This window comes from Triturus cristatus, chromosome 9 (genome assembly GCF_964204655.1).
Source record: "Triturus cristatus chromosome 9, aTriCri1.1, whole genome shotgun sequence".
NCBI lineage: Eukaryota > Metazoa > Chordata > Amphibia > Caudata > Salamandridae > Triturus > Triturus cristatus.
In genome coordinates, this window is record NC_140592.1 from 588064664 (window position 1) to 588136752 (window position 72089).

General features: G+C 47.7%; 1 protein-coding gene across 1 annotated transcript; it reads left to right on the top strand.

Moving 5' to 3' along the window:
- Positions 1-13327: 13327 nt before the first annotated feature.
- On the top strand, positions 13328-55612 carry BBC3 (BCL2 binding component 3). The gene is made up of 4 exons (XM_085625630.1): positions 13328-13602; positions 22737-23022; positions 37536-37729; positions 52501-55612. Exons 2-4 carry the CDS (start codon positions 22752-22754, stop codon positions 52606-52608), a joined length of 573 nt encoding a protein of 190 aa, XP_085481756.1. The 5' UTR covers positions 13328-13602; positions 22737-22751; the 3' UTR covers positions 52609-55612.
- Positions 55613-72089: the final 16477 nt, after the last annotated feature.

Below are 72089 nucleotides of genomic sequence, written 5' to 3' on the forward strand. Positions count from 1 at the left end.
ACACCCCACCCCAACCCACCCATCCCAACAGAACTCCCCCCTCCCTGCACCCCTGCATGAGCCCAAACAGCCCCCCCAAAGTGCAGTGTGCCTGTCGCCCCATGAATGATTAAACTAACTAGTCCCCCAGAGGAGGAGGGAGAGCCCCCAAGAGACCCCGTACCACCTCCACAGGAGGGAGACTTAACGAACAGACAAAAATGACGACAATGTTGTCCAGAGCGAGGCCTACTATTAATCCCTCAGTCCTGATCCGGCGAGCCCTCCCCTCCAACCGCGCCCCCCCCACCCCCCCGGCCCCGATCCCCGGGCAAGGAGTCCAACCAGTCCCCGGCCGCCTCGGGACGATCAAAAAAGTGCGTGCGGCCATCCACCTCCACCCGCAACTTAGCTGGAAAAAGAATCGCATACTTGAGGTTCAAGTCCCGTAGACGACGTTTGACTCCGAGAAAGCTCAGTCTCTGCTTCTGGACCGCTGGGGTGAAATCAGGATAGAAGTTTACGTCCATATTGTCAAGTCTGACCGGTCCTTGTTGCCTAGAAGTCTGAAGGATAGCGTCTCTGTCCCGAAAGTTGAAAATCTGGGCAATGATAGGCCTCGGAGGGGCTCCGGCCTTAGGTCTTCCTCCGGGAACCCTGTGGGCACGTTCCACCGCAAAGAATTTACTCAGCCCCCGGGGCTGGAGATGGGTGAGAATCAGGTCCTCCACAAACAGGTCTGCCGCCGCCTCCTCCCGTCCCTCCGGCACCCCGACAATGCGGACATTGTTCCTCCGGGCCCGACCCTCGGAATCCTCCAGTCGACGATCCATCAGGGCGCTCGCCTGGCCAAGCCGGCGCACCTCCTTTTGGAGGGCCGCCACGTCCGCTGTAAGGCCCGAGGTGGTGTGGGCCAAAGAATCGACCCGGTCATTGGTCTTGGATAAATCAGCCCTCACCAGGCCAACATCCACGTGGACCGAGTCAATCTTTTGCGCCAGTGTGTCAAAGCGCTGGTCCACCGAGGCCTTCATCTCGGCGATAGCGCCCATGACATCTCGCAGGGTCAGATCCGCGGGCAGCGCAGGAGCATCAGTCGGGTTCTCGGGAGACCCACGCGGCACCTCGGGAGATCCCTTCTGGAGGGTATAACGGTCCATGCTGTTGGACTGATGGGCTGCGCCACGGCGGGTCGATTTCACCTTTGCCCGGTCGCCATCTTGTTTTGAGGACATGGTTTCAGTCCCCAAATCGTGCCAATCACCTCGGAAAGGGCCGACAAACCAGTTCACGGGCTCCGGGGGGGGGGCAGCCACAGGTCCGCAGGACGGATCACAGCCGGCGGGCCAGCAGGGCACCCCAACGAGGCCACACCACCACACACCGCCCCGCAACCCAACCTCGCCTACACAGCAAGGAGGGTGCAAAAGCGAAAGTGAAAGTGCGGGGTACGCGAGCTGCCCAGCCCCGCCCGCCGCTGTTGATCACTTTGTCTCCGGATCGCCCCGTAACTCCAATCCGGGGGGCCGGCGTGGAGAAGGCCGCAAACCTCAATCGGTGCTCCCGCCGGTGTCCGAGGTCCAATTTGGAAGCGGAAAACGGGTGACACCTCAGCTCGGGCTCACCAACACAGTCCCCTCATCTAGGACAGGATATTTTCAGGATTGGTGTAGGAGGTCACGGAGGTCCTCGGGAGCCTCGCACCTACGCGGCCATCTTGGTTGCGCGCTAGGCTCCTCCTCCCAAAAAAACATTTTAAAAGCCTTTATTGGTCAATGGTGCTACAAAAACATCTATCCTCAGTTTCAGCTGAGTCCTTGTCAGGCAGGTTTCTCGAGCATAAAAAAGTCCCTCTTTTAGAAGCTTACTGGGACATTATTACCAGGCCCAGCGACAGGAAACTTTACCATCAATTTAGGGTTGGCACCTTACCAACTAAATCATTTACAAAAAAAATGGAAGGGTGTGACCTGTGATTCCTGTAGCTGGTGTACTGACTGTGCTGATTCAGTAGGTCACATATTCTTTGTTTGCCCGGCCTATGCTGCCCCCCGGGCCAAATGGCTTAAACCTATATGTCGCACATTGGGAACCAGACAGGGGTTTGAAGCTCTAAGAATTCTGAGATTTGATACTGGTGAATGTGTCGTAGTCGCAGTGGCCAAGTTTTTGGGTTGGGTCTCGATTATCAGAAATAGGAGGCACTAGATTTTAGAGCTCTGTTTATTCATGATTTTATTCTAATTGTGTTAATTTGGACTTGTTCTTAACATTTATCCTGTTTGTATTTCTTACTTTGTAATTGTCTTTTTTGATGAAATATATCGATAATAAAGACTAACGAAACGCTAGAAGAGCCTGCACCTGTATAACCATGTACTGCGGCAATCCTTTATTCCTGGAGGGGCTGTTGGTACTGTTGGCAAAGGGTTCAGGCTGCCACCAGAAAGTGACTTAGGGTATGATCCACGAGTTGGCCTCGCACTGCAAGGGAACTACCCCCGACTCACCGTGGAGGACTACTGGAGACGCCGTGAATGACGTTGCATACTTTCTGGCTCCAGTTAGGGGTTGAAATGATTCTCACAGGGAGCTGCTCCAACATCCGAGAGCCCTCCAGCAGCACCTCTCAGAAGAGAGCGCCTGCGCCACTGGGCGTTCCCTTGATGGTCTCGAGCAGGCCATATTCTCCAAACTGAGCAAGACTCGCAGGTGTGCAATTTTTCAATTTTATTTAAATATGATTTTGGAACTCCTTGGAGATCCACATATTACAAAATAACAGCCAAAATATAATAAAATGAGTCCACATATAATCGACTTTTTCTAGCAAAAAATGTACAGATTATCATACCGTTCATCTAATACAATTCTAAAAAACATTTGAAAAAGTTAAAAATTCTGTTACAGAAAATTTCGTTTGGGGGACTGAAGATAGCATCTATCAGAGATCTTGCGGATAAAATACCAAACTGAATACATACAGGCTTTACCCACAGACGACGGTGGGCCATTAATGCTGGACAGACTAGCAGGACATGTATAGAGTCTTGGACTGAGATATTGCAAAGGTTACATATATTAGATATACCATGCCATTTGGCCAACAGCTTATTCAGTGGAAGGAGATCCTGCCTAAGAAGCAGCCAGAAACGGCGCAAACCGTGGGGTATATTCCAGGAGGCGTAAGGTTGTATTTGCTTAAACAAAAAGGAATCAACAGCTTGAGTGCCCCCCTTCTTTTGTACAATCAAGTTACGATCCCTTTCGTAGCTTAGCTTCCATGTGGCTTGTTTTAATGTAAATTTTAATTGTTGCATAGAAAGGTCTAAAAGAGTGGCTTCCTCTAAGTCCAAGAGTGTAATGGCCTTCCTATAATTCTTTATAAGAATCGAATGCTCTTTTAGTGGGCCCATCAACTCTTTTGTGATTAGGGATCTTAGTGTGGCTGGCTTTCCTTTGACCAAACAGATAACCCAGCGAATGACTCCTGCCAGACCCTGTGCCCAGCTACTTCTTAGACCGAATTCTAAACGAAGGGCTGCTGCACTGCAACTATTATTAACTGAAGTTAAGCTTCTCAAGAGGGAGCCCTCGATAATGTCCAAAAAACCCCATTCGACTAGGTCGATGAGTTCTATGCCGTAAAGCAAAGTTGGGGGGACTTTTGCCCGGAAAGCCTCCAGCAAATAACCAAAGTGTCTTTTACCGGTTGATTTGTATAATGCTCTTAACCCATTTCCCTGCGACTTTGCCTTGCGGGAACTATTTTCTATATGGGATTTGTTGCTCAAGTTGCTATTTACAACCTTACCCAAAAATACGTATGATTTTACTCTTTCTAGTTTTTGGCCTCCCAGCTCCCAGCTAATGTGTTCCAACTTCAGTTTTTTTCGCCCCTCCATACACATTACCTTGCTTTTGGGAATGTTTATTTTCAGGAAATGGTTTTCGGAGAATGCGTATAATGAATGCAGACGGTTGTTAAGGCCTTTTGGAGTAAGGTCTAGGATTAATATATCGTCCGCATACATTAAACAAGAGATATATCTGTCTCCCAGACGAGGGGCAATTCCTTCGCATGCAGATATGATAAGGGGGAGATCACTAACGTAAAGGGAAAACAAAAGAGGAGCTAAAAGACAGCCCTGTTTAAGGCCATTTGCCGATGGAATAAGCTGGGATAAGCCCCTTTCACCCCCCAATAGCACTCTGCACCACGTGTTATCGTGCAAATCTTGTACCAAGCATAAGAGTCTATGAGGCATTCCCAGGGCATGTAGCTTTCTCCACAGTACTTGTCGGTCGACCTTATCAAAGGCCGTGGAGAAATCTATGAATGCCGCATAGACTCTCCCCTTTCTGGCTCCAATATATTTATCGGTTATTACCTGGAGGGCTGTTAAGTTGTCCATGGTACTGTGGTTTTTCCTGAAACCTGTCTGCTCAAGAGGAAGAATATTTAAATGCTCCACCCAATCATTTATTCGTTTGAGCAGACATCTTGTAAAAACTTTGCCGATTGCATCCAACAGTGCAATCTGGCGGTAATTCTGAGGGGATAAACGATCTCCCTTTTTAAACAATGGTACCAGGATACTTCCCTTCCAAGAGGGTAAAACCTTACCTCTAGATAAACAAATATTGAAAATTGGACAGAGTAGCATACTCCATTTAGCCCTGTTCTGTTTTAGTACATTAATGGGCAATTCATCCGGGCCCATAGCCCCGGAGTGCCTCATTTCTCCAATAGCTAAGTCTATGTCCTTTTCTGTAAATGGCTCTAAAGACAAGCTCATTTCGTTTGGCCGTACTTGCGAGGTCACCGTATTATTGCTTGCGTAAAGATTAGAGACAAAATCCCTCCATATTTGTTCCTCAATAGGGATGGGTAAAGGGCTTGTTCTCAGTCCGCACCCCTCACCTATAAGGGACCAAAATTGCCTCATTTCCCCGTTAATAGCAGCTTCTCTTATTTTTACCCAGATAGCATCCTCTCCCCCTTTTTTTTTTTTTTTTTTTTTTTTCCAATTTTTTTTTCAATTTTATTTAAATATGATTTTGGAACTCCTTGGAGATCCACATATTACAAAATAACAGCCAAAATATATGCAGGTGTGCATTGAAAGTGCCTGCTGCATCGCTGAACACTACTGTGCTTCGAGAGCAGGTAAGACGTGAACTGGGCCTGTAGGACCCCGAGGGACTCGCTGCTAACGCTGCTGAGGCAACATAGACCCTTTTCACTAAATTGCTAAAGAGTCAAAGGGAGAACTCTTGAGTCCAGCTCGATAGTTTGCATTCCCTGATGCAGCCATCAGTAAATGGGAAATAATCCTTAACACGTTACACAAAGGAGGGTGGGACATGGATTGGTCTAACAACGACTAGCACCCCGATCTCAATAGGGTTGTGTTGATGCTTCCTAATGTTATAATTCGCTGCATGTGTAGAGTTAGAAATAAAATACTACTTTTCTTACATTGCAAATATTTGGCTGGACATTGATTTATTGATTATACTGTTTGCACTTTGAGTTATGAGTTGTGTTCACTGACCTGTATCAACACGCCCCCCCCCCCCCCTCACCCGAGGGAGCCTTCACTGCTTGATCACAGCTATTACTGAGAGTCAAGTGCAGAAGGGGTACTTTGCCCAGTATAGCAGGATCCATAGTAGGTTGGGCCTAGAACACCAGGGGTAAAAGGCCTCAACCACCACGGTTGGGCCCAGTAACCCCTGCATGCCCTTTGGCCCTCTGAAAGGGGTTCTGACAAAACGCAATAGAGCAGTATTTATATAAAAGATTTTTATCACAATATTTGTGTCAGACTATATTTCTGTCATGGATATTCTGACATACAAGCATTTGGAGTGAGCCTTACGTCTTAATGAGCTGACATCAATTTTTTAGTGAGGTAAGAGGGTTGGCGTACAAAGCCTTCTATGAGCTTGCCTTTTCCAAGAGTTAAGGCAAGCATCTGTCAAATTTTCCAAATTATGAGATATTTCTACATAAACAGGACTGAATACTTCCTAGATGTGATATAGTGCATTTGTCGAATTTCAGTTATTCATCCTATAGAGAAGTTATGACCAACCATTATTTTTCTTCCATTGAAATGCTCACCATTCTTTCCTTGGGCCCAGAGATGCAGTGTTTTAAAAGAGTATTATGATGATGTGGCCTATCGCTTCAGAGGTTTAGTAAGGATGCCATAGGCCATAGTGCAAGCAAGGAAAATGCCCACCACCCCGTAACACCTGAACTAAGAAGTAAAAGCCATAATAAGGGTGTCGCAGGATCACCACATCACTGGGCCAGTGACACTGCATCTGGTGTACTATTTCTAGCATTAGCCCCTGTAACTGACATATTTTGGATTCTCAGTACGGAACAAATTTGAATTTCTATTACCCATTTCCTGCTAATTCAAGTCTGCATTATGCTTAACAATACCATAGTATAAGTTAGACTATTACAGGCAGTGGTCGAAGTGGGCAGGATCGGCAGGGCACGGTGTGCCCCTACTTCTTCAATTCCAGGGATTCCGTTCCCCTACTTTTTTATTTTGAAAATGCGTCCCAGGATGCAAGAAATCACCATCGCCTATAAATAAAGCTCGGCGTTCCTGGCGTTCGAGGACGGGCGGCAGAGAAGTAACAGGACTCTGTCTTTTCCTTCTTGCCCAGAGAAGAAAAATACAGTGTCAACTTCAGGTGCCCCCCCCCCCTCACTCTTTCCTTCTTCCCTCTCTTTCTGTCTAGCAGTTCTTCTCTTACTGAAAACCGAGACTTTAAGACGGGGTTTTCACACTCTTTCCTCTCCTTTCTTTTATTTGCTCCCGCCCCCCCTCACTCTTTCCTTCTTCCCTCTCTTTCTGTCTAGCAGTTCTTCTCTTACTGAAAACCGAGACTTTAAGACGGGGTTTTCACACTCTTTCCTCTCCTTTCTTTTATTTTATTTGCTCCCCTGTGAAATGTATCCAAAAAAGAAAATCATTTTTGCTGGAAATGTCGTATTTTAATTCCAAAGTGCAGCATCTGGAATAAAAGGTTAAAAATTGGAAACATAACTAAATAAAGTAAGACAGAGTGGTAGCAAACTGACCAGATTGATTTTATTCACACCCAAACACATTAGTGCCACTTTTACAGAGTTTGCCAGTGAAACGCTATTTTTGTTTTCTGGTCTTTGTTTTCCCTGGGCTTGCAACTAGTGCACCAATCCTGGAAGTACTGCAAAGTGTGGATTGGAAAACAAAATGTGTACTGCGGCTCTGCATCCAGGGATGTGGTCTTTTTACCTTACTGCTTAAGTTTTGTAAGGATATAAGCAATGGACATTGAAATGGGTCCATTCAGGGCCCTGTAGTCATGTCCTTAACTTTTCAGGCAAAAGCACTCACTGATTTCTGAATAGTGAGTGTAAATGCGTTAAGGTAACCATGTTGTTCCTGCTTACATTTCACATGGTTTGCTAAATTTTACATTCCCTTTGAGGGTTTGCTTTTTCCAGGATGTTGTTACTTTTTTATGTAGGCCGCATATTGCTCTTGTCTAGTGCTTCATTTAAATTGAGCCGCATCCAGGTGTTTATAGCCGGCAGCAATTGAGTTGTAGTTAAAGGCAGTGTGAGTTTTTCTCAGTGGGGCAGTATGGTGTTCAGTGGGGGAGAGGATGTGGCACTATGGCCAGAGCTACTGAATTTGGAACTGAGGAACCAGGTTCAGCCTTAATAACCAGTCCACCAGACCACTCTCCTGAGGGAGCACATTCCTATGCTAGACCTTAGAAGGCTGCGAAAGACCTTAGAAGCCCTGGAGTCTTAGCACCAGGAGGTGGACCCTAGCAGTGGCAAGTGTGGGTTAACCTTCACGGTTTGTCCACCACAATCCATACTGAGGTTCACCTCCAGTCTTGCAGACAGGCCTATGAAGGAGCACACCCTAGAGCGACAGTGAATCTGTCACTGAGGTCACAAGACACTTGAGAAGGGCCAGCTCTAGGGCAGTGCAACGGGTGTGACCGCACCGGGTGCTGACTTTGGGTTGAGGCATTATGTTTGCAAGTATATTAGGGTTTCAAAAGCGCTTGCTGCTTCCTTCCTGGCCTCCAGCAATTTCCGGCAAAAATAAAAATGTCATGATGACTCTGGTGTTTAATGTTCTTCCTAGAGAGAGATCATTTTGTCTAGTGGAAGTTTTGATTCATGGAAAGGTAACTCAGAGGGTTAATGTGCCTGCTGCAAAGAACATGTACCATGCAGATTGTGAGAAGTTGGCCTGGAATATGCTGTCCACTAGTTATAGTGGGCACCTTGTACCAGTCCAAACAACCCTTATTAATGATAGGTTTAAAGACAACCTTTATTGGAAGCTATCCTAATGGTAGCTGTGGAGAGCAGCCTTCAGGCTAAGTCTTGAAGAAGTGTAAAACAGCTTGGTTTACCAGATTATAACCTCTTGAATTACTAAATGAAAGGAGATCCACACAAGGTATATATAAAATATATGTATTTATTTCTAAACACTCACTACTAATCTCTTTATGAGATTAGAGTCCAAGATACACAATACAGTTCTAAAATGACAGTAAATAGCACAATATACAATGGGCCCTAGGGGTGGACCAAACCATATATTAAGAAAGTGGTATAAGAACCACGACTTGACTAGACCCAGTGCCTAAAGCATGAAGAATCGCTGGGACCCCAAGGAACCACTCAAGGTAGGGACACAGGAGACCCACGGGGGACGCGTGCAGTGTGAGAACACAGGCGCGAGCCCCGTACTATTCTATGGGAAAGTCGCGGTTGGAATTTTAGAAGTTAAGGTCCACTTAAGAGCAAACCACCACCACCAGTCGACGGACTAGGGATCGCAAAGGGACCTTGAGAGAAAACACAAAGGGCCAGCTCACGGAACACTCGTGGAGTGTAGGCGGGCAATATTCAGTGCAAATGCTGCTTGGGGTCAGGGCTATAAGTAATCCAAAGTTCAGCTGCAGGAGTCGTTGGAAAGCTGATGCTTCTGCAAAGTGACGTGGTGTCCAGGGGTTCGGTTTGCACGGCTGCCACGAGGGATACGGGCCTCAGACTTGCTGTGGGCACTGATCGACTTCAAAGACCACGGAAACCCACCTCCTGTGTTGCAAAATTCTTTGGTGTCTGGCGGGAGATTCAGAGATGCAAACCGGTCAGATGTGTCTTTGGTGCCTGCCTGGCAGGGGAGTAACTCCTTTACTACAAGGGAGATTCTTCACTCATCTAGTTCAATGTAGATCGTCGAAGTTACAGGATTCAGTATCAGAGTTTCGTCAAGGTCTAATCTAAAGTCCTGTAGCCAGGGGTTCCTTTCTTATACCCAAGGAAGGGGTTGGACAAACTCTAGGGACCCACCTAAGGGAGGTTCAGGAAAGAGGGGTGGCTTCACCCATTTCCTTTGTCCAGTTTCGCGCCAGAGCAGGGGCTGGTAGCCCCTGCAACCGGTTTGAGCTGAACTATGCACAGGGACACCAAATGTGCCCCCAGTGCTGAACTTCAAAGCACTCTTGGAGTGCACCCACCCAGCCCCAATACACTAAAGCCTTTCTGGGAGGTGGTGACACCTCCCTGTGACAGGAAACCTATTGTCCAAACCTCCCATGCCGGAGTTTCGTCCAGAAGCAGGAGGGCAGACTCGTGTCTGTGGCAGGCAGCATCCATTTTGTGATGCCAGGGCTGTTAGCTGGTACCGGGTATACCGGTGCTGTCATGTCTCTCCCTCTAGAAGGGTGGGATCATACTCCCACACCAGTTACTGGTGTGGGGGTATGATTCCAAGGTGTTTGACACCAAACACGACATGTTACAGTGCTGCCATCCCAAAGTTGGCATTTACCGTTTGGTTATAATGCACTTAAGAGTTTATGGTTTGGCTGCATCACAAACAACCCCGGAATAAAGGTTCCGAAGGCTGCAGAGGGGCTCTGCTCATGCATGGGCACCCTCTCACATAAAACCCAGCACCCTGCCTTCAGGATTGGTAAGGACTGCCATAGGGGTGACTGATAGGTTTATATGTGCAGTGATATGGAGAGATATAGCGAATCTATATCTCAGTAAGGGGTGCATGCACCACCTTGCCCAGGCTGCAGTAGCAGACCTGTGGTGTCATTTTGGAAGGCTTCCCAGGGGTGGCACAATACATGCTGCAGCCCCTGGTAGGCCTCTGGGGTACCTATGCCATTTGTAAATAGCATACCATATACTAGGGACTTATAAGGGTACCCCAAAATCCAATCTGGAGTGTACCTATAGTACTTGTAATCAATTTAAGGGAGAAAGCAAATAGGCTGGGGTCCTGAATAGCAGGATCCCAGCCAGACTAAGTCAAAAGCCAGCAAAACACCAGAAAAAAAGTGGGGGCAACCATGCAGTCAGATTCCACCTTCCTATACAGATCACAAAGTGCACATAATGTAAATAGGTCAGTGGGCTACTGCTTTTGTCAGAGAGATCCTTTTGTTACTTGCAGTTTATAAGTTAAAATCCTAACATACAACAGTGAGCTATTAACTTTCATCTAAGAACTGCAAACAAACTGCAAGGTATAAATTAGAGCGTTATGTTTTTCCCCCCAGTCTTTGATTATCCTAATGTTGCAAAAAGTGTTCTTTTGGACAGAAATCAATTCTGATTATTAAAGAGAACCCCCAACCATGGTATTACGTTTTAAATTCTGAGTTTATGTTTCTCCAGACCAATCACTATTAAACTATACGGCCTAGTAGTATGGTTGTCATGTGACTCCTATACCTTGTAGTCCTTAGTCTTGTGTAACATTTTCTATACAGTGATTTACACACATATTGATTGTCTCTGAGTAATGTGTGTGATGTAAAGTGCTCTGACACCCTACACTGGTATGAGTGGTGCTGTAAATCACATTAAATGCATCTGAGAGAGAGTGTGGTTATGGGGACTTGAGGGGCACTGTTAAAGGGTGGTAGTGAGGGAATCCATGGCAGATGTGGCCATTAGGGGGTAATAACAAACATTAATGCACAGGGCACCACCAGTGCTAATACCGGCCCTGCCCTTGAGGCCAGTCTGCCTCACCCATAGTTAGCTCCATTGGCCTTGTTTCAAAAGTAGTAGCTGCAACTCACCAGGGATTGGCAATGCAGAATTTGCACGCACACCAAACTAAGTTTGCAAACTTCACAGTCTCTCTGCTTCATTTACAAGCACTTTTAACATGTGTTGCTTGCTGTGGGGCCACTGGAATTAAATATGCAGCAAAGGAGGGCAAAATGATGCCACAGTGTTGACTAAATTATGCATTTAAAAACAGGCTGCAGCGTAATGCAGTATATTTTCTGATATTTTATTATTTTGACATGTGTACACATGCTAACAGTCTTTGGAAAGATTTTGCCTTCTTAGTACCAGTGTAACATACAAATGCAACAGTGAGAAAGGTGATCAGTCAACCTTTGCAATAAGCCATCCACTCCGCAGCAAAACAAGTCACATTTTTTATTAACTTTTGATACGTTTGAGCTATAAACAATTTATTCGTTTAAATGGTCAGATAATGCAGCAGATCTTGCATTAGGAGGCAAATATGGCAGAGCCAAAATTATTTAGAAAACATTTGCAAACTAGGATATTTTGCCATTCATGTTTGAACTGTTGTTGTGGAAAAAGGGAGAAGTGCTGATGACAAACTCCATGGCTCTGCGACAAATGGCTTGTGCTTCCACATTTTATAATATTTGGGACATTCTGTGATTAGAAGCATATCCCACTTTGTGAATGTGTTTTAATGTCAATAACTCATTATAACCTTATATAATCATGTGTATCTATTGGTTGATTAACCCTTTCGCTGCGGCGGGAATTCCGCCGCAGCGCTAGGGGGGGTTTGGGGGCAGCGCGGTGGCGCGGTGCTCATGACGGAGCCACTCCGTCATGAGCCGCGGTTGAGCTGTGCTCATGACGGAGTGGTTCCGTCATGACTCCGCCCACGGCGCTAATCACCCGCACAGGCGGGGAATTAGCGCCGCGTGGGCGGCGCGGCCGCCAACGGCCGCAGCATGACGGAACCACGCCGTCATGAGCACACGGCGACCGTGGCTCATGACGAAGTGGTTCCGTCATGAGTGGGGAAGGGGTTAAACTGGGCAGTGAAATGCCAAACAAATACAAAAAATTGGAATGTTTGCGCATTCTGGCCACACCTCTGGCTCCGCCCACTGAGCCAATCCTTGGGTTATTCACGCTCTCTGATTCTCCGCCCACAGTTCCCCTACTTTTTCCCCCACTTATTACAGGGTCAGACAAAAACAGTTAAACTAGTCTTGCCCGGGACCTCAAAACTCCTTAAAATGATACTGGGTTGAGCCACAGAGTCAGAGGTAAAGTTGGGTAGAGACGGAGAGAGGTTTAGATGGACAAACTGAATAGACAGGAGTCAAATAGAAAGTTCACTTTCCTGGGGGACCCCTTGAAAGGAGGTGTTTTCAAGCAACTAGCTGCAAATTGCCTGTGCCTTAAAACATCATTCTGTAGTTAATGTGTCCTTCTCGTTCCAAAGTGTGTTACTGCAGGAAAAGAAATTACTAATTTAATTTTAACATTAAAAAATTGTCTTCGGCTTAAGCCGGATCGAAAGCTGTGGCAAAAGCATTTATGTTAAAACTCGGGTGCGTACCTTTCAAATGAATCTGCGTTGCGACATTAAAAATGCCTGATCTGCGTCCACATTAGAAAGATGACTGCAACATTTGTATAGACTTCTCGTGATATCCTGTGCTGTCTGGTGTTGGGGCTGGCTCCTTCATAGAGTGCAGATAAGGCGGAGGCTGAGAGCGCGGGGTTTAGAAGGGGGGGGTCGGTGGCAGCTTTTATGTGAGGGACAGGCTTGGGTGTGTCTTCTGTGCCCGGGGTGGACTAGACTACTACGACCAGCACACTGCTCTAACATTCACCGACTAAAGCGTAATAAAAACTGTCGGTCATGGTTCTCGATTCTTTGGCAGGTGGAGCCTGCGCATTGAGAACACAATTTCCCGCCAGAACTAGCGGAGCTGGTTGACACGCACCGCACTCTAGGGAGGTAAAAAAAAATAGAATGCGCGGGAGTGTGTGCACACATAGACAAAAACACATTTTCTATGACCCTGGATAGAGGAGTGACACACATCTTTGCGTCCCTTAGCCCACCACCAACGTTCGACACAAGCTGCAATACTCGAGGTCCTGGCAAGGGGGCGATAGCTGTTCGGAGGTACTTTATACAAGCCCGAACTTGTCAAAGCAGAGACTGGGAGCGCTAGCCGAAGCTGAAGCCACGCCCCGCGCAGCCCCGCTCGGAGGAAAACAACCCGCTCACGAGCCCGGCGCTTCAGATGACAGAACGAGTGGTCCACGCGTACTTTGTACTTTGTACTTTGGACTGGTAGAAACAACGGCGCGTGCCCAGCTCCAGGCAGAGGAGAGAGGCTCCAGACAGAACTTAAAGGGACAGTGACTCTTTGGATATTGGTGATCAAAGTTGCTTGTTTTTCTGATTTTGGATTCCTGAAGTACAGAAGACGGCTTAAGGAGGCAGCGGGACGGTGCATGCCAGCAGTCAGGTGAGGGGGCACTGCGTTACATTAATGTCCTTAAATTATGTTCCTGACACCACACTTCCTGTATAGCACTGCGTTCTGACCATGGTAGATCGTTCGGTGCACGACGCTGCATTTTGCACTGCAACTGTATTTTGGGAAGGGTTCCTCAGTTTTTGCAAACTTTGCGTTGTTTGCCTGGCACTGCATGCCGTGTTGCACTGCCCAGAGACACGCTCTGCTTTCTCTGGTGACCTGTAGATAGATGCTGGTGGTGCTTTCTGTAGTGCTTTTGTGAAGATGGTAGTTATTTACTTTGTTGGTGTTGTGTAGGGGCTGCCACGACTGTCTGTGGTGCTGTTGTGAGGGAGAAGGCACTTAAACCTGTGGTAATGATGTGCAGGGACTGGATGGTGTTATTGTGGCGGGAATGTCACTTCAACGGATGGTCATGATGTGCAGGGCAGGATCAGCTGCCTGTAGTGGTGTGCGGGCACTGGCTCTGCATTGCTTTGTGCTGTTGTGAAGGAGATGCTACTACCCTGTGTTGTTGATGTGCAGTGCGGGCTTTGCTTTCTGTACTACTGTCCAATGACTAGCGCTGCATTCAGTGGCAGTGGGAGGTGTATGGCAATGCATGCTGTGGTAGCTCTCACAAGTTCTCCCTATATTCAGTGGTTGATCTGGGTATGGTCTAGGACTGTATGTGTGATGGTTCAGGACAGCAGATGGCTAACACGATCTTGCAGTGGTGAGCAGGGGCTGACACTGCGCTCTGCCGTACTCCTAGCAAGAGAGAGCTAGCTCTACACGCAGTTGACTGGCAGCGTTTGACACAACATTCAACGGTTGTTCTGATCATCAGATTGTCATTGCCTTCACTGATGGGTGCTGACTCTACAATCTGCAGTACTTCTAGGAAGGGCTGGTTGACCGCTGCAAGTGCAGTGATTGATAGCGGTTGGCACTACATTCAGCGGTGGTTCTGAGCAGTCTCGCACTTCGTTCTCTGACGGTGGGGTACTGAAGCGGTCATTGGATTGAGTTGAGGTTCTGAGCAGCGGTAGTACTTCGTGAAGTGCCCTTATCATGCACAGGCAGCGCTTCTGTAACCTCCACTTACATTGTGGTTGCAGATGCCGTGCCTGCGTGAACTGTCTAGATCTCAAATTAAAGTGTGAATTGTGTCTGTCGGATCCATCAGGGTGCCCTGCACATGTACTCGCCGCACTGCAGAGCCGCTGCACGGGTGGGAATCCGCACCATGCAGTGCAGTGGGCGATGGATCTCCTGAGACGGAGTAGGGGCAGGGCGGCAGCCACTCCTCGTGAGGGAGAAGGGACAGAGACGTGTCCCCTCTAGCGATGGATCTCCGGCAGCCTGTCCGCGCGAAGGCGCAGCGCCCATGTGCCAGTGTTTACTGGGCGCCTGACAGCAGCCGGTGCACATGGCCAGGCTGTGTACATCCAGTCGAGGGGGAGGTGGGGACCCTCGCTTGCAGCAGGAGCGCCTCCCCGTCCCTCCCCTTACGCGCAGCCACAGGCTGCCCAGATCCATCTCGCTTGAAAAACACACATTCGACCACTAGAAGAGCTCCTGCGAAGGAGCCGCTGACATTAGTCATCGTGCTTTCCGCGGTTCTGTGGCTCAAACTGTACGTTTTGCACCCTGGATTTGGTGGAAAAATAAAACTGGCGCGTTTCATTCGTGCTGCCAATAAAAAAAAACATTTAGAAGCAGCTTTAAACCGTCCAGGGTAACAAAGCGTAATTTTGACAAATTAACATTTTAATACATTTTAGTCGGGTTTCGGGCGCCCTTCTGTTTTTTTAATACATCCCTCCAAATTCACGACAATATTCATGTATTTGTACACGGTGACAGCGAAAAAAAGGCAATGCTCATCGAGTCTGCCCTTCTCCGTCCCTTAGTCTATTCGGTCTCCTGTTCTACCATAGCTCCCACGACTGTGTCCCAACATGTAATCGATACTTTTGTCTGAACGCGTCCACTGGTGGCGTCTGCGCCCCTTTTCTTGGACGGCTGGAAAGTCCCCTTGTAAAGCCCCTCCTGTCAGCAGCCCCTCTCCCGACCCCGGCTTCCCCTCTGTCTCTGCCTGTGCCTGCTCTTTTAGCCTCGGCTTGCCAGGTTCAGCCCAGGTCGCTGCGCAGCAGGTGCCGCCCGAGCTTTGTTTACAAACACTAGGAGCTGCTCTCGCCTGACCCCCGGCGGCCGCTGTAGGTACTGCGCCCCCCCCCCCCGGCAGCATGTCCCTGTTGGTGCTCAGGCGTGCATTGCTGCTGTAATCGCTGACTTTTCTCTACTGCCAAGTTTGTATTTTTTAATCGATGTATGTATTTTATGGCGTTTCCGTCCTATTATATTCCTACACTGATTGAAGCTAAATTTGGTGGGCAGCATCTTGTTCATTTTAAATGAACGGAGTCTTTGTTGTGTAGTGCATTGTGCCTTACCTTAGTCATGGTTTCCAAAATCTACCCCTGACGATTTGGGTATTTCAGCGTTGTTGCTCACGCAAAAGCAGGAGTGGGTATGCGCGTCCCCTTTTTAGCTGCACGAGTCAAAGTAAAAAACTCCGTGTAATGCCACATTTCCCCTTAATTCGTCTTTCGAGGTGATCGATTGAACCTCAAACAGAGCTTGCTCATTGTCGTTTAGCAATCACAGACAATAACAATTACACCTGTCAAGGCGCCGACAGTAGTGTGGCCATTGAGTGGTCAAGAACAGTGGGTGTGGTGCTGCATGTGTCTGCTATCTACGTGGAGGCTAACCTGCGTTTGAACTTCATGGAATTGACCCCAAGTTATAAATGTTGCTAGCAAGCTCAATTTCACCCGTTTAAAAACTCTATAAAGATTGCATCTTGAAGCACCACCCACCTATGTAATCCAGGCTTCTTGCAGCCAAACTGTCTAGCTCCCAAAATGCAGTTTAAGATCGTTCATGTTGTCACCACTGGGGCGAGACAGCCTCCAGCTGCGTGTATCCTGCCACCCATCACTGTACGCCAGTGCCGTCAGATTCTGCAGGGGACTCTGATATGTACTGCTTTCCCTAAAAGCCTCCACCAGATGTTTCCCTATTCAGATGCCTCAAGCGGCAATTTGTGTTCTCATGGGGAGGGTGCACAGATGGGGTAAAACGCACCCCACTAGACTGAACCCTTTAAAGGCAGCCTCTGAACTTAGCTTCGTTTGCCACGCGTAGATTCTCCCCAAGTCCTAGGATTTTGTTCTTATCAGTACACAGGCCGTTGAGGTGTAGCAGAAGCATTTGTGTGCGGCGCAGACAGGTGTGCACTTCAGGGCCTGGTTCGCGCCAATATAAACCTTTCCAATTGAAAAGAGAAATGTCCACGCAAAAACAAAACGGCGGCGCTTTTCTTATTTACGCGCCTGTAAGGTAGCTGGCCCGGTTAGTGCGCCTGCTGCAGACACATGCAGGTGACAGGCCATCGGGACACGCTGCAGGTCAAGTGTCGTGAAGCTGGGTAATAATAAGGCTTGTTGTGTCTGTTTAGGGTGCGCGTTACTGAAAGGGCTGTTGGTGTTGTTGTCATTATTACCGCAGTCCCTGCCTATTCCTTCATTCAGGCATGTATGTGGTAGGCAAAGGTAGCCGAAAGGCAGCGGGGCACTGTTGAGGTGCAATCAAGGTGTGATTGGAAGGTTAGCTGATTTCTAAGAGTAAAAGTGCTGTTTTTGAGAGAACTCAGAATTCAGTTATTTCCTAAATTGGAGCAGGGCTGGGGCAGTTCTGATGGATACATGGTTTAGTTCCAGATCTTCAGTGATAGATTGGGAAGGCCTGTTGCCTGTGATTTTTTTTGTTTTGCCCTTCTACGGCTCCATTCTGATCTTGTCCCAACTGTGGGTGTGCCCAGAGCCACCGGCGGTGGTACGATTGTCAACGAAGTAGGCAGTGGTACTCTTCATTATGGCTTTCTAGATCATACTTCAGGTGTTGAAGATTGAGGGGTCAGGCGAGGGCAGTCAGTACCATTCCATCCGGGTGAGGGTGATGTAAGCATATTTCTTTAGGCTCCCCTTGAGACATGGTGCTGTAGGTAGGATGTCCTTAAAGGGGCCAGCATGGAGTCTAGGAGGTCGTGTAGCATGAAAGTGTCCTTTTCCAGAATCGAGAATACAAAAGCTTGATCAGCAGTTCTGAAGTCTCTTTTGGGGAGAAATGGTTTTACTATCTTTAGTCAAGAGAGCTGCTACCAGGCATTTGTGTAATGTGTTTCCTAGGATTGGGGTCTAGGCGAAATCCCAGAGGCTTGTCATTGGTTGAAAGTTGGGATTCAAACCTGTCCAGGTTCATGTCATCCAGCCAGGTTACGACTATTTCTTGCTTGTTGTACCAGCTAGAATTCTGCTTTGGTGAGCTCCTGGTAGGAGCTGTACATCCTGTATGAATAAGGTTTAAGCAGTAGTTGAGACATTGGATGGCTGCAGCAGAGGAGACTTTGAACCCCACTTGTGTGTCATTAGTGTATGGCGCCTTTTGGCATTTGCTGTGCTTTATCAATCTTTTTCATTCATTCATTAAGGATGCATTTTGTTATCTGCGAGTAAAGCCCTAAGAGCTCCATTTAGAGAGAAGAGATGATGGGGGACAAGATGGAACCCAGGGGAACTCCGCAGGTGATCAGGATCTCCTAGGTGCATGGCAGTGCCCATTTGAACACGCTGAAGTCGATTGTATATGTAGAAGAAGAACCAGTGAGGGATATTTAGGGGTGAACTTCACTGCTGAAGTACTGCAGGCATGCAACAATGGGGTGTCAAATTTCTCAAGGGAGAGTGTCTTCTCCAGTATCCATTTGAATCAGTCCTTTGTTTTAAGGAGGAGGAGAGGAGAGATTTGTGATTGCCGACAGGAAGAGGTGTGTGTTGAACCTGGTGTCTCTAGAATCCAGGTTAAGCTTTCAGAACTCTGTGTTCAGCACTGACTGTTGCACAAGGCATCATTGCCAAATACATGTATGGGTGTGATAAACATGGCAGAAAGAGCACTGTAAAATAAATGGTAAACTAGCATCATTTGTGTAGCGCCGTTTACCATTATTTTGACACTGAAGTGAAAGTAAAATTAGTTTCATCCTGCTAAAATCTTTGCAGTGTGCTATATGTTTCTATGGGTTTGCGGAAGACAGGGTGCTCGGCTGCCCTCAGCTTGCCCTATGTATATGTTTTCTGGACAACATCACTAGCTGTAAATAGAAACGATGTTTATGTTCTTCATGTGAGGGTGTGGGTACTTTAAGCTAACTTTATCTGAATGGTTCTAAGATGCAGGTTGGTGTGGTGCACGGTCATGCTGTTGACTTGGCAGCACTAAAGACTAACTGATAAATGGCCTTTATTTATTATTTATTTATTTGTGTATTTTGTAAAGCGCACAGCTGCCCCAGCGGGGCGTCCCGGCGCTAGAAACTCTGAAAACAGGGAGCAAAGGGTTTAGCAGACCTACTAAGAAGAGAAGAGATGTGTCTTCAGGGATTTACGAAAAGCAGATTCAGTTTGGCAGGTGCGTAGGGCTAGCGGGATCTTGTTCCAACGCTGAGTGGCACAAACCTCAAAGGTTTTTCCACCTGCACGTGCTCGCTTGAATCGTGGGGTGACTAGGAAAAATAAGGAGTTGGAGCGTAAAGTCCTGGAGTTGACGTACGGTCGCAAGGTGTTTTTCAAATGGGCCGACCCATGGCCTTTGGACGCTCGAAAGGCCAGCGTCATAGCTTTGAAAACACATCTTTTGGCAATGGGTAACCAATGCAGTTTACGAAGGTGTGGGGACATATGATGTCTAGTGGGGATATTCTCCACCAGCCGTGCAGCGGCGTTTTGGACCGTCTGAAGTTTATGGCAAAGACCAGCTGTGATACCAAGATAGAGGGCATTGGCATAGTCAAGATGGGATGTTATCAATGCCTGGATCACAGTCTTACGGCAATCCGCTGGCAAATACTTGATAAGCCGTTTAATAGTTCTGATCTTTGCGAAGCAAGATGCTGCTACTGTTTGTACCTGAGTACTGAAACTGAGGTGGCTATCCCAGCGTACTCCTAGATTTCTAACCGAGTCTTTGGGGATGGGAGCTTGGCTCAGATCGACTGGCCACCATAAACTAGAATCCAGAGGAGATGGGGAGTTGAAGAACAGAATCTCCGTTTTACCTGCATTAAGTCGGAGGAAGTTGGCATCCATCCAACTAGAAATGTCTCGTAGGCAGGATTTCAGCGGATCGAAAGCAGAAACGGAGGGGGAATCAAAAGTAAAAAGTAGCTGAATATCGTCAGCATAGGAAATGGATTTAATCCCAGTCTGGGCGATCAGTTTAGCTAAGGGGGTAAAATAAACATTGAATAGAAGCGGACTCAGGGAAGAGCCCTGTGGGACTCCCCATTTGAGTGGTCTGGCAAGGGAAATGTAAGGAGGGGTGAAAACCTGCTGTGAGCGGTCCGAAAGGTAAGATGAGAACCATTTCAGCACAGCGCCACCCAGACCTAAGTCCTCCAGCCTTCTCCGCAAGATCCTGTGGGAGACGGTGTCAAATGCCGCTGAAAGATCCAGCAGCACTAACACCGCCCTCGCCCCCCGGTCAAGCGTCCACCTCACCGAGTCAGCCATTTCAATAAGGGCCGACTCCGTGCTGTGGCCCGACCTGAAGCCGTGCTGGGATTCATGGAGCAGCCCATTGGATTCGATGTAATTCGCCAACTGGGAATGCACCAGCTTCTCCAGGATCTTAGCTGGGGCAGGCAGGAGAGAGATAGGCCTATAATTACTGGGGAGGTCCGGATCCAGATTGGGCTTCTTAAGAATGGGAACCAGGGAGGCATGTTTCCATTTAGCAGGTAAGCTGCCTGTTCTAAGGGGGTCATTCCAAATATGGTTCAGGTGGGGATTAAGTAGGGGTGCAAGTTTTTTGTATTGCTTGGCTGGCCAAGGATCATTGGGAGAGCCTGATTTGTATTTAAGTAGTTCGGCCAGAGACTCAGCCTCTGAGACTGCTGCGAAATCGAGGAAGGAGGACGGCGGTGGCGAGAAAGTTGTAGATTCCTCTACCCGTTTTTCTATAATGGGGATGGGGAAGGAGGAGTAAATGGTCTCGATTTTGTCCTCGAAAAATTGTGAAAGTTGATCGCAAAGCGACTGTGAGGCAGGCTGAGTACGAGTCCACGCGTTGGGGTCAGTGAAGGATCTAACTACATTGAAAATCTCCCTAGCGCCATTGTTGGCGTGTTTGATTCTGGAGGCCAGATAATCCCGTTTGTGCTCCTCAATCATTCGTCGATATTCTTTGAGGGCTGTTTTATAGATGATTTTACTTTCCGTGGTATAGTTCTGTCTCCAGTGGCGTTCAAGGGATTTACAAGAAGTCTTTTTCTGTCGGAGCTCGTCAGAGTACCAAGGTGCTGAGGGTACATCCCTATGAGTTTTGATAGATTTGAGAGGTGCCAAAGCGTCTAAGGCCTGACCGATCCATGCATCCAAGTGGTCAATCTGTAGGTTGAGATCAAGTGACAAGCCAGGTTGGGTGTTTTTTAGGTATTTCTGGAGTGTTTCAGGGGTGATGCGACTCCAGTTTCTGCCTGATGATTTGGGGATAATAGCGGGTCGAATGTGGCAGGGAATGCCAATCTCAAAAGAAATGAGGAAATGGTCCGACCAAACAACCGGGGTAGGGGGGTCGCCTGAATAGATGGTAGGTTAGAGCAAATCAGATCCAGTGTATGACCTGCTTTATGCTTGGGTAAGGTTATTATTTGGGCTAGGTTGCAGGCCGCTAACAAGGAAATGAAATAATTGCTGTGCTTACAAGAATCGTTATCAGCATGGAGATTGAAATCACCTAAGGCGGTGAAGTTAGCGTAACGTGTGCTTAGCTGAATAATATAGTCCGCCAAAGCCGATAAGTGAGCAGTGTTGGAATGGGGGGGGGATAGATAAGAATTCCGGAACAAGAGGAAGACGAAGAAGTTAGGACACTGAAAGGCATGCATGCCTTCTATACAATCAATTTGGTCATATGTGGGGAGGGTGACCGTCCATATGGATTTGTGAATTGAAGCAATACCACCTCCTGGTAAACCATTGGGCCTGTTGACACAGATGATACTGTAACCCTCCGGTAGGGCAAGGGTGATAGCAGGGTTAGTGGTGTCATTCAGCCAGGTTTCAGAAAGAGCAGATCCCAATTGTTATCCCAAAGGGACTGCCAAATGTCGATGGCATGTTTACTCAGTGATCTACAATTGATCAGTGCGGCTCTGAGGGTCAGGGAGGACTGAGCTCCATGTATGGAGACAGGGTTCAGAGCATGCACTGAGCGAATAGAGTAATCTGAAGCAGGGAGGGAGAAATGGCAGACTGTGCAGGCACGTACCTGGCTCCGGGCGTCAAAGGGGGGACAGGGGCAGGTCATGCAAAGGGGGGGTCTCAGAGACAACAGCTCAGTCCGCGTGTATGTGGCGGTGATGTGGCTGATGGGTCGCGGAGGGGGACCGGCCCCGGTCGCGTCCTGATCGCGGACGAGCGCGGACGAGCTTGCCTTAAGCGCGCCCTCGGCGCGCCCGCTGTGCTCGTCCGCTGCGCTTCCGGTTCATTCACATTGTTAAGGAAATGGGGCGGAGAGAAGGGGTGTGGCCTCGGAGTGGGCGTGTCCCAGTCAGAGCGTGGGGAATGGCGGTGAAGAAAGATCGGCGATTTCGCCCTCACACGCGCTGGTTATGCTGCGAGAAAGGGTGGCTGCACACTGCAGTCGTGAGGCAGGAGGGGTAAGTGAATAAGCTTAAAAATGCTAAGTTGTGCAAAGTTTAAAAACAGTAAAATACTCGGTCAAACTAACTACTCCCGGCTGCGCCTCAGAAGGATTCAGAAGTTTCATACTCGTATCACAATAACCTTACTCTGGATCAGTCAACGCTTCTTGCCTGTATAGAAAACGCTGATGTGGTAAATTAAATTGTCATTATCTCTTCCACAGTCATATGTGTAGTTTTATTGCACCCACATTTTAGGTGATGTTCCCATCAATCCCTCTTAGAATTCTTTAGCAAAAACAGAACATATTGTGATTTCTATGTTGTAATCTTGTCTTCTTGTGTTTCCTTTTTCTTCTTTCCTCAGAGTTCAGAGGGCAGTATGGCAAGACCATTTCAGGATGGAAGCCCACCAGAACCGGTAGAGAGCCATCCAAACGATGGTTTGCGACCACTTGCGTCGGAGATCCATGCAATTTGCTCTTATTGCTGTGAAGACTTTGAACGAGTCCCAACACTGCTGCGAGACCCCCACGGGCAGGACCATCACCCATACTGCCACGGGTACCGACTGTCCCAGACTGCGTGTACGGCTCCCACCAGAACTCTTTGCACCTTTCCAGCCACTTGCCAAGCAGACCACACTGTTTACGGTAGGGCCCTCCACCACCTTGCAAAAACCACTGCAGATTTATTGCACTTTCCAGAAGAAAGCAATACACACAATTAACCATTTCCACTTTCTTGCCCTTGAGGAATTTTGATATTTCCTCATCTCCACAGCTGTTGCTCTTCAAGTACAAGTCATGTTCATTTCTCACTAGGCATCTCCATGAATTACTCATGGCATGAACAGGCGTAAGGTTGGCTTGACACCACCTTCATCAATAGTTTTTTTTGCCTGTTGAGGAACAGTCAAGTTAGATTAAGCTATAGCATTCAATTTATTGAGAGTTTTGTTGTGTGATTTATATAGGTGCTAGGCCTTCCACTCCAGGCTCGGAAAGTTAACACAATGAAAAGAAACCAAGTCTTGTGTGAGATTTGTTGGGGAAATGTTTGTGCTCTTTTTCAGTTTAACTGAAGTGGTGTTCGTTCAGTTTGTTTGTTTTAACTGTAGTGGTTTTGTTGTGGTGCGTCATGCTAAGATTTTAAGCTGTTCTATCGTTCGGGATTCCTTTAGCGTAGGGTGCCCTTACTGGATAACGGGTGGGGGCTTCCCCACCCCCAGTGACCTCAGGTGGCCCTGGCCTACCCACTCAAGGCTCCCTGTGAATGAGTTCCATGACTCGTGCAGCAGTGACAGAATGTCCAGTCATTGTTGTTTTTATGTTTTTGAACTGTGGTGGGGGTGGGGCTAGGGCTGGGAAGAGATTACTATGAGAACAGGGAAAATATAGTACTTATGGACCACAGTGGTTGAAAGAAAGCAAAGGCACCGCTGCCAACACCACGAGAAACGTATACCGACAACCTGGTGTTTTTCAAGTAAATTTTTAACAAGTGTTATATTTATACTTTCATTTTACGTTGCTGTTTTTGTGCTTACGGAGATAAGGCGATCTTGTATCCGCAGAAACAGATGAAAAATGTAAGCAAAACGATGCCTGCCTTTTCCAGTGAAAGCCTGGGTGTGGGAAATGGGCAGCGAGCTGCACTTTGTGATAGGAAGTGATGCCAGGACAAATATGACCCCCTCCCATAAATACGAAATGTTATGTCCCAGAAAGGTTTGTGCTGTCAGTGACTCACTTACTCGGGGATGGGAATCTGCTCTAGTAAAAAGAAGTGAGATACAGTTGAATAACAAATATGCATACATGAAAATGAAACTGGGAAAGTACAAGCTATTGGTGGTTTACGCTGTTTTGTAATATTGTGCGTCACTTGTCCAAGGAGGTTGTCAAACTAGCAGCGCCTGGAGAGCCCCCTGTGAGACACCTGTTTTCGTCGTCACCGCAGAACAGGTGATCATAAACTGTGACCAAGTGTCACAAGTACTCTATGGCCTTGGAGGCCAGCGGCTGTCGCTTGGACGAGTCTGAGAAGGCAGGCCTTTACCTGCACTTGGAGACAGCCATGTAGTCACAACAGGCCCTCGTGACAGCCTAAGCATGGCCTCGTGGCTTCAGTTCTCACAGGCCCTCGCGGGGCGGCCTGCAAGTATTGATCCAGTCTCTTTGAGAAACCTTCTGGAGTCAGTCACTCACTGGCCCTCAGGGGCCGCATAATTTGAGCCTCGTGACTTTGCGCAACCATTAGAAGTCAGTCCTCAAAGCGCTCAAGTACTTGTTGCGGCCTTCGAAGGCATTGCTTCCTCTAGCTTGGCACTTTTTGTCCTTACGCCGTTATTACAAGTGATACTGCTAAATTGTGGGCAGCCAGGCGATTAATATTATTTCAATTTCTCCCATACTGCAATACACATCAGCAAATCACGTTTGTATTGATATCATATAATGGTTGCCGCAGTTATAGAAAATATTAGATGAGGGCCACAGCCAATGCCGTATCTACTTTAATAAATGCGGAGAGGTGGACATGTCTTTCTTCAGCACCCTGGATAGTGCAAATAAACAACCACAAATGCATTTGCCTTTTGGGGGCTTCGCCCCTCATCATGAGCCACAGCTTCGCCCACACCGGGTACCCTGTGTTTGCACTGCCCAGCAGACCACCGCATGAAGTTATCCTGTATAACACCGTGCGCCGTCAGCAAGCTGCGCCTGCGCGGATTTTAAAGCTGAAATGAGATACTGCAGCAGACTGGGCCGTCAGGCAGCGTTGCACCCTGTGATACCCAGAGAAATGTAACACAAGGTCGTAGGCATAGACACACGCAGGGCTCGAGGAAGAACTGCCGGCATTAAAAACAACAGCAAGGCCCGAGAATGTGTTACCGGATACACACGCTGGCACACTGTGCCTGTTTGGGTGTTGGCCCAGTCACAGCAGTTCCTGACCTGGGCAAGCTGTCCCGTCTTCTATTGTAAATGGCAGGCTGCGTATCTTTGCGTGAGAGGCCTGAGGCTACGGGCCAGGCTGGGCCATCGGTGTGTTCACGCTAAAATCCAACAGCTGAAAAGTTATGTTGCCTTGATATAAACAGATTGTACTCTGTCCCCTTTTTATTTTCTTTAAATTTGACGTTCAATTGTCCACCACCCAAATTGCGGGGGTAAATAATGACATGTATTTTTTGGACGTTTTACCTCAGTGTTGTTCTGGTCGGGGTATTAATGTGTTAGCTTTTGTTCTTTGAATGCAGTGTCTCTTTGCCAAGGACATAGCGCATACGGCCGCTGACTTGTTACATATAGAACTTTAGGGTGGTCAGGGTGTCAAATATTTTTTAATACATTCGACCAACCTATTGCTTTTCCTATAGTTTGCATGGTAGCAGTGCTACGACAGATTTGCCCTTGGGCGCTCAACACTCCTTCCTCTTACTGAACGTACTTGCATTCATCGACATCGGAAGGATGAAATCTTTAGCGGCCCCTGCTAAATGCAAACCTTTGGAATCCAGGGGCGAGCGCACAACTGAGGAGCGCGTGCCTAGCTGACTGAGCTATCGTTGTCATCGATTAGTATTGCAAGGATTCCAGGACCTCACTGACATGCCTATGAACTAAGAATTACAACTGACAATTTTGGCGCTGAGGAACCAGGTTCGAATCTCGGCGTCGACTCAACACCCTATGATTCTGGGCAAATCACTTAATCTCCACAAGCCTACCCAAAAATATTTTCTCCGTGTGTAATGTAACCTGTAAAGCGCTCTAAAACCTCGCGCTAAATATAAACTACAAATGTACGCCTGATGCAAAAAATGGAACTTTGTGGTATGTTTCAAACACGACGCACAGCTGCCCTTCACTTTCCACGCATTGCACACAGCTCAGTTCACAGGAAGGCGCTCGCCCCTCAATCGAGTGAAGATTTGTTTTGCTAATCACTGGCCTCACGCAGTGGTCAGTGCCAGCGGGCTACTGGAGGCCACGACCCTGCCACACCCTCTGCTCCGGGAGGAGGCCTGCCTACAGGCCGTAGTTGGCTGGTCTCCAGCTCTCTTGATCTCAGGGGAGGGAGACACCGCCGGCTGCTCACAGTTGGCGGGTGCCCCCAACCTTCAGGTTGCCTCGTGCGACAGATGTCTTGCACAGATAGCGGAGGTGTCCCCGTGTTCTCTCAGCACTAAACCCCCTGAATCGAGGTTGCCGAGTCGATAACATGCCCAGGCATGTCCTGCAGACTGCGGCTCCCTTTGACGTTCATTTAAGGGCCGTATGGGCGCTTTTCGCGGCGCTGCACTTCCCACTCAGCCACAGACTGGCCTGCTGAAGGGTTTGCGAGTCACGCGGCCTCCCCTTGCGGAAGCTGTGGCTACATACTGCAGGCCGCCGGGTCAAGTGATTTAGGAAGCATGCCTTATGGTAATAATACCCACGTTGTTCAAGTCTGTGCAAACTGGAGCAGGAAACAAGAGTTTTTGTTAGCGTTCTAATGAATATTATTACTTTTTTAGTCGGTCTAAACGCCATAACTGAATGTTTATACAGACAGCACTTCAGTCCACAGTACTTCATGTTCGTTTTTACATAGTGTAAAAAAATGTTCTTTAAAAAGATGCTCAACAAACGTAAGTTGCATCCGATATTCGCATTTTGTTGAACGCTGGTGGAATGTCACTTTATTAATGTTAGGCAGCGTGGTGTGCCATGGAAGAAGTAACAATAATTCCTTGTATTAGAGACAAGCAGTGGCCCAGTCCGCTTTTCTCCGCATTATTTTTATATTGTAGAGTTAACGCGCTAAAACGTAGCGACTTCGAGCGATCTGCGGCCACACTGGAGGGTCAGCTGCCTTTGAGTGAACTTGGGTTTTCAAAGGTGTTCGGTTCTGTTTATGTCTCTGGAGAGATATATATGTATGTATATATAAGGGACTAGTCTTGGACTCTGCCACGTGTGTTGCAGACTGGCCACTTTATTAGTACTGTTGTAGGGGGAGTAATGACAGATTTCCTTCAGCCGCACAGTGCACGCTTTCAGAGTGCTGTTTAGTGCTCGCTGTGCACTGCGGCTAGGTTGGAAGTCAGACTCAGGCCTGGAAACACCTCGCCGCTCTGTGCCAGGCAGCCCCGAAGACCGCAGCTAATGTGATAAGCAAACACCGCACGCCAACACAACGTGTAATTGGACAATTACCTTCCCGCCAGCTCACCTGCAGCAGGCCTGTCAAAGGCCGCGCTAACGCTGCACGTAAAAACTTCCGGGGCACGTTGGGTCACGGCTCCAGGCGTCCAAATGATGAGGCGCCGTCGCCCCACCGTCGAGGCACACAGACTGGCCCACAACACTGGCCATTATTAAAAATACGCCTACCTGGGCGCGTCAGTGTTTCTGAAAGGGAGCACGTACCAATGAATAATTTTGATCGAAGAACATTCAATAACGAAAATCCAATGAGGAGGGTCGAGGTTGCTTATGTGTTTTTATATAGCGCTTCTTGCAGCAGTCCCGCGTTTCTAAGCAATGTAATAACACGTTACAATTACCCAATGTATGGAACTCAATTTACTGGCCTTCTTCGAGGGTAGAAGGGCTGATCCCACCTAACAATGACTCGATCTTCTCAGCTGCCCATGAGCTGATATGTGCTTGAAAATTCAAGTTGATGACTCAATTGATTTTATTCTGCAAGAACAGAAATAAAAAAGGGACAGTAACTGTAAATGGTGGCAGTCTGCTCTTTCACAAGGAGCTTTGCCAGAGAAAAAAGTGTCAAGGACTCCTTTGCTAATGCGTGCTTTTTGAGACCAAATACTATTTTTGGTTTTAGCCAAATCCATTAACATTTGCGAGCGCTCGGCAACTCCACCGAAAATAACGTTATGTAAAACTTGTAACAAAGAAGCATTGCCAAATTCAAAAGGACATATTAAGTAATGAAGATCTGATATGTGCCACCGCGGGAACTGGAGGTGTGTACTCCAGTGTCCTGCCCCTGAGAGGCCCATGCACAGAGCCCGTCCTCGTCACCGACAGCTGGTGCATGTGTACATCCCCAACAAGCACAGACCTGATCTTTCCCGAGTTCATTCTGAAGCCACAGCGCACCCACCCATTGCAACACGCGGAGGCCCACGCGTCCCAGCGGGCGCGGGACACGGAGCCGAGACAAACAGGCCACACGATACCCGGCCGCCGCACAGAGCATCTAATCTGGTCTTCCAAGAAAGTCGTGTTGAAATATGTCCCGTCCTTCCGCGAAGGCAGCTGCATTCCTGACGCGAAATTCCCCAACCCCATGTCACCCACAGACCCAAATCTTGTTCAAGCGCCTTGTCTCGGGGAGATCCTTTACAGCAAGCAACGGGTGACCAGCTCCCAAGTCCTCGCCCCAAACTATCTTAGAGAGACTTTTTTTTTTGGGGGGGGGGGGGGGTACACAGTTACGTCACCTAGGTAAACATCGTTTGGGACCACGCATCAGTCCATGAACAGCAATTTCACATAAGTCTCGTAAAACAGCTGGGCACTACACTACAGGCTTTCAAGTCCGGCCTTTCACCATTCCGTGGTTGATAAACTGACTGCCACTGAGCTTGCTGGGTAAAAATGTGTTTTTTCTAGCGCCTAGAGGCATATCCGTTTGTGGCCTGCACTCGGTAACTAGTTATTATTGGAATCAATGTGCACCTTGGTAGGCGTAGCGCCAGATATAATTTAGGGATGTTCAGCTATCACGGAGAATATTCTGTTCGACAGTAACTGGAATATTTCACACCAGCCGCTGGGGGAGACGACACAATAAACGAAGATGACTCCAGACCAGGCGCTATCTAAAGCGTCACCTGCACGTGCATGGCATGCGCAAGGTACAGGTACATTTCTCAGTCTGGGTCAAGGGAGGCTGCGAAAAGCAAAGGCCCCCTTCGGTTCAAATTCGGTGGTATTCTGAGCTGTGTGAATCCCCCAGGAGGTGAAAGCGGACTTCTTTGACCAATACAGGCGGAACGGCGTTTGTCAGCTCTCTTCGGGGCTAGAATACCAGCAGTCACTGACTGTCCTTATCCTCTTCTACAATGGGGGTGGGGGGATTTGAATCCTATTTTGGACCGCTTCGCTCAAGGTTCACGCGCATTGCTTGTGCCGCCTTTTTCAGAGGCCCCGTGCAAACTCCAGAGTGAAGGGCGAAGTGCAGTGTGTGAGTACTAGTGCAACAGGAGCATTGGCACCAGGGACCATGTGTTAGCGGGGCCCACACCCCCAAAAGTAACATTTTTTAACTGCAGGGAGTACAGATCCCTCCGCACTCTTCCGCATCCCCCCCTAATGTCCGCACATTGGCGGAAATGGTATGCCCACTGTTTCGCCCGATGTCATCATTCGGGGAAAATAAGCTCGTGTCTCACACTACAAAGAAGGGCAGGCTCGCGTGCTGTCGGGGAATTATAGTTACAGCATGGTCAGCTGGACGGGAATTCCCGATTCCTCACTTGCATCATTATTTTCGCCTAGCATTACTCATTCATTATCCTCAAGACATGCAAGGCGACAGATGTGTGACTGATGAACATCCATGAACTATGGCTGTCTCTTTCACAGTCTCGCCGCCCTTGTGAATCCCCGGAAGTACGGCCCGGTGAATCTGACGGGTCCGTATATCCCAGTGAATCCACGGACAGCCTTGTTCAGTCAGTAACTAGGAGTCTGTCCCAGTGAATCTTTCAGATTTTCCCAAGAAAAAAACCAGAACGATTTTGACAGAGATTCACTAACAAGCCAATCCCATTGAATGTGTACGCGAGCCTGCTCCCGGGATAGCTGAGTGACATCTCGCTGAATTCCCGTCTGCCCAGTGAATTATCGAATTGTTCTGTCTTACCAGTGGCCAGCCAGTCTGCCCGAGGACAGGTGAGCCTGTCCCACTTTCTGTAAAGGGCTCAAATAATTTCAGGGACGCAGTGCCGACGCTGACAAACGCGTGCAGCACACTTCAAAGACCCCTCAAACACTACCCACTGGAACGGGGCTTTGCGCGAGGCCTGGCAGTGAGGCCTCGGGGGTCTTTATCGTGTGGGCTTACGGATCCGGCAGGTTGCCTTGCACAACTACGACTCGATAAAGGTTTCAGGTTGTTGTGGCTCTACTTTCAGCCAATGGGATTTTTTTCAGAACTCTCGAAGGCCCACACCTGTTTAACCAGAAGGTTGTGCCAGCACTGTGAGCGCAGAGGCTGTCGGGAACCGGGCAGGGGTGGAGGAAAGAGGTGGTAGAGCGCTAGGCTGGTGCCTATAGGAGGGATGGGCCATATTCTTTAATATTTTAGGCAGTACTTCGACTGCGACTCTCTACATCTGGCTACACCGGCCTCTAAACGGCTTCCCCGAATCGGGAAATAAAATCCCAGTATCTCTAGTGGCAGAGGATGTGGCAGAATCAATATTGGCTGGCATCATGACGGCTTGTACGATCAGGAATAGGAATCGAAGTTGTTTGGGGACGGGGAGGGGTGATATTTAGTGCCACGGCCTCAAAATCCCACAAAATACTACTTCATTTTCCTCGGTCCCAGTACCCCCCGCTATGCAGCCTCCCTCTCTCCCTCAAAAGGTATAACCAGCATACCTTTACAAAAAACGCACATTTATAACGACCACGTATCTCGATGCCCTTAACAATAGTTATGACTTTCCCCGTTTCAGTTGTGCTCCTTTTGTTCACTTCGGAAGGATGGATGGCCGAGTCAGTCATGCACCCAGCAGGCTACACTGCTCTCTGCCGCCGGCTCCACCTCGAGCCCTGCTGGTAGCCGCTCATCTGTGGGAATTGTTCTTCGGTTTCCTGTTGACAAGTGTTCCTTCTAGTAAGGCGGCCGCAGTGGCATCCTGTCCTGGTACCTCTCGGGCCGGCGCTAACAGGACATCTTAGGCCGGCGGGAAGGGGGGCCCGTGCCCCAGCGCCAGCTGACCTGGCCGTGCTCCAGGAGGCCGTGCAGAGCTGCTGGCTCGGTTTCCATCCTCTGACAGCCTTTCTTCCTGCGGCGTTATGCAGCAGTCTGGCTGGGATGGTGGCTGCGTGAGCACAGGGCCTGGTGCAGTGATTCGAATGCCATCTCCTAGGACTCCTTAGCACTCACATCATCAGCATGGGAGTAGGAACAACTGCCAATGCAGCGCTAGGATGCCGGGGGTGGGAGTGCTATAGATAACACGGCTATTGTACCCGTTCCACCTGTGGCCATGCGTGCCGCATCCCTCAACGAGAAGGGGACTCCCCCTTTCAGCCTGCTCATTACAGGTGCACTCTGCAGGACTTTTACAAGGGGAAGTCCGAGTAGTTTCTTGGTATTTACATCTACAAGGGAAGGATTTAGCGGATTGCTTTTATGGCGCAGGGAAGAATTGAACACTGAACAAACAGCCCAACCCACCCCCAAAAATATATTTTTTATGACCAATCGGTGAGTCTGTGTTATAATGTATAGATTTGCTGTGTATGACTTTAGCCTGAAGTCAAGTAAAAACCCCACTTACCTTGCGAAGTTGTGTGCCACATGCTAAGAAGTCGCCGGATTGAGAATCTTGTAGGTCCAGGCCTGTGACCCTAGTAACAGAAAAGAAAACGTCTACGTTTGTTTTGGATTCAACTCTTGAAGGAAGGTGGCAGTGGCGTGCAGTATTTCGCGTCCTCGGCAGGTGATTCCCCAGCCCAACTCTATCATCACCATTATCTTGTTTTACGCACCACATCAACAGCTGAACTACCTCTATTGTCATGGTAGTTTCCTCTTTTGAGTTCGGACTACAGTACAACTCTGCCAAAAATAATAGGCTGATTTTTCTCCTGCAACGACCACGCAGTGTTCTAGGTCTGAGTGCCGACACGCTCCCGGGCTACTTGGATGTGTACATAAATCTTCATTTAAGGCTGCTTTTGTACCTTTTGGCATACTTAGGACCACTTGAGACATTGTGTTTGTTCATGATCTTTCTAGTCAGTTTGCTACCATTTTGTCCTGAGGAAGACCCTGTTCGTATTACCTTAAGGGATCGAAACATGAACTTGTCAGTCATGACCATTCTTCCATATGATGCTGGGAAATCCTCAAAGACTGATTAGATTCAAATTTGAATCTGGATGGGGAAGACATTTATATGATATGTGCACTGTAACGTTTTTGTTTTGTCAACTCACTTTTTCTGCATTTGCACTACGCTGTCTCCAGTCGCACCTATTAGTTCTTGGAATTGTCGTTGCACTGTATATACATATTTAACATATTATTTGTGTCACACTGACTGTGATTGCAGGGCCAATAAGTAACATAGCCCTGCAGAATAACAGTATGTTTCTTTAGCATGAATCTATATGGAACAATATATATATATGAAGAGATAATAGGGAAAGAAGATCACACATATACATTAGTATAACTTTACTTTGATAGCTTTATTTCGGTCGTTGACCATAAAAGCACAGGTAAAATATGTACATACAAAATAAAACATAAATATTATACATACAGATAAAAAGTTATTAAACAGGAGTTATCAAAGTTGAAATTTACACATCAATAATTTGGTTAATAAAAGTGGACCTCCTCCGCCACATACTATGCAAAAAACGGGAAACAGTGAACACAATAGGGGGTGAGGTATCATAACGCAATATCCTGCATGCTTGTGCACATTGTTTTAAGCATAAATTTCTACATAGTGGCACAAGCCATGATCTGCGTATTTCTTTATAGGCAGGGCAGAAGAATAAGATATGAGCTAAATCTTCTTTGGTTGCGTTACAAGCCGGACAAAGTCCCTCACTTCTTCCTGCCCATTTGCAGGTCAGATCCCCGATTGGAAGGCAACCATACCTTAGCTGAATATATAACTTTTTAGCAATCGGGGGCTGGATTTGGTCTAGAAACTCCTCCCTGCTGGGTACCATCTTAACTTGCAAGAAGTCTGTAGTCAGCCTACCCATAGTCTGTGAGCGGTATAGCAGAGCTAGTTTATGCTGTTTAAGTAGGACTAGCAACTCCTTCTTCTGTACCGCTATACAGCTCACCCCTGGGGACTCCCAAAGTTGTGGCAGGCCTATCTGATATATTAAGGCTTTGAGGTGGGATAACCAGGGTATATTTTTGGCCTTCAGTTGGTCCCAGATTGCAAAAAATTCAGCTCTATAGTCGTTAAGCTCGGGCACTGTCCATAACCTTCTCCAATATAGGAGGGGTCGGTTTGATAGAAATTCAGAAATGGGTTCCAGGTCTAGGTCTAACCTCATGGGTATGAGAGGTGTGCTCTGAGGGAGCCCTAGCAAGTTTCTAACGAATGTGTGTTCAGCCTTTGATAGGGGAGATACACGAGTGTGGCCCCAAAGTTCTGCGCCATATGTAGCGGTAGGTCTGGCTTGAACCCTATACATTTCAAGGACTGGGGAAACTGGTTTGAATTGTGTTTTCCTGTGAAACTTGCTAATGCCACCAGCTACCTGTGTCAACTTTAGGGCGGATTTGGTCACCTGGGGGCCCCAGCCGAAATCTTCGGTCAGGGTGACACCCAGGTAAACAAAAGTTCTGACCCTTTCGAGCGGGGTACCATTCAGAGATGGGCAGGGGCGGGTGCGCTTTGGTGGGCCGAAAATCATGTACTTTGTCTTGTCTAGATTCATTTCAAGTCCCCTCAGAGCGCAGAATGTTACAAATCCGTCCAAGACCCTCTGGATGCCTGTTGATGTCCGTGATAGCAATAGAGTGTCATCCGCGAACATCAGAGCAGGCACCCGCCCAGTTGACAAGCGAGGGGCGTCATTGTTCCTGACCGCATCCAGGTCACCAACCAAGCCATTTATGTAAAGGCTGAAGAGTGTGGGTGCCAGGGCGCAACCCTGGCGTACTCCTCTGGTGACGGGGAAAGGGTCGGATAAATCACCGTTCTTCCCACAGCGTACCTGGGCGTAGTTCCCTTTGTGGAACCGCTTTAGAAGCTCTAGTAAATATGGGGGGAGCTTTAGGTCTAACTGACTGAAAGGACTGGGAGGGTGAAAGGCAAAAAAGTGTATGAATATTAGGGCCTTGTTGCTGCGTAGTATTAACCACAGAGAGTGGAAGTGCCAAAGCTTTTTTCCGCCTCTTCCTAATGAACCACACTAGGGAGTTAATGCATCGACACCATCTTTTTTACCCACCACAGCTAAATTTGCAGGGCCTACCTTGTAAGCTAAATATTGCAGTGGCCAAAGATTTTAGAAGGACTTGGGACTGCCCAAAGCCAAGTCTTGATTACACTACATGCCTCGTTTTTTCACCACCCTACACTGCCTATCTCTTCCTTCTCCACAGAGCAGGCTGTGCATCATTGGCTGTTTAATCTACATGTTTGCATTATTCCTTGTTCATGTAGTGAAAGGCACAGGTGCACTAACCCAACAGATCATCACTGTCACAATCTCTTAGACCATAACAAATAGTGTTACCATCACCCTAACTCACAAGAATGTACTTCCTGCCCTTCTTTTTACCAAGAGTCGCCATGAGTGCCTGAAGGGTATGGACTAGTTCAATGGGTTTACATATCAGAGTACATCTTTGTGTGCAGGTCGACAAGTAAACTCTCGGACACTAAAGCAGATTATGTAAAGAAGGTGACAAACCATGAAAGCACTCTCCACACAAAGTGACTGCTATTTCCAGATATTTCTGTACATGATATATTCCAACATGCAGCAGGCTCTGCATTGGTATACTCTTGATCGTTTCCACAGTCGTACCCACACCGAGGAACTAAGAAAATACACAACTTACCATATGTGGAACACAACATCTCCAAGATTGGCCAAGTTCTCATGCGGCATATCAGGGAAGACCCCAGTCTATTTCAGCAGACGCTATGAGACACCGATTGTGTAGGAGGCTCGGGGTGGGGCCACACTTTAAAAGCTAGAAAACCACGAACTCAGACTGGGAATCCCAAAGCCACTCACATAAGATAGTGGGTCCCGGCATACTGCCCTCACAGGAAGCACAAAGGAGCTTACAGCCTCTTTCCCAGAGGTTTAATACAGAGGGCCTGTCCTAGCACGTCAAGACGGATCCAAAGCACCCTATCGTAAAGGGCAGTAAACAGCAGGGACTTCCTGCCCCAACAGGCCAGGGCGCATCATAGAAACCTTATGACAGAGGGTAGTAAACAGCAGGGACTTCCAGCCCTGGCAGGTAGGGACGGATCGTAAAGGGCAGGCAGATGCTAGAAAATGTCACTCTTGCAGGGAGGCAAGGACTGTTAGCCTAACAGCTAGGACAGAGCCTAACAAGATAGGGCAGAGCCTAACAAGCTAGGACAGAGCCTAACAAGCTAGGATGGATCTCAGAGTAACATACGATTCCTGCCCCAGCAGGTCAAGACAAGCCCCAGCACTTCCCTACAGAGAACAGAAATAAGTAGGAGGGGGAACATATCTCACGGTCTGGTCAGCATTTGCATAGCACCTGGATTCAACCATCTGAGGAGCATCTAGAGTTTAGGCGCTCACTTCACCCATCGAGCAAGGTGCCACCCTCTCAAGCTATCTGGTAAGGTGGTGGGCTGGGGCAGTGTCTGCCAGGCACTGGCCGAGCCTTAAGATGTCTGAATCCTGAGGGAAAGGGTGCTCCTCCTAGAACTCCAGGCATGGGATCTGCACAGGCAAACAACCTGCTCCAAGACCCTCCCAGCATAACGCCCCAGAGCTGAACCACCTCATCCTTCTCTGCCCGGCATTTATACTGTTCTCCTAAGACACTAATAGTCAATCATTCACAGCCATTTCCAAAGCTGACCCATACACCTTCTTTAACAGTGCACATCCACAACACTGAGGCCGAAGATAGTTTATCTCAAAGCAGCACACTCCAGTCTCTCTGGCTCAAACTATACACTTAACCTTGTGAAGTACACTCAACTGAAGTATGCTGCCAGCTACTGCCAGGGCCCCTACCCGGTTGATCCCTCAGAATTGTGCACTCACAAAAATATAAAAATGTAATCTCATCTCAAGGACAAACTTAACAAATCACTTTCATGATTTCACAGTGATTCAAATTAAGGAAGGATTATGCATGACGAGCACAGAGAAAGCAGCTCCTGGTGACTGCTGGGGAGAACAAACGGTGGGTCCTCCCCAAACGAAGTACGGATGCCACCAGGCTTCAAGTCATTAGGACACCATGTTTCTCACTCTTTCATTTGACAGCTTGACGCATAGAAAGATACAGTCATGGTTTGCTTCCTTGTAACTAAAAGGACGGGCATACCTGATGGCAATTTGTACGAGAACACCCCAGGGCCAAAACCACCCTGTCCTGAAGACATGGAGCGAGGAAGCGGCCCGAAGGCGAGAGCGACATTCCAGACAGAACCATTACTGGGATAGTGACAGTATCTGATATAGACGACACCTAGCTCCCTTTCAGCAGGACTTGTTCATCCGGGGTTACTACTGAATAGCGACCTCCAGAATATCATGGCACAAGAATACTGAGAACAGAGCATCAACAGACAAATATTGAAGGTTAAATTCATATAGGGAAGTATAGATTTACAAAATATATATATATCTCCTAAGTACATATATGTTGAGTCGGGATAGAAAATCTAGACTTGCTTACCTTTCAGTATATTTTATTTTTGATATTTTGACTTCTGTTTCGTGTCCTGTCGATATTCAGGGTGTACACCTCCACCCGAGCCTTGGGAGAGGGTTATGTATCGGGTAAAGTCTCCCTCAGACAATAACTGAGAGAATTTGGGGCATGACAGGACTGAAGCACTTGCTGCTGTGAGCCTCAAAAAAGATTACATAATACAACTATGCATACCAGTCTGAAACTTAACAAAAATGCACCCTAATCTGAAATAATCTGTCTTGCTCATTATTCATTAGTGTACAGTTTGATATACCAGCTGGTATTTTATATTCCACGCTTCCTGTATATTATTGGGGACAATATTCCTTGTTCATCATACAATTGAAGCTGTTATGTTTCTCCCCAACTGATGTATTAAGTTAATTTTATATTTCTGTACAACCATTTACCGTATGTTGTTCTTTTGTGTTTCTCTATTGAAAATAACTAATAAAATAACTTGGAATTAAAATCTGTCTTGCTCCCCTTTCAGATCACCGATCCATTGGGGGAGAGCACTCGCTAGCGGAACAGGTGACCATGGCAGGCCTGGCCGGGCGAATGGAAGAGGAGATGGTGGGTAATGGCAGAGCCCATCGAGAGCAGCCGGGGCAGGACATAGAGCGGGAAATCGCAGCCCGACTGCGGAGGATCGGGGACGAAATGAACACTATCTACCTGCAGAGGGTAAGCCTGCATGCTGTAGGAATAAAAGTAATAAGACATCATCTGCAGAGTGGATATATAACAGGGTGTTTAAGAATCTCTTAGACATCAAGGAACATTGGTGGTGGTGATTCTTGCTCTTCATTCTATATAAGTCAGCACCTACTTCATGAACCAGGGTGGCCGCTCCTGACATAATTGTAGTCACACTGAAATTGCTTGTGTCCCTCTCTAAAACGGCATATTCTCTAATGTTTAAGTAAGTTAATGCAAGTCCCATGCATTGCCGTGTGGATCGCTATACTCAACTAAAAAGAGACGATATAGAGGTGAAATGAAAACAGAAATCGTTAATTATTAGGCACTCAAAGGCCGCATATCCGAGGTTCAACTTTTTGCCCGGTGAAGCTCAGCATTATTAATATCAAAGATGTGGCATCAAGTGATTCACCCTTTGGCAGCACACCTGAGCAAGGTATTTCTGCCACAGGCAGGGTCAGCATCGGAAGGTAGCATATGGCTAGGATGTGGGAAATGGGATTTGGTGAGATAGGCCTTAGAGGCAGCAAGCACACTCTGCGCCTATTTCATAGCCTTCATACATCATCTCTCGAAGGCCTGTGTGGGGCCAGTAGGAAGCCTAGGGCAAGAGATGGAATATAGTTGTGTGCAATACATACAAATTCCTGTCCTGTAGGCCACAACAGCTGGTATATTGTTAATGAGAATTTGCCCTGTTGCCTCTTGGACACAGATGGTGCATTGTGGATCAGTGGTTACATTTGGTATTGGTATTATACAGGGTGAATCACTGTATATTGATTATGTGTTGTGTGGATAAGTAGAGAGGTGGGGAGAAGCCTCTTGTTGGGTCATTATGGGTGTTGAAAACTTGTTCTAATTTGTCAATTCCCTATGTGCTCTCTACAAAGCCGAGACTTTTGTTCATGTCGCCAAAACTCTACAAAATCACATGATTTCCAAAAATGGAATCTACATATTAAGCTCTACAATATTTTTTACGTTTTAAAAACCTGTAATCAGGTATTTTTTTGTTTCAATAAACACTCTGTGACCTGAGGACGTATCCCAGTTGGATTCACGCTGCATCAGCAGGAACTTGGCCTTCAATGGTTGCAGTTGGAGGAGCGCCAGTTCAAGTGTTTTGATAGCCGAGAAGCATAATAGCAATTGTCTCCTCTTGTACCTGTTGTGTCCCCGTGCTCTGCCACATATATGCCCCGACTAGGCTCTGAAGTGCAGCGCGTCCTAGGGCGGAAAAGCCCTGACCATGACCTCGAAGACAAAGGGCTTTCTGCTGTAAAACTTTACTTGGCCGTGATCACTGTTTCCACCAGTCGGTCATGTCCAGAGTCTGTTACATTGTGTCTGGCCGCTGGGAAGTAGTGGAGTGCGACACGCCAGAAGGATTTTCTGAAAGGGTTATCGGGGTAGATCTGCTTCAGCGCTCCACGCAAGCTTGTTGTTGCAGCGGGTTCTCTGTAAAGCTCCATTGTTGGTGATTCCCGCCAGTTGTTGTAGGACATTGAAAAAAAACAGATTCCTGTGCCAAGGCAATGGACGAGTGCCACGCACATAAGGAGTATTCCATTCTAGTTTAACTCTATAAGCTCTGAGAGATGCTCCGTACCCGCAAAGCGTAGTATAAGGTTGACATGTACCCTACAGGCCGGGGTTAATTTTACCCTTTCTGTAAGTTACTTAACAGTTCAGCTGTGAGGAGACACCAGGTCTTTCAGATATACATAGAGTGGGCTTTGGTTCTACCAGAGAGTATTTCTCTCTCACCCCATGCTCCTGGCTGTTTGGCTATCTGGTGTATCCTTCCAGCCTCTATGCAGGGTTGGCATGCAAGGTGCGAGTGGCTATTTTACACCTCAAAAGTGCACTAAATCATCACATATTAAAATCTTTATTTCAGAAAATGTATTGCCTGTAGGCAACACTCATTTTAATTTTTTTTCACTGAAGCAGGTTTTTTTAAAAATAAACAAACAAATTAGTTTAGGCAAGGTTCAAAATGAAAGCCAAACCTCCTGGCTTTGCCGATGCCTGTTCTTGTCCTTGGGAGGTTCCTGCTCAGTTCTAATTGAGATAAAGGCGATTTTCCAAGCTTTCCATGTTACGAAAATTAAGATGTTCCTTCGAATTGAAACGGGCAGAGTCCAGGAAGGCAGCTTTACATCAACAGCTTGCAGAGGTGACCATCAGACAGGGCGAAGCCAGATACATTTCGAATTTGATTTGATGTTCACCATATTATGTAAAATTGCATTGTTCCTGTATTAAGGGAACCTTATACAATTGTAGCTCACTGAGACAGTTCAGCAAGTTTAGTGCTACCTTATTATAGCGGTGTGCAACCGGTACGTCACTGAGTTGAATCCCTGCAGAGGTGGCTCAATGTTCCAGCCTACTAAGGTCTATTAAAATAGCACTAGTGGGTTTGGAAATGGTAGCACTTGCCATTTAGCGCTCTATGAAGTGACAAAGTTGTGGTAGCAATCGCTGTGGAAAATATATCAGGTCATTATTGTCACACAAACAGGAAGTTTCAGCCTCTCCAATCCCGCTGTGGCGCTCCTCTCATACGGAGGATGGCATTTCCTTATTTTACGAATGCAGGCACAAAGTTTGGATGTAAATGTTGGTTCATAAGAAAAGTCAACTTTTAGATTGCATGGGGGCCCCTCAGAATTATTCACAGTTATTATATTCAATTGCCAGTGTTTATATAGAACTAGACGTATTTAAACATTGCAGATAAGTTCTGTTACCGTTTTAAAAATTAAATCAAATGCATGATTGCCAAACATACTATTCTGGTCAAGCAGGCCTTACTAACACGTACAAGTATGCACATTGTGATTATCAGAAGTGGGGTGGGGGTTTTGAAAAATATTGGGAGCCCCTTTCCTTTTGACACATGATCCCAGCCAGGATATAAATGACAAAACATGTAATGACCCATTACAGAGCGGCTTACTGCTGCTCACTTTTTTAAAATTAAATCAAAGCACTATTATCAGCATAAAGCATCTTCTGGCTAGAGCCTGGCTCCCCACCTCCAGGATCACTTGAGGCCCCCCTAGGGGGGGGCCGCCCCTCAGGTTGAAGACTCCTGCTCTGGAAGGACACACAACTAGCTGGGTCATTTGGAAAGGCACAAGAGCCACAGCCACTATGCGACCGCACTGCCACAGCTGACTGGGGTTAGACAGGGCCACAAGGCCCGAACCCCCACTGAGAACCACCACAAAGATACCACACACTATGCACTCTATATTCACACAGGTCAGGCTTGAAGACCCTCTGCCTCACCACAGTACCCCTCCATGCAGATAACCCGCCCCCTATAAACCACCCACCCCAGAATAATGTCTGCACAGGCTAAGTAACTGCCAGACACCAAGCTATACAAATACCCAGTTACATAAAGCAAAATCTATTACAAGCTTATATATATATAATCTGTGCAGGGTGTCTCGAACAACTTAGACATTCTCAAAGTGCATTAGGGCACTCAAAATGTCAACAACACTCCCTCTTGTCACATTAGATGAACTCAGACACAAGGCGGCAAACGATTCACACTATAAATATAAAACATAAAATAAAACACCAATAGTGTAAGCGCTTATGTTTAACCACCTGCAGGGTCATTTAGGCTGGTGTAAACAAAAGGTGTAAAACTGCAAATGGTTATAATACTATTTGTTACGGCAGTCATCGGGGGAGGGTAGGGCATCATGACCCCTTCAAGGTTTTCTCTCGTGAGTCATGGCCAACCCAATAGATAACTATGGTAATAGAACAGTTACTTGTGTGTGTGTGTAAAAAAAATCATGTAAATGTGTACAGTAGTTTAGAAGAATTTTAAAATATAACGGTTATATATATGTAGCAGGAATACAAACGCACAATGGTTGCCCACAGACATAATGACGTACTAGGAACTGATTGGCTGTTAAGAACTGAGTAGTCCCTTTTTCTGCCATCTTTAAAGCTTATGGACTTTTCACGACAGGATCCTTGGAACAGCCTATGTGGGACATGCAAGTTGCTTAAGTTACCACAGAGGATATGACTGCACCCCCCAGAAGGGTGAAAAAAGACGTAATGTGCTACAGAAAGTGTGTACTTTGTGTACCAAGTTCCTTAAACATCTGAAAGATAGAAGACTTAATTTCCAATGTCGAGGACTTTTTATGCTACTTACAAATAGGGGCCCTAAATTGCACCGAACATAGCAACCAGTCATGCTAACTATGACTGGCACCGCATAGGATAACGGCTGCACTGCACTGCAGAGCCACACCATGAAGTACAGTACATTTCATATGTAGTTCTGCAGTCATGCTCACATAGGTTTATCATTTGTATAGCCTAGAAATGTATTAACAAAATTTAAATCAAGGAATCTTATGGTTAGAAACTTTATTTTATACAGATAATTTACGCACTGACTATATCGATGATGCGAGTTATTCCTACACACGTGTGTAAGATGCATGAGCGGGTGCTTCCTAACGTGTGTGAGTATGTGGGGCTGCTGTTGCCTCCTTTACTGTTGAAGCGTCTATTTTCCGACGCGGGCCCACTCTTCATAAACTCAAACCTGGCTCCAAATGAAGGGCCCTCGAACTCCTCCGCCCCTCCCTACCCTTCGGAGGCCTGAGCCCTGGGGCGGCCTGACCCAAACCTGGGCCTTATGGTCTTCACGGCGCATCTAATTAAAATGATTTCACAATCTCGGCCTGGGTGTAATTATGCGCCATTAGTGTCTCGGCTTCATAAAACAAGGCAACTCTCTTGGGGGGAGGACTTTTGTCTGCTGCGATGGTTAGAGGCGGAGGGGAGAGAGCTCTGTTCGTACCATGTCTGTCTGGCAGCTCTTTTTTGTAAGTTCAGTCAGAGTTGATGTCTGTCAATTAGTGACTAAAATGACTGTGTAACCAGGAGAGGCCAGGTTACCAGAGCAGGGACAGATAAGAGACTGCAGGCCTGTCAGGAATTTTAAACGGAGAAAGGTAGAAGCGTGCTCACCACAACGAATATTAACACAGTTTGATCCAACGGGAAGGTTTAATTCTTGTTTTCCCCACAATTGAATCCCCGTTTTTTTATCCACACGTTATTTAGACATTATTGGTTGCGCGAACAGAATAACAGGATCGACCAAAGGGAAAAAATGTCAGTCGAGTTAATAGGCAATGAAGACCGGTAACAACACTGCTTGAAGTCACTACCCCTCTGCCTCTCACTCGTGTTTTCTTTGGCAGCTTCATGACACACTCTCGTCAGTTTACAACTTTTGTTGTCTGGTCGTCAGCACGGTTAACGCGTGCCTCGCATGCACTTGTTATCTCCTGTTTGCTTGGAGTAGGAAGAGGCTTTTTGCACATAAATGTCCCCTCTTATTGTCAACCCCACTACGCCAGTGCGGAGAAAATGGGACATTTGATGTTTGTAGTTACTTCTTTGCTGTACAATAACGATGCGTTTGCAGAAACTCACTGAGACAATACAGATTAGACAAAGTTTTCAAGCTTCCCTTTTCATCCCGTTATTAAATCAGGACTACAAGTCCCATAATGCACAGAAAAAAACAGGATTGCAGGAGCTATTCAGACTTGGGCTTTGGAAGTTGGGAACTCTGGGTGAAACTCCACTCTAGTTAACTGTGGATAAATCACAGGGCCGTCGCTGGACTGAACCAACCCCATGATACATCAGACACTTAGAGTGATCCTGGTCTGATGCTGTTTCTGCATTGCAGTGATTGGTGTTGCTTGCTGTCTCAGTGAGCAGGAAAATTACAGGTTTCACCTGCTCTGCTCATTGCACCTGTCACCCACCCTTGGTTTGCAGCCCCAGGGGCAGATTTGGAACCACTGCCCTTGTTTTACTACTCCTAACATCAGAACTGAAAGCTTATTTTTAGACTCTTGGCTTGATATACAGCCGGAGGTCCTCATTTAAATCAGATTTTGCAATGATGGGATTGTTTGCTTGCCAATGGGTGCGGCTAAGACCGAGGTAAGGGAGGAAGTATTTCTGGTGAAGTAGTTGTTTTTAGTTTATCCTGCATTTAAAGCATGCGCAGAAAAGAGCCATGGGGTTTAATGCTTTAATGTACACTTATATATTTAGTTGGCGACTTTTGCCAGTTAAATGCAGTTCCCTAGTAGGGTGGAAGAAGACCATAACTTGTCCAAGATCGTGTTGTGCGAAGGAGTGAAGGCAGGAGTTAACCTTAACCTGTACTTAAGAGTTCACAGCCTGAACTGCAGGTTGATGTGAAGCAGATTTGATCACTCATATCAGAAACAGGAAGGCATAGCAGAAACATATTACTGGTTCAGCAATATACTCTTAAGAATTAGCAGAACTATTTCATGTTCAGAAACGTTCAGTTCATGGAAAGATCATTGCAGTGTCGAAAACCCGCTAGGTAGATCTGACCTCACAGAAAACATTGCTTTTAAATTAAAATACACTTGAGTTCCGTGATGGTGGGTGTAGGGTCTGAACTTCTGGAGCCATGCCAGATTTTCATGTAAGAGGGCCGGAGCCATGCCAGGTTTTCAGGACAACCATAGACAATCCATATTCCATTTAGGGGCCGATTCCGAAGCGGGTCGGAAGGGCACCGAACGCGATCCGGACAGAAAACTACGAGCCGTACGCGTTTTCCGTCCGACTCGTACAGCTGTACGAGCGAGCAAGTACGATGCGGCCGTAAGCTAACCGTGGAGTGCAATGGATACGATTTATGACCGAGCCAGTACGATGCACACGTCGGACAGCCGGTGCAACGTCCAGGAAGTTGCCTTTGGGGTTCCGCATCGGACCCCCTGTCACCCGCAGCTCTATGACTCGGACACAGGGGGAGACCCAAGGGTCTCCCCAACACAGGCATGTACGGTGCGGATGGCACCGACACGTACCCACTGTAGGGGGCGCCCTTGTGCGAGATGTACCCATTCAGTCAATGGGAGCCCATGTACGCGTCGTACGACCGGCTCCCATTGACTTCTATGGGAGTTCGACCGAACCGAGTCCGGCAGCATACGGCCGCATGGTTCTCGCTCGGTCGGACTGCAGGACTCCGGCTCGGTCGGAAAACATTCCGGATCCGGCTCGGTCAGAGAGCTTTCTGACCCGGATCGGAATAGGCCCCTTAATGTAAACTTTTTTATGTGTGGGCTTCTTAACGCACTTGCCATTTCTAAGCACTGTAAAATACAGATGTACTGTTACCAAATTTAATGGGACCCAATTTTCCAACCTCTGAAAAAAATGGCAAGTTGTGTGTGTCCTTTAGTGGCCTTCCGTTCACTGTGTGGTGGAGTGGCAGTCATTGTATGCAAGTTCCACTTGTCTAGATAGCCTCAGTAGCTGGAAGGGTTCTGTCTCTGCTGGACCTATGCTGGACACCAACACCCGAGTTAAGCTCTTTTTGGTCATTGATGGGTACCCACCGTGCAGCCTGTCAATTTATTAATTGCTGTAGGCAATACAGTCATGAATATAATGAACTATTGACCATCACGAGCTGTCAAAGGTACAGTTAACTACTTACTCGTGGAATTCAGAGGGGGGTGTCCTGATTTTCTTCCCCTTGACCGATGGTCAGTTTTCAACTTTTTCCAAGTAATCAATATGCTACTCAAAGATCAATAATTAGAATGAGGGACAATGCAGAGAATAGCATTACAATTGTTAAAGGTGCCTAAATTGTTTATCTCATCTCCATGATTTGCAAGGGTGGCACTGCCTGTTTACAACCAGCGGTGTACCAAAGGTGCACACAAGGAAAATGGGACCCTGCTCTTCAGTGAGGTAGTGCAAGACAGCTATAATTGGGTATAAAGGTCAGGTAATACCTCTGGGTCCCAGCCTCACTGCTGCATTGCTGACTACGCCTCTGTGTATAATGTGTAGCGACTCATTGAGGTTGAGGTGAGAAAGTGTTTGTAATGCATTCTACTCATTAGTAATGTATGGGTTTGCCAGCCTTACCCCGAGTACAGAGTTCTAATAGCTAAAAACTGCAAAATGGAAATAAAAAGTGTGTGTAACATAGATTTGGATAGTGCAGTATTGCCATTGTTGGTATGGCCTCCTAATGTTACCAGGATTGGGTACCTTCATCCTCTCAAATCGTAGATTTCATTACATAGACTGAAGTCTGTTTTCTTTTTAAGTAGAATCTTCAGTAGTGTGGGTAGAGTTTCTGGTTGTGGTGTTTGGGGTGCGTAGTCAGAAATCTTTACCATTTCTGATCCATGCCATGTGGCCATGTGGAATTCTAGCAAATGCATTGCCGGACTTGAGATTTGTGTATCAGGTAAAAAACTATGGTGCCTCGTTGGGGTCCACAGGATCCCTTTACTGTGGGATGTTTGTTTAATGTGTTACGGGCCTTAGAGAGGTGTTTTGTTTTATGGGGAGTAGAGCATTGTAGTGACCTCAATGAGGTCCCCTCCTATTGCCTCTTAGCCGTGTTGGATGTATGTACATTGTTCTGTCTTCTCATGTAAGGTGTATTATGTTCAGTTTTGTCGTACGGAAAGCTGTGAGGCTCAACCATAGTGATATCTGAGCTGTGTTCGACTGATATGAGCGTTTATCCCGTGATGTATATAACCCTCAGGTGACAAGACACTCTGGGAATCTGATTACGAAGAATTATAAGACACTCTTTAAATGGCTCCTATATTCCATTTGACTGTTAGAGCATTTACTTCTGCAACTGGGGACAAAATATTATCTCATGCTGTCTTGCTGCTACAAGGCAGTGATAATATTTGTGCGCACGAACTCACAATCTTCCCAGGAAATAGTTTTCAAAAACGTTTCCAATCGTCATGGCAAACGAAGAGTGGTACATTTGATCTTATGCATATCAGAAAAATCGCTAGTATGAGCAAATGCAATAATGTTGTAGATGTCGACGAGTCACATTTACCGGCGCATGCACTTGACGTTGTCAGTAAACTAGAGAAAGGGGAAATAAATAACGTCCACAGGACCACGCACTTTAGTTAGGAAAAGTTAGGACAAGACCACAACAGCAGCCACCCCCTTGCACAGCTCACTTTCACATTTTGTCACCGTTTGTTTACTTCAGAAAGTGTTTGGGCTTCAGTGTTTGGGCTTCAAATGAAATCGTGCAATGAAATCAAACCAAAGTTCAGCACTGAATAAAAACTAATCCAAAAACCAGCCGAGGACACAGAACAGATTTCTAAACGCAGTACAAGGCCCGTTGCAAGCCGCCAGGCTGCACCAGTGTGGCCTTGTCCTTCCGGAAGAACAGCCGCCTTGAGTGCCCGTGAGCTAAGTGTCCCTCCCGGCCCGAACTCAGCGCCCTGGGCCTGAATAGATCTACATACCCTGGACAAGTGACGCTCGTGCCGGCAGCGCAGTTATATATCCCAGGCTATTAATATCTGGTGAGTCAGCTCCCGGTCTCGTGCCGTCTGTGCGCGCTCCGCCCCGTGGCCTCTGGCTTTGGCTCCGCCCACACCACCGTGACTAAAACACAGGGCCTGCCCTCCGTCTGTGACGCGGCCTCTGGCACCGCGCCGAGGCCTCCTCCGTCACCTGCCCTTTCCCACACTCGGCGCGCCTGTTTCTCCAGAGGACAGTGCCCGCTGCCCCGGCAGACTGCCGAGGCGCAGGCAGCGAGGCGGGAAATCAGAACTGTAAATCATTCACTTTATAGCTCCGTGCTTCCAGACACGCGTCGCAAAACCTCGGACTCTGAGGTAAAACCCACCTCTTGAATGTGTAGAGGCGATGCTACAACTCAGTAGATTGAAGAAGCTGCGGCAGGCTGTGAAGCCTTATTATCATCGCTTCAAAGGCCTACTAAGCCCACCTGCCTGCTGTAGGCACTGTAAGACAATACCAGTGTTCCCCCAGTTTGGTCACTTTTATATTCACTTCTCTCTCCCTCCAACCGTGCCAGCTCAGGACCACAACTACACTCAGAATCTCAGAATGGACAATCCTGTGCAGTATCCAGCTAAGCCATATGAAATACCATAAAGTGTCCTGCAGGCCTGTTTAAAACTAACATGAAAGCCATAACATTTTGCGTTTCTCTTTTTCACTTTATCAACCAATTCTCTACAGCCCAAAACATGATAACTGCACCCAGAGCTGACCCTTGCTCATATTGCGTGCTGGATGGAAAATAATTGCTGCACTTGCTGTTGTTAGTGTAAAATGGGGGACCAGAGGGGCGCTTTTCAAAGGTCAGTCCCTGGCTGTCTACATCAAAGCAGTGACTTGCCTCTGAATGTAAATATCTTGCAATTCCCCCTACTCACATGAATCATCCACCATTTAAGTCCATCAGGCTGGTGCCAAGCTGTTTGTTGGGGTGGGGCGGGGGTGATGGTGTATGGCAGCAGGGGGTGAAAGGTAGATGGGAGGGCACAGAAGGTGGCTCATAGGGTGTTAAATACAGCATTTGCAGGACGTTGAAAATGATTAGAACAACTTAAAAGTAAATTGCTGGCACCAAGGTAGAGGGATGTTGCTGTGTGCAGGACCTTAATGCAGAAGAAGTGCCTCATGACCCCTCTTAGGATTGCCGCCCTGGGCCCAGCTCGCCCATCTTAAAAGCCGGCCCTGACCGCACCTCTCTGGTCATCATACACACCATGGAAACACTTACCACATAGCATCGAAACAAAGACACCATCTTTTTGATCACACAGCCTACAAGGCCCCAAATAGGGGTAGTAAGCACTACATAAATACTGCAATACAATACAATAGTTCTCTAGGAGCCTTTGATGAGCAGGAAAGGGGAGTGAGTAAAATGTTATTGTAAGACTGAGGAGAGTGCAAGAAGATGAGAGAGAGAGAATCATAACATTGAAAGAGAAGTACTGGCAAAGCAACAGAGAAGCATAACACTGATAAACTTTAACTTAAAAAAATATCACACTGGATGCGACCTCAGAGGCCAAGGTTTGATTGATTGTGGAGTCCAATTATCCCCTACGAGTCTCCCTCATAAGCCCTGTAAACCTTAACATAGGTAAACCATGTTCTAAATATATTGATTGTAGAATATAGCAGAAAAAGCAGTCCTGCAAGATGAGTGGTCTTGTCCACACTAGTTGGGCTGGTGCGGGCACACAGGAGCAGGGCCTGTGTTAAATTCAACACATAGTCCTGACATACGTAAATTTCAGGAAGGCTCGCACTCCACAGTTTCAGTTTTCAAAAAAGCTTTATTGGAAACTGAAACTATGGTCTGCGAGCCTTCCTGACTTTTGTGTTGACTGTAGATTATGTACATCTAAGCAGATGGGAAGAGTTACTCTCAAGTATTTTATAAACTGTGCTATATAGTGACTAGACATTTGCTGCAACCAGAGTCTTTCTTTGAGGGTTACTGTTATATTGCACAGTTTATTGGTGTAATTAGTTTTTAGACATTTTGCCCATAACCAAAAACTATGTTTGTTTGGTGCATTTGTCCTACTGCTGCAGTTTACGAGGAGCATTTACTCTTGTCAAAGTGGTATCTATGTTAGCAGACAAACTTTGTTTTAGTCAGTTCACAAACCACCCTGCATTTCCTCATTTACTGGGTGAAAGTGCGCTTGGTTTGCAAACATCCCCTAGCAGTGTCTCTTACATAACAAGGCCAAGCCTTTTGTTTCCTGGCAAAACTTGTGCAGGCTCTATCTGATGTTAAGCTGTCTTCTTGTCCCCTGACAGAAGATCTGGCTCTTACCAGGAGTATTAAAGGGGGTGTTCATGTAAACAAGTTAAGCATACATTTTGTGCTGTACACACTAGCAAACATGTCACTGGAATAAAGTTATATGCCTCGGTGAATAAATTTGGCAGCTAGTTGCAGTTCCATCTGCCTGGTGTGATAGGGGAACCAGAAGACGTGCCATCTGTCTGAAACTGCCATACCAATTATAAAAAAAATATGTATGTCTGAAAGTGTAAAGACTGCAGATGAGCCCAAGAAAGTGTACTGACATATTAATGAGGTTGATTATCAATCAAATACCACACGCATACATACTTGTCTTGTGCACCACTTCTTTACAAAGGTCCTATTTTAGAGTATCATCAGGCTGGTTAAAGTACCTTCCAATGTTTGGAAACATCACAAACTGTTCTGTTTCTGTAAAGGCAAATTGATGGCCTCAGGAAAATGGCGCATCCATAAGCTGAAAATGCAGTTACATATTTAATATCCTGTCTAATTCCTAACCCAAAATGCAATCGAATTGATGAAGAGCAACTACTGCCTCCAATTTTGGAAAACATTTTTTGTGGGACTGTTTATTTATGGCTATGGTCCTCATTTATGGTGTGTTCAGCATATGTAGAGCTCTTTGTGCTGTCATTTTACGGTCACAACATTTATTTCCACAGTCAGCTTTTGTAGCCTGGTCACACTTTTTTTCTAGGAAAACGTAAAGTGTGGCTAGAGGAATTAAATAAACAGTAATTTCTAATGGCATTTTCGTGAATACGGCAGGAGTCTACAAGCCCACTGCTTTACTCAGTGCAGTCTGACATAGCTTCTACTGGAGGTCAGCTACTACATTTTAGTCTGCAGCTCTGCAGTTTTGGAATTTGTTAATATCCAGTTGACCAAATTAAATGAGTCAAGAAGGTGACATGGAGAGTATCACCTCTATTTCACCATCTTATGGTGGCAATGACCAAACAATGAATCATACTCAAGAAATGCACAATCGGATATGTTCTCTTAGTCGGTGGTCTCTTAGTCTGGCTTGGAGTTGACGTTTTATTTGGTAAAAACTTCAATTTCAGAGGCACCATTGGAGGGCTTCAATGCTGTGAAAGGTCTGCCTTCGTAACATGTACCATATATCTGACACCTAACGCCCCTCCCTGTCATGCAAAAAGGCATGGAGGTGGCACTCTGTGCAGTGTTTTTGTTGGCAACTTCATATGGATACGTAGCGGGTCTCCGGATTCCAGGAGTCACAGACCATAACCTTCACGTACGTCACATTCATAGTAGCAACTCAGGATTGCATTCTTCTCATATAGCATGTCAGCACTGTTCATGCGTAGGGACACAACACAGACAAGTAATTGGTGACTATTAAAGAGGCAAGCGTCCAGATGCTTAGTATAGAATTGACCGAGTAAAGGGAGGCATCTAACCCACAAAGGTCTCTTTTGCTTTCCATATTCTCATATGGAGGCCTTCTGACAATTCTTTATTTCCACTCTCATTTCACTGATTTGCTCTAAAAGTATAGTTCTTCATATCTATTAGCACGTTTGGGTTTCAAGTTCCACAAAGCTGCAGTGTGCGAATCTCAAAGTTAAGGGAGATGGCTGAGAAAAGCGTGGACCGCACATAGCAACCAGTTCTTGTTTCCATACCCCATATCTCGTGAGTCAGCAATTCTACTTCTAAATACGACTGTGACTGTCAGAACTGGGCGAGATAATTTACGCTAATTATCAGCTCAGTATTAGATTGCTTCTTGCCTAAGAGACTTTAGCAGCAGATAAGGACTAGATAATGCCAGTGCATACAGTCATTATGCACAAATTACTCACCCTACCCTGCGGTCCTGGCAAACTCAGCTGGCAACTACCTTCAAGGAGACTGTGTAACAGCATCCAATATTCCCAGGTGTCTGGAGGATTGCCAGGTATGCTGCAAGGCGCGTGTGCGTGTAATACAGGTGTGAGGTGCTGGCAGCACAATCCAGCCCAGTTCGACAACATAGCAATGTCCTTTGTTTATTGTCGCCAATGCAGCCTGCAGAGATACAAGTAAATAAACATATAGAGGCTATCAGATTTTGCAACAACACCGCTTAAGGCAAATCTTAAAAGCTTGGCAGGAAGCTATTGGTGGTTGATAAAGGGATTCATTAGGCCAACTTGTTGGGTGGCTAGAGTGATTTATAATGCGGGAAAGTTTGTGGAGGGGGAGTGAAAAGTTTCTTTGAAAAGATGAGTTTAAGGAACTTTAGTAGTTTAAGTGACTGATTTAGAATGGACTCTAGACATTGTTAAACACTGTTAAGAGCAAGAAAGCTTTTGTGTCTCTTTTGTGGAAAGTACATGTATGGAAAGTGGTTTAATTACTCCCATCGCTCAGCATAAGTAGCTCAAACAGAATACAGAGTTTTTGTCATTCAAGACCTACTTTCCCCTCGGCAGATCATTTTTTGATTCTTAAGGCAAGACACCAGTCGTGTTTCTCGAACAGGAATATATTTACAATGCATATAACACAGTTTCAGTAAAATATGACCAACGCTTGGAACATTATGGTCAGTGTGTATGTTCTTGTGAAAGTTAGGCTATCGCTGCTCTCAGACATTCCTCTTCCTTGCTCTTTTAGCCTTATAGAGAAGCGAACAAATGACACATTTGCTACAGTAAACAACTGCAGAATCTGCTGAACAGCAAGCAAAAATGGTTTTAATTTCAAGTCACGGTAGCAGTTGCTCAGTTGTTGCTTTCTACTAGCCATTTGAAACTGTTCCCAGTGAGTGCCGCCTTGCTCTTCACCTGATAACAATCTTGAGAGAAAGTATGTCCAAAACTAAATAATAAAGATGGTATTTTGCTCAGGTGCACTTTCTTCCTTGCTAATTAAAATTATGCTTAGTTACATTGAACAGTGCTTTGAACAAGCTACAGAATTTATATTGCTATATCTGTCATAAAGTTACTTCTGCCTATTTGGTCTAATCACTTTTCATTGTTTTCATTTCCAGGCAATGGAACAACAGGGGCACCGGGTACCCCTTATGTGGCACGTCTACCACTTCATCTCCCAGGTACTTGCTGTGTTCTTCAACCCTCAGGGTGACATCATGCCATAGCAAGAGCCAAACCAGAATCCCGGAAGGTGCTAAAAAAATTCTATCACAGAACGGGTTTCAGAACACTTTACTTCTGCGGGACAGAAGCAGGCAACAAGAGAAAGAAATTGAAGAGGAGAGTTTATTCTTTTGAAGAAATGTAGCAGACTGAAGATTGACCTGTATATGTAAAGCCATGGTTGGTGCATATCCACTGAGCCGGTTAATCAGTGTCTTTGGTAAACAGTTTCCATAAGTTACAAGTCCAAAAGTGTGTAATCATAGGGAAAGGACCAGCATTTGTGCTCCACATTCCTCCAAAACCCAGACATTTTATTAGATGTTTGGTAAAACCTAGGTGCATGACTACCATTGAAAAGGGCTCTTGACAAATTAGGATATTCAAAGTTTTTGCATTGAACTCACCGTTTGTAGGTAAAATGTGAAAGCAATATCTTATTAGTAGACCTCCGTTCCAAACACGAGTTGAAACGTAGAGTCCACTGGTGGTCATGAATGTTTGGTTTTACTCCACATCAATGTGAAAGAACCCAATGCACTAAAATGGTCTAATGTTTATCGCAATGTTCTCATTCCTGCTTATGTGAAATATCGCGATCAAATAGAGGCCAGGGGTTCCAGAAACTGGTCAATTCCGCTCATATTTCAAGAGTGGAATACACTGCTCAGACATATTTCTGCTGAAGCTCTCAACGTCCTTGGGACCTTAAATGCCATCGCTCTTGCAATGCGAATACATGTCGATAAGGCTCTGTCTTCCCAAGGGGTTTGTGACGGTATGATGCGCTTGTTAAATGGGTATAACTGTACCTAACTACTGGATATTAGCACAATTATGTTGCATTAAACAGTATAGCCACTACTTAACAAAAAATGTAGCCACTATTACATTTTCCACTTGTGCAATGTCATCCCACTATGAAAACTCTGCATACCATAAATAGACAATCAAATGTAATATGCACTCCCAATGCATCTTAAAGAGACATTAATGCTCATTATTTTTTCCTTCAATATATTTCTTTACTTTCCAGTTGTGGGTTTGTAAAATTGAACCTTACAGTGAAACAACTGCAAAAAATGTAACATACTGCGCAATCACAGTTATCACATAATGTGATGTTGTGCACAATCCTATAGTAAATCTAAATAGACCATAGCGTCACTGCCTTTTTCACTAAGCTCTAATGAAATGGATTACTATAGAAAAAAAACTATATGAATAATTCCAACCTGAACAAAGAATTTCACAGCCACACGAACAAAACAACTGCTGTATGTTTACTGAAAAGTACTGGAAAGTAGAATGAGCATTCCTCTTTTATTTGCTGTCAGGGCATGATATCTGTAGCAATACATTTGCATTATGGATCTTGTTGATTGAATCACATAATTTCATAGAGTTACGAAACTGTGGCCAAACCCCCAAGCTATCTACAAATTAAAAACGTTATTTAAAGGGGTAAAAAGATAAAGCAGTTAGAATTAGCGCTGCTAGACTGTCTCGCCATCCCCAATAAATAGAAACCTTGGTGTATTGTCACTTCTAAAAGTGCCTTCTGTTTCTGCGTTGCAATGGGCTGTAGCCAAGCCGTCATAAGACTGCAAATAAGGATGAAGTCCCGAGACATCAGAAAAAAAGCAAAATCTGTCCTCCCTCCAAAGGCATTTAGCCATTATTTATTTATTTATTTATTTTGTACCAAAAAATAAAAACGAAAAAAATCTTCTAAATTTAAAAGCACACAATGTAAATACAAAGATAAAAAACACAAGAGATAGAAACCTCTAGCGGCCTTTTTTTGGTTTATTTTTGGGGAGGCTAGATTTTTCATTTTTTCATAGAAGGGTTTTGCATCAACTGAGAGCATATTTTTTTTCTTCCTCCACCAATTGAGAGGGAAATTAGGTCTGCATTACATGCCTCTGCCTTTCGAATGTACAGCAGCCCTAAGCAAGGAGAGTTGACATGGGATGTTCAGCCTGGGGTTGTCTGAATAATTGATAAATGCTGTGTGTCCAAGGACATTCAGAAAGAGTGGATATATGAGAAGGGGAGAAAAGGGCTACAAACCAGTGTCTTAGATCCCAAAAGTCTCCCTTTCCCAAAAAAAGCAACACTTTGGAGTGCACCAACTGCCTCTTCCTTCAGTCAATGAACAAGTCACTCAGGTATAAAGTCACACTGTACACGTAAAAAGTGTAGTTCCATTTCAGACAGACCAAATCGGTCGTGTATGTGATATACTGTATGTATGTACCTGCTTCTTTTTCTAAGGGCTCAAACTGACTTTAACTTTTGTCGGAAGGATGGGGATTGGGGGGTCACAGTAATCAAGACCACCCCTCTAATGAAGTGGATGCCTTTTCGATTGGAGGTTCACCCGCAAATTAAGCTTGAATGGGCTGTGCCGGTTATGATGATTAGGTTGGCAACTTCCAATCTAGTCTGTTCATAATGTTTGAAGCACAGTCTTTCAGCCAACAGAGCAGTTGATTATTTCGTAATTTTTCTCAAGAAGTGTAGAAATGAACCGCTGTTCGTTTCTCAGTAAAACAACTGTCTCAGCCAAATGCTGTTATGGGAAACCCTGATCTTGTACAACATTGGGAAGGGGAAAAGGGATCTAATCTGGTTTATAGCACTAATTCTCGCCTTCACAATCCTCCCGCCCCCTGGGGTGTGAAGGATTCTGTCGATACCATGACTTCTCCTTGCCTCCTTTGTTGAATTTACAATGGCGAATCCTACACAAGGGCCTCAAAGCATTACTATGAAAGAAGGGGATGATTCACATGAAAAGAAATCTACATTTCAGTCTGGTCCCACACTCTTATGGTAGCTGTTTACTTAGTCCAAGAGATGGTGGATAAAGAGAAGTATCCTGTATATATTTTGTACAGTTGTGAACTGGAGATATTTGAATTTTTTGTGTACATTTTTGATTACGTTTTGTACATGGATTTTGTATAATTCATTTTCAATAAAATTGGATTTACGGAAGTCATGTTTTGGAGTTATTAAAATAAATTGTAGATTATGGCATGATGTGTGGGGCTACGGCATGGTCTTCAGGGGAAATCTTATTTGCACACATTTTTTTACTTTCAATATAAGGGAATTCTTACTTAATCAACCGCCATTTGCACATGTCCCTCTCCGGTCCACCGCAGCTTTCACAGCTGATTGTGTGGAGGGAGGAACACACGCCTTAATTACACACTTCCGGGTGGCCACTGGACGGCCGCCATCTTGGGGAGTGTCAAGAATTCCTGTCATGCGAGGGGAGGAAAACGGTAACCAGCGAAAACGGACTACATCTCCCAGGATGCTTAGCGGTTGAGAGGTTATGTAAACAGGAGAGCTGTTACATAACTCAAGGAAAACACGCCCTTATGTAAACAGGAGAGCTGTTACATAACTCAAGGAAAACACGCCCTTATGTAAACAGGAGAGCTGTTACATAACTCAAGGAAAACACGCCCTATAAAGGGAGGAACCGGGAGGTACAACGCTGTCGGATATTGTGTTTACACCGACGTACCTGCTTAGTGAAGAGCAGTGTTCCGGAGTGGTGCTCCAGTAAGGCAAGAACGGAGGTAGGTCGAGTCGTTACTCCCTGGGCCGTGTCTTGCCCCATCGTCACCTGTGAAGGACCCGGAAGCTCTACCGGATAACCATTGAGCTTCGCTTTTTGACTCGGCTGAGTCAAAGCGCAGTGGCGCTTTTGCTGGTTGGAGTCGTAACTCCCAGCCCGACCAGAGATACAGGGACTGCCAGCTGTAACGCACACCAGGAGGTGTTTGCCGCGTTACAGACTCGGAAGTCCACGGGATCGATCGAGCGGCTGCTCTCGGGTCAGTCTTCTTTGCTTGTGATTGGGGTATCGGTGACGCATCACCAGGAGGTGACTCCGCGTCCCGGTGCAGTCTGAGGAAGAGGTTGAGCGGCTGCTCCCTTCAGGTAGAGACCCCGGCTGGGTGTTTCCCTGACTCCTCGATTCTCCCCAACACTCTTCGTGCCCCTCACAGCCTACCGATTGGCATTGTCGGCCATTTCATTTCTGCCCTCTGTTGGCATACGCCGGATCGGCGTATATGCAGAGGACGGTTAGGACCACCCGTGCTGTGGGCTGGTAACGTACTTAGCCTGGAGGATTCCAGTGACTATAACCTTTGTTTATTCCTTGTATTATTTTTGCCTTCATTAAAATAACTAAACCTTCACAAGTGGTTGCGTTCTCATTATCGTGTCTGTTAAACGATCCTGAGACGTTCAGGGCGTTACAAAATATCCGACCTTAATAAACACTAACTGTCTCCCGGTCGATAACAGACATGGCAACACTTGATGATGTGCTGGCTGCTTTAGCGACCGTGCAAATTGAATTGGCTGCCTCCAGGCAAGAAACAGCCGATGTAAAAGCCAGACTGGATGCTATCCAATTGGACCCGCTCACGCCCAGCACCTCCCTCACGAACCAGATCCCTGCGGTAGTAGTGGAAATGCCGGTAGCCGTCCCCTTGGCAACACCAGAGAGGTACAGTGGGGATCCTAACACAGTGCAGGTATTCCTCACACAAGTGGCGCTACATTTATCGTGCAAACCAAGGGCGTTCCCCACGAGTCAGGCTCGTGTGGCTTTCCTTATATCCTATTTGGCTGGAAACGCGGCACAATGGGCCGTACCTCTGGTGAGCAGGGACGACCCCATCTTATGTGATTGGGGTGCTTTTCGCGAGGAATTCCTAAAGGTCTTCGACAGAAGGGCTGACTCGTACACGGCGGACCGTGAAATGCTTGAGTTGAGACAGGGATCCAACGACCTGGTGCAGTATCTCAACGCGTTCCGAAGGCTGGTTGCGGAAACCAAGTGGCCTGTTGCTAAACAGACGGCGCTCTTCCATCACGGGCTGTGCGAGGAGCTCAAGGACGCCGTGGCTCATATTGACCCACAACCCAAGACATGTGAGGGCCTTATCAACCTGGTATTACGGCTGGAACATAGGCTAAGTGAAAGAAAGGGGGATCATGGGAGAAAAGGAAAATCCCTTCCATCCTATGTGACAATGGGAAGTCCTGAAACTGCCACCGCATCCAAGGGAGAACCCATGGACATCGGCGCAATACGAGCAAGCCTCACAGCCACGGAGAAAGAGTCACGCCGTAAACAAGGATTGTGCCTATATTGTGGCAAAAAAGGCCACTACGTACGTGAATGCCCTGCCAAACCGAAGACGTCACGTTATCGGGCCAACCGGTCGGTAACAGCCGTGGTGGACGTACCGGCGGAAAACTAGAGGACTCCCAGACCAAAGAAGGGGCATCTCGGAGTCACTCATCCATCCCTTCACTTTCCAACTCGGTCACTAAGGGACAACGACACCTGTTTCTCACGGTGCACGTGGGAGTGCATGACCAGTGGATACCCGTTGTGGCCATGGTGGATTCAGGGGCCACTGGCATGTTTATGGACCACAACGAGGCATGCAGGCTAGGGCTAGTGCTTCTTCCCAAAGCTGTACCCGAAGACGTCTATGCTGTAGACGGAAGGCGATTGGTGACGGGGCCCATCGGGCAGCACACAGGGGTCCTTCCGATGAGATGTGGGAGGAACCATTTGGAACAAATCGATTTTAACATCATCCGAGCGCCCCAATATGGCGTCATATTGGGATTGCCGTGGCTACAGAAACACAACCCCTCTGTGGATTGGCCAACACATCGCATCGAACTGACGTCACCGTTTTGCATCCTGCATTGTGGAATAAGAACGGAATCCCTTGACGCAGATGAGAGCGGGAGTCAGACGGTGGCTACAGCGGCAGAAAAAGATGTGGCTCTCCCCCAGGCTTATCACAGTTTTGAGGATGTATTTGATGAGGTGAAGGCGGAAGTGCTACCACCACATAGACAGTTTGACTGCCAGATCGACCTGGTGCCAGGGGCCAGCGTTCCCAGCGGCAGGCTGTATGCCCTGACGGAGCCTGAAAACGTGCATCTCCGGGGGTACCTGGATAAACTCCTCAAGCTAGGATTCATCCGCCCGTCCAAGTCTCCGGCCGCCTCGCCACTCTTCTTCATCCCGAAGGCTAATGGGGAGCTGAGAGCCTGTGTGGACTTTAGGGCATTGAATGCGATAACCGTAAAGAATCGGTACCCCTTGCCTCTCATCAGTGTACTTCTGGAACAGGTCAAGAAAGCTCGTATCTACACCAAGTTGGATTTGAAAGGGGCATACCATCTGGTGCGCATGAGGGACGGAGACGAGTGGAAGACCGGCTTTAAGACCAGGTTCGGCCTTTTTGAGTACCTCGTCATGCCGTTCGGTCTGTGCAACGCCCCGGCAGCCTTTCAGTACTTTTTGAATGAGGTATTCAGAGAGGAGTTGGATATCTACGTGGTCGTATATATCGACGACATCCTCATCTATTCGTCCAGTGTGGAGGAGCACGTACACCACGTCAAAGCTGTGCTCCAAAAGCTGAGGGAAAACATGCTGTTTTGTAATCTCAGCAAGTGTGACTTCCACGTCACATCCGTGGAATTCCTCGGAGTGATGCTGAGTCCAGAGGGACAGGAGATGGCAGAACGAAAGATCAAGGCGGTGAAAGAATGGCCGGTGCCCCAAAGCGTGAAGGACGTCCAAAGTTTCATTGGCTTCGCCAACTTTTACAGGCGGTTTATAGATGGATTTTCAGGATTGGTGGCCCCAATCACACAGCTACTGAGGAAGTCCAAGGAGTTTGTCTGGTCCCCTGAAGCGAACACAGCCTTTGAGGCCCTGAAAAGCGCCTTTGGTAAGGCGCCGGTATTGGCTCACCCCGATCCGGATCTCCCCTACGTGGTGGAAGCGGACGCATCGGATGTGGCGCTGGGGGCTATCTTGTCCCAACGCAACCACGACACAGGGGTGCTTCATCCCGTTGCGTACATGTCCCGCAAACTCAACGACGCCGAACGCAACTACCATATTGCGGAGAAGGAGCTTCTCGCAATCAAGGACGCCTTCACCGAATGGAGGCATTGGTTGATGGGGGCAAGACATGTGGTATCGGTGTACACGGACCATCGGAACCTACAGTTCATGACGGCCACAAGACACCTTTCTCCCAGACAGCTGCGGTGGATGATCTTCTTTGCGGGGTTCAACTTCCGCATCACATATCGGCCGGGGACGGAAAACCGGAAGGTGGACGCCCTATCCCGTCAATCTGCAGTTAAGGAACCATTGCCTGCGACCGAGCATTCCATCATTTCCCCGAGGATGGTATTGGGGGTTATCCAACCGGATACTTTCCTGAGGGGAATAAAGAGAGGGATCAGGTCATTCGCATGGCGGAGGTGGCTCCTCAGTCACAGAGAATGGCAGCTGAAGGACGGGATACCCCTGAAGGGCAGGTGCCTATTGATACCCACGCCTAGGCTAAGGAAACAAGCATTCATCTGGTGCCATGACTCTCCATGCGCAGGTCATTTGGGCTTTGAAAAAACGGTGGCTAGCATGGGACGGCATTTCTGGTGGCCAACCATGAGAGTGGATGTCAGGAGGTGGGGACAGGAGTGTCCTACGTGTGCTACCATGAAGGCCGACCATGGCCGAACCCAAGGGCTCTTACATCCACTTCCGACCCCGGATAGACCATGGGATAGCATATCTCTGGACTTCGTGGTGGGCCTACCGGAAGACCAGGGGATGACGGCAATACTGGTGGTGGTGGATTACTTGACGAAAATGGGGCACTTCATCCCCTGCAAGAGAGTCCCTACGGCCGGGGAATTGGCGTCACTACTCCTAAAGAATGTGGTACGACTGCATGGATTACCTGGGGTGATCGTGTCGGACCGGGGGTCGCAGTTTACTGCGCAGTTCTGGAAGACTTGGTGCACTGTGCTGCATGTTAAGACCGCCCTGTCCACCAGCTACCACCCTCAAACGGACGGCCAAACCGAGCGCCTGAACCAAACGCTCAAACAGTATCTGCGATGTTTTGTGGACCAGGGCAGGGAGGAATGGGTCGACTTGCTATGGGTTGCAGAGATAGCCTATAACAACGCCACTCACAGCTCCACACAGTCATCTCCGTTCTATAGCAACTATGGCCAACATCCCAGGTTCTTGCCATTTCTACATCCGTTCAGAGAGGACAGGATTCCCGCCACAGCGGACAGGGTGGCACACATAAAAGACACGTTGATGCGCTCAAGGGCTGTCCTAATAGAGGCCAAGAGAAGATACAAGGCTGCGGCAGACAGGAAGAGAAGGCCCGGGCCACTGTACCGCACTGGAGACTACGTCTGGATATCCACAAGAAACATGAGGTTTCGAAAGAACAGTGTGTTCCATCCCAAGTACATGGGCCCCTATCGAATTACCAAGTGTATGGGTCCCGTGAACGTGAAGGTGTGCTTGCCCCAGTCATTGCGGATACACCCTGTCTTTCATGTATCATTGCTCAAACCAGCACCCTCCAAGCCGTCTGGGACACCCAGGCCGGTATGCGTGGAGTCGGAGGTGGAGTATGAAGTGTCGGGCATATGGGCGTCTAAATGGCGCAGGGGGAAGCTGTGGTACCTGGTTGCGTGGAAAGGCTATGGCCCGGAGGAGCAGTCATGGGAACCGGCTGAAGGGGTTCATGCTCCGCGCTTGGTCTCCTTGTTCCATCGGCGTTTTCCTGCCAGCGCTGGACCCGTGGGGAGCCGCTGAGAGGGAGGATGTACTGTCAAGAATTCCTGTCATGCGAGGGGAGGAAAACGGTAACCAGCGAAAACGGACTACATCTCCCAGGATGCTTAGCGGTTGAGAGGTTATGTAAACAGGATAGCTGTTACATAACTCAAGGAAAACACGCCCTTATGTAAACAGGAGAGCTGTTACATAACTCAAGGAAAACACGCCCTTATGTAAACAGGAGAGCTGTTACATAACTCAAGGAAAACACGCCCTTATGTAAACAGGAGAGCTGTTACATAACTCAAGGAAAACACGCCCTATAAAGGGAGGAACCGGGAGGTACAACGCTGTCGGATATTGTGTTTACACCGACGTACCTGCTTAGTGAAGAGCAGTGTTCCGGAGTGGTGCTCCAGTAAGGCAAGAACGGAGGTAGGTCGAGTCGTTACTCCCTGGGCCGTGTCTTGCCCCATCGTCACCTGTGAAGGACCCGGAAGCTCTACCGGATAACCATTGAGCTTCGCTTTTTGACTCGGCTGAGTCAAAGCGCAGTGGCGCTTTTGCTGGTTGGAGTCGTAACTCCCAGCCCGACCAGAGATACAGGGACTGCCAGCTGTAACGCACACCAGGAGGTGTTTGCCGCGTTACAGACTCGGAAGTCCACGGGATCGATCGAGCGGCTGCTCTCGGGTCAGTCTTCTTTGCTTGTGATTGGGGTATCGGTGACGCATCACCAGGAGGTGACTCCGCGTCCCGGTGCAGTCTGAGGAAGAGGTTGAGCGGCTGCTCCCTTCAGGTAGAGACCCCGGCTGGGTGTTTGCCTGACTCCTCGATTCTCCCCAACACTCTTCGTGCCCCTCACAGCCTACCGATTGGCATTGTCGGCCATTTCATTTCTGCCCTCTGTTGGCATACGCCGGATCGGCGTATATGCAGAGGACGGTTAGGACCACCCGTGCTGTGGGCTGGTAACGTACTTAGCCTGGAGTATTCCAGTGACTATAACCTTTGTTTATTCCTTGTATTATTTTTGCCTTCATTAAAATAACTAAACCTTCACAAGTGGTTGCGTTCTCATTATCGTGTCTGTTAAACGATCCTGAGACGTTCAGGGCGTTACAGGGAGTAGACATTCTACGCTCTACTCTCTGCACCTCCCTGGTCGGGATTTGAGACCGGGATGGCAGCGACGCGCAGCTGGCGCACCGCTGCCACGCCAAAGGCAAGCCCATCTGCGACCAGGGGCCAGAAACTCTGTCCAATTGTGCCCGGGCCCTGTCAGCTTGATTGAATACTCTAAAGATGGTTCTTGAATCCCTAAAGCCAGTGGTTCACCCCTCTTGCTTGCACTCACTTGACACCAACAACCCCTTGAGCTGTCATATTTGCGGCTTCTCCCCAGGGATTCAGCTCAGCGGGTAGTTGCAAAGAGACTAGGAAGGACCACACAAAACACTGGACGATGGGGCTAATTAATTGCAGATCCCTCCCAAAACATTCTACCAAGATCAGGATGTTGATAGAGGAAGAAGACCTTGAGGTACTGATCCTCACGGAAACATGGCTTCGAGAAAGCTCCATGCCAGATATTATAAGTTCCCTTCCCCAAGGTTTTGAGATACATCGACTCGACAGACTGGGTAAAACGGGAGGAGGCATCGCCATCATTTGCAAATCTCATCTTGGCTGCGCCATTACTCCCCTCAATATAGTCAACTGTGAGGCTATTGCTTTTAGACTGTCCCTTATCCCTACATCCTCCTTTTCGGGCAGTCTCATTTATAGGCCACCAGGGATTTGCACACCTTTTGTAGAGGCCATCCCTGACATCTTGGCCAGCATAATTATAGGAAAAAGCGGCTTCACCTCACTAGGCGACTTCAATATTCATCTGGACGACCTAATTAATCCATTGTCCAAAAGATTTTTAGCTGACCTTGAAGCCTTACAACTTACACAATTGGTGCGCCAGGCTACACACGAAAAGGGTCATATTTTGGACCCCATTTTCTCTAATGACCCTAGACTGGAAGCTCTTGCTCCTATTCGGATTCCTTGGTCGGACCATTTTTTAGTCCTATTCTGTACCAAAACCCCCCTGCAGTCAAGCACATAGGGGGCTGCTCAGTTCTAGGACGCAAGTGGCCAAGACTGGCCCCTGAATCCTGGCCCATAGACCTGAAGGCGACCACTCCACGAGACACAGGAGATCTTGAGGAAGCCCATAAAAGGTGGTCAGACTGGATTTCTGGATCCGTGGATAGGAACTTTAGGAAGCCCGGTGCAAGAAAACCAAGAAATCCCAACAGAATTACCTGGTTCAGCCCTCAACTGGCCGCTCAAAAGAAAAACTGCAAAAAGCTAGAGAGGAGTTGGAGGAAAACGTTTGCTTTTGATCTCAAATTAGCATACAAAGCAGCTATCCTGCAATATCACAAGAATATTAGAAAAGCACAAGCAGCCTTTTGTGAAGAAAGGATCGAGAAGTCCTCCAACTCTTCGAAAGAGTTGTTCAAGATTGTAAAGTCTCTTACAATAGTTGAATCAGGCACCCACATTCCCCAATCTTCAAAGGAGAAATGTAATAGTTTAGCCACCTTCTTCAAGAGTAAGGTGGAAAATATCTACAACTCCCTTCACTCAAACACAAGCCAAACGTTTGTGGCAACAAAAGATTCTATGGTCACCCCGGAATTCCCTATTGGCGCAGAGCAGTCAAACATTTCCGGCTCTGCTCTCTTATCCTAAACTGAGTAAAGAACAGGCCGGTTCCCTTCTACTGAACATCAAATCAGGGTCCCATATAGATCCCGCTCCACCACACATCCTCGCTCAAGGGGGAACTTCATCCTGGCCCAACTTACTAGCCTCATTTCCCTGTCTCTCGAGAAGTGCATAGTATCTAAAGAATGGAAGCATTCCATCGTAAAGCCTCTGTTGAAAAAAACCCAACTAGAACCCGCTTCCATGGGAAACTATGGTCCCATCTCATTGCTGCCCATTCTGGGAAAGATATCAGAGAAACATGTGAACAGTGTTATCTCGCAATTCCTGGAAGATAATGGCATCTTACACCAGACCCAGATGGGGTCCCAACCGGAACATAGTACGGAGTCAGCACTACTCGTAGTCACCGAAGAATTAAACAGCATACTTTTTTTTTTTTGTGAAATATTTTTATTAAATTTGCAAACACAAAAGAAAATAAACATCACTCATCGATCTTCAGGCATAGCATGAGGTTACTCCAAACGGAATTCAACAGTGCAGTATAGTTACAAGTGAGACATAAAGACATTTTATACGTAGCATATCGTCGTTCCCAGCCCGAACCCCTGCATTCGAAAAGCACACTACTCTTGGTCACTGAGTTCAGCATCTGACGCGTCTGGTGGGGGCTCACATATCTTCCCTCTGTATACATTCCACCCATTCCACACCTGGGACCATTTCCGGGGGCACCCTCTATGTATATATACCGATTTTTCAACCACCATTACTTGGTCCATGTCACGTATCCAGTGCGCCAGGTTAGGCGCCTGCCCCGAACCCCATCGCTGGGCTATATTGCGTTTTGCCAGCATAAGCCCTAGCGTCACCCATAGCTGCGTCATTCTCTTATGATCCGTTTGTTCCCATATGTTAAGGAGACATCGCCGAGGCTCAGGGGGTGTCAAGATTCTGGTCACCTGGGAGAGCGTATGCATCACCTCCCTCCAGTAGACCGTGATGGCAGGGCATTCCCATATGGTGTGGAAGAAAGATCCCTCGTGGCCACAGTTCCTGAGACATTGCGGGGACTCCGCCCGCTGTAGTTTAAATAGGAGTGTACGGGTGTAGTAGGTGCGGTGCAAAATTTTAAGTTGGACTAGTCTGAACTTGGACGATATGCCCACCTCCCTGGGGGACGACAGCGCGGACTGCCACTCCGTCTCATCTAAGTCCCCAAGTTCTGCCTCCCATTTAATCTTAAGGGTAAGGAAAGGATCAGGGCGATTATTTATTATTTTCCTGTATGTGAGGGACGTCGCTCTTTGAATAAGATGTTCTGTCAGGAGCCGGTCCTCTAGGGGCGATGACTCCGGGAGCCGTGTCCCCGGTGGAATCGCCGCCCGGAGAGCGTGGTGGATTTGTAAGTATCGGAATGATTCAGATTCAGCCAAGTCGTACTCCGTCTGCAATTGGGGAAAAGTGACCACCTCACCCCGTTTCCAGAGGTCCCCGACCCTGGAGATACCGATTAGGTCCCATTGATGGAATCCCTTGGTGGTGCGGAGCACCCCGAGCCGCTTCGTGTCCCAGAGAGGCGTAGCCTGGGTAATCCGTCCGGCCCAGCCCATTGCGCGCTGTGCCGTGAACCATATCCGGAGGGTGTGTGCCGCGGGCCCCTCCGGGGGGTGACCTTTTTTGGGGTTGTATAGGGCTCCCAACACCCCCACCCCCCCCAGCAGCTGCCTATCCATGCGGTAAGCAGGGTCATCTTGAGGCGCATGGAGCCAGTGGTTTATAATCATCAGTTGCGACGCCCAGTAATAGGTTTTGATATCAGGGAGGGCTATACCGCCATCGTACCAGCCACTGGTGAGCTTGTGTAGAGCTATCCGTGGTGCCTTGTCCTCCCATAGGAGGCTGGTAACCTCTGCGTTGATAGCCGTGAAATAGGAGGGTGCCACCGGGAAAGGGGTATTTTGTAGCATGTATAGGAATCTAGGGAGGGCCAGCATTTTGAAGAGTGAAGCCCTTCCCAGCAATGTCAGGGGCAAGGAGCGCCAGTGTTTGACGTCGGCACGTAGCCTTTGCAGGGGCTTCATTAGATTTTCGGCCATAAATTTGTCGCGATCCGCCGTCACATGAATGCCAAGATATTTGAAGCCATCAGAGGCCACTCGGATATTACAACTCCTCGGAAGGCGAGGTGGGGAGCCCTGGAGCATGTAAAGGATGGATTTCTCCCAGTTGATCTCATAGCCTGACCTCCTCCCGTACGATGCACATATGTCGAGGAGACAGGTAATGGAGCGTGCCGGCGAGGCAAGGTACAGGAGGACATCATCAGCGTATAGGGAGATACGGTCCTCCCATCCCATCGTCCATTTGAGGCCCCGTATCACAGGGTCCTGTCGTACCCATGCCGCCAAAGGCTCTAGTGCCAGCGCAAAAAGGAGCGGAGAAAGGGGGCATCCCTGTCTCGTCCCCCGGCCCAAAGGGAAGGCGTCCGAGACGTGGCCGTTGACTACTACCTGTGCGAGTGGCTGGGTGTAGAGAAGCTGGATCCACGCACAAATCTTGGGGCCCAGTCCCATGTGACGAAGAACAGCAAACAGGAAAGGCCATTCTACCCTGTCGAACGCCATCCGCGCATCTAGTGACAGGATGGCCGCGTCCTCCTCTATCGAGGAGCGGCATGCAACAATTCCATGTAGACGTCGTATGTTTAGGGCAGTGTTTCGGTGGGGCATAAATCCCGACTGGTCCGGGTGTATTAGGGTAGAGAGGTATGGCTGTAGTCGTGTCGCCAGCACCTTGGCTAGGATCTTCGCCTCCGCATTCAGTAATGAGATCGGGCGGTAAGATGAACATTCGTGCGTCGGTTTGTTAGGTTTCGGGATCGCCACTATCGTGGCCATCCTCTGATCGCGGGGGAGGATCCCGGTCGATAGACCGTCCCTATACATGGCTAGCAGGTGCGGGACCACTAGTGAGGAGTTTTGTTTATAGTATTCAATCGGGATTCCATTAGGCCCCATCGCCTTCCCGGTGCGGAGGGCCAGAATCGCAAGTGTGAGCTCCTCAGCCGTCAGGTCCGCATCCAGGGCCGCTACGCCCGAAGGGGGCAGTCGAGGCATTGTGATGTCCCGAAGGAAGAGCTCATTATCAGCGACGGTAAAGGAGGCCTCCGGAGTGTATATCGTTTTGTAGTGGGCCGCGAAAGCCCCTGCTATTTGCCTGGGCTACGAGGTAAATTCCCCGGTTCCGAGCTGAATCCGGGCCACCCACCGCGCCGCACGTTCCCCTCTTTCCAGCCATGCCAGGAGTTTGCCTGCTTTGTCCCCTAGTTCGTAGATCGTATGTTGAGTTGCCACCTGTTTAGCGCGTGCTGCCTTCCAAAGATGGGATCTGTATTCCTGCTGCGCCATGCGGACTTTATGTGCAGAGTCCTCGTCTGCCTGCGTGGCATGAAGCGCTTCCGCCTCACTTACCCCTTGCTCGAGCTCCAGCACAGCGAGTCGCTGGGTTTTCTTGTGCGCCGTAATGACGGAGACGGACTGTCCTCGTAAGACTGTTTTAAAGGCCTCCCAGAGGGTTGCTGGACTCCCGACAGAGTCAGTGTTTTCAGTGAAATAGTGTTTGGTCGCCGTTTTAAGGGTCTTCCTGATTTTAGGGATTTTGAGATACCCGGGGTGAATCGGGAATACGGTGCGGTTACAGAGGTCGACGGTAGCAAACGAAATGACCACCGGTGAGTGGTCCGAAATGCCCCTAGGGAGGTGTGATACTTCGGTCATCCCTTTGAACCCAGCGGGTGATGTGAAGATATAGTCTATGCGGGAAAGAGTGTTGTGTGCTCCGGACAGGAAGGTGTACTGTCTCTCCTCTTGCCTATATGCCCTCCATGTGTCTATGAGGCCTAGCGCCCCAGTAAATTCTCGAAGAATGGAGGTGTCTCCGCCATGCGCCCTGCATGACGACCTATCAAGCGAAGGGTCCATAGTAGCGTTAAAGTCTCCGCCCATGACAAGCTCGCCCTGCGGCAGCGCCAACAGGAATTCACCCAATGCCCTGAAGGAGGTCTGGTGCAGTGTCGGGGGGATGTAGACGGTCACCAAGTTGTACACTTTCCCCTCCCATTGGCAGGTCAGTGCCGCAAAGCGACCATGCTCCTCTCGACGAGAGTCAAGAAGAATCAGGGGGGAGCGTTTGTTGATTAGTATGCCCACCCCTCTGGACCCGGTCGTGAACTCCGAATGTATCGCCATCTTGAACCCCCATCTGTCCAGGGCTTTGGTGGTCGTGCACACTAAATGTGTTTCTTGCAAGAGTGCCACCGCAGGCCCTCTGCGCTTAAGATACTGCAGCACTAACCCCCGTTTGATCTTGTCCCCCAACCCATTAACGTTCCAGGACAGAATACTGAAAGAAGGACAGCGCTGCTGTGTATGGACGTCTAGTAGTTTAACATTAGTCTCTGGTGTCATAGTGGGTGACGCCATAGTCGTGTATGGATGCGGGAGATGCGCACGGTCGTGTGTCGCCCTTGTGTGCCTGCACATGTCTAGCAAGCCTAATAGACCAATGAGTAGTTGACAAACCTAAAAGAAAACACAAACCAACATTCCAAGAAAACCCCATACCCCCCACCCCCCTCCCTGCCTCCCTGCCCAGCGGATTTAGAACTACCCGCCACCCCAACTCAGCAGAGTGCTTAGTTCCCATTAACTTGGTACTTGCGTGTGGGGGGAAGCAGGGGCGTAGCTAGAGCTTCTGGCGCCCGGGGCTATCCCTCAGATTGCCGCCCATGGCAGGTAGCGGGGTGGGTGGGTTTGATGCTGGGTAAAAAGAATGGTGAGCACTTGAAAGAGGTCCAAGAGACACGTGGTATAGCACCAAGGCTACACAGTTGAATACAGCAAAACCAAAGGGGATGATGGACAGAGTGTTGAACATTGCAAGCACTCACCCCCAGTCAACTGATCTGGGTTTAATCCATCATCATTCTTTAGCTCACTCCGCCACCCCAGTTCAGACATGGCCATATGCAAATCAGTCTGACCCTGTGCCTCATGGGAACAGTCCAGCCCAAACTGCCAAGCCATGTCTTCCCTGGACCGGAAACAAGCATCCTGAGACCGGTATCAGATTAGTTGATAGGGGGTGAGTGCTTGAAATGTTCAACACTCCATCCATCATCCCCTTTGGTTTTTCTTTACACAGTTGAATACACCAGCAGTACAAAGACACACAATTGATGGGCGGAATGCAGAACAAATCAAAACATTCACCCCCAGTCAAGAGATCTGGGTTAAATTCATCATTTGTTTGCTCACCATGCCACCCCTGTTTAGACTTGGTCATATGCAAATCAAGACTGATTTGCATATGGCTGGGTTCAAACTGGAATGGCATAGGGAGCAAAAAAAATGAAGGATTTAGGCCCAGATCTCTGTACTGGGGTGAATGTATGACATTGTTCTGTAATCTGTCCATCAATTGTTCTTTTTGCAAAAATAATATATAAGTACAGAGGTATCAAGGTTGACTTGTTTGCAACCTCTAGCATATTTAACCAAAAATATGACCAGAGTCCTATATGCGGTGGCAATGTGTGACATTTTCAACTTTTCAGTGTAATTATGAGTGACATTCAACAACTATGAGTTACATTTTCTCGCAAGCAAAATTAAGCGATGAGGGAAATATATAAATGAGAAATTATACCAATTTGAGCAATGTGAAACTCTAATAAGAGCTTAAAACTGATGAAAAGCAACAGAAATGGAAGGGCACTAACCTGGTAAAAAGTAGTAACTCACAGCTAATCCTCACCAAATACAGTTTTGCGAATATGTGGTTTATGTTCTTTCTCTCCTTCTTCCCTTTTGTCCTCTTTATTGCTTTTTCCCTTCTTCCCACTGTCTCATTTCCCATTTCCCTCCCTTGTACTCTTTCTTCCTCCTTCCTCACCCCCTCACACCTACCCCCTCTCTGCAATCTGGACCTAAAAGCGCTATGAAGCATTCAGCACAGTCCGCTTTCTAGTGCATTTTTCAAATCAGTCAGTTATCCAACCCTCCTCGCCCGTTATCCATCCCCCACTTGGTTGCTAAATTTAAAAGTTGTCCCAGAGGGGAGAGCTTTTTAGCTTTGCGATTACTTGTTATATCTACTCTTCCTCTGCATAATCTGAGCTGCACACACCCTGCCCAACAACTGCTGACTTGGCCCTGGGTCCGGCGCACTCTCATGAAATAAAGAGCTTAGCAGGGTGTTTAAAAAGTCCATGCTTTGAGGAGCTCCTCTTGCTGGACAATCCGTGATAACACTTCTCCCCTGCATGGCTGCATCTCCCTGCTCCTCTCTTGACTGTGTGTGCGAGCGGGAGAGAAAGGTCTGTGTGAACAGCTAAGGGGCAAAGATACACTCTCCACAGCGTGTCTGACTCCCCCCTCCCACCCCCACTAAAATGTAGGAAAAAAAACAGCCTTTCAAAAAGGCAGAGAAGCTCCACATTCCGTCTGAAACTTGCGTTCTTATTACATCGAGAAAACGAAACTATAAGTGACACTAAGAATAACAACATACAAAAATCAATTCCCTGACGACGGTCACAGTGGACAAACTCAGATCCCTGGCAACAGAGCAGCTTCTGTGCCCTTCACACCAACCATAATTCGCTAAATTACTTACCTGCGGTGGTGACTGAATCCATGTGAGTCAGTCCACACATTCCGGGCACACATTCCGGGCAGGTCGGTCGGCGAGAGCAGCTCCATACACGGGCCGAGGGCTGTCTGGGTCGACTCTGTGGCGGCAAGGATCGCTCACCTACTAGCTGCAGCCCTCTCTGGGCAGTGCAGTTGTGTTCCATAAACCACCACATTGCAGGCCGCTGCAGTTATCCTATGTTTTAGCCGCCAGCACTGCCTGCACACGTGACGTGCACATATGTAAGAGAAAGCGCAGGAAGCATTGCAACATTTAGCAAAACGAAACTGATTTTAAATACCGCGCCACCATTCTATAACTGAGTTTCAGACACACCCCTGACCAGTGTGCCATGCCGCGCAGTACGAATTCAAGTGTTGCACTTAAGCACAGCCAGCCCCTCCCTCAACCTCAAACCTGGCCTGCCGAGCAGCATGCACCGTGCGCTTCCGCTTTCTGCCACTCTCTGCTTTTACCAAATTGTATTTTTTTAACACTCATCAGCCATAGCTTTCAGGACACTTGACAGCGAGCCGAGTTGAGGCTCTTTATGCGTGACAACAGGGCACACGACCGCGCAACGCACCACCACCACTTTGCTAGGTGGTGCTTGCGTGCGTGCACTGCAGCCAGTGCGCTTTCTCTGTGCACGTCACGTGTGCAGACAGTGCTACGACCTCAGCAGCAACAGACTCAGCCGCACGTGTGGGGGTAGGTGGTGAGTCAGTGTCCCCAAATCATAAACTCTGCCATGCGCAACCACCAGCCGCCACCGCCCCCAAAATAGTGCCGCCTGGGGCGGACCGCCCCCACCGCCCCCCCCTTGCTACGCCACTGGGGGGAAGCCGCTCACAGTCCCGCCGCCGATCCCCACACCATATGTTCGTCCCTTCATATATCCAAATGTACGGTGAGTCAACAAGGCCCAGAATCTGCAGCCCCTGTTCGCCTCTAGGCCTCGTTGGCCGCCGGGCGCACCCAGGCCAGGCCCATCCACCATCCCCAACGCTGCCTGTTCGTGTAGAGGCTCGACTTCAAGGCACGCCATCCTCTGCTCTGGACTCCTCGACATCTAAGTTCCTAGGGGAGGCGGAGAGGCCGCCAGGGGCACGCTCCGTGCGACTTTTCGCTCTCGCTGGACGCCACCCCTCAAGCCACTCCGACACCTCCGCAGGCGATGCAAAGAACCATGTGCGACCCTCAGCCTCTACCCGCAGCTTCGCCGGGAAGAGCATGGAATATTTAAGTTCTCGAGTCCGGAGTTTGGCCTTGACCGCTGTGAAGTCTCTTCGCTGCCGCATCACTGTCGCTGTGTAATCCGGATAGAGGGTGACTATGCTGTTGTCTACCCGGAGTGGGGGCGCACCGCGAGCCGCCTGGAGG

What these genes read in the sequence shown, in the direction of transcription:
- BBC3 (XM_085625630.1), top strand. Translation starts at nt 22,752, where the DNA reads ATGGCAAGACCATTTCAGGATGGAAGCCCACCAGAACCGGTAGAGAGC. An exon ending in AGCAGACCACACTGTTTACG is followed by an intron (nt 23,023 to 37,535) that starts GTAGGGCCCTCC and finishes CTCCCCTTTCAG; the next exon opens with ATCACCGATCCATTGGGGGA. An exon ending in ACACTATCTACCTGCAGAGG is followed by an intron (nt 37,730 to 52,500) that starts GTAAGCCTGCAT and finishes TTTCATTTCCAG; the next exon opens with GCAATGGAACAACAGGGGCA.